At 45.7% G+C, this 61,972-nt stretch overlaps 1 protein-coding gene across 1 annotated transcript; it reads right to left on the reverse strand.

Annotated features, from left to right (window-relative positions):
* Nucleotides 1-3,097: 3,097 nt before the first annotated feature.
* Nucleotides 3,098-37,374, reverse strand: RBPMS2 (RNA binding protein, mRNA processing factor 2). The gene is made up of 8 exons (XM_070953898.1): nucleotides 37,027-37,374; nucleotides 20,132-20,209; nucleotides 18,086-18,124; nucleotides 16,254-16,316; nucleotides 14,560-14,710; nucleotides 13,270-13,418; nucleotides 4,891-4,958; nucleotides 3,098-4,509 (listed from the first exon to the last, which is right to left on the reverse strand). Exons 1-7 carry the CDS (start codon nucleotides 37,078-37,080, stop codon nucleotides 4,896-4,898), a joined length of 597 nt encoding a protein of 198 aa, XP_070809999.1. The 5' UTR covers nucleotides 37,081-37,374; the 3' UTR covers nucleotides 3,098-4,509; nucleotides 4,891-4,895.
* Between the last annotated feature and the right edge of the window lie 24,598 nt (nucleotides 37,375-61,972).

Consider the following 61,972-nt stretch of genomic DNA (forward strand, 5'->3'; position numbering starts at 1 on the left):
TGACCTCCAAGGTCCCTTCCAACCCCATTACTGTTACTGTTATTATTATGAATTCCAGGCTCAATTCCAGTTGTAAGTTGAAGAATTACCTGTATTGAGTTTTTTATTGGACTACAAATGGACAAGAACTAAAAATAATTACGGAAGTCTATAAATATAATTTTTGTTATATTAATTTCCTTTGCTATTTACTGCGAAGTTCCCTGCGGCAGCGTACCCCACCCCTTTGTTCACCATCTAGGATGGGCCTTGAATGCAGCAATAAAGCAGCTTCCTTTGCAGCCATGAAAATGCCGGTTGGCTGAGCAATTGTTTCAACTTGACTAAAAGTTATCATTTATTCATCAAACATTGCTTGCTTGGGATGACTAGAGTCAAACTTGCCTGTTTAATGGAGCAGGTGCCTCCATACAGTCCAAGTCCCAGCAGACACAGAGGGAAGGCAATCTACGGTATATCAGGGCAAAATATTCTGGAAACTAGGAAAGAAACAACAGGGCCACTTAAAAAAAATATATCACACTAAACAGGAGAAAAATAGAAGGGGCTAAATCCAGAGGTGGGTTTCAGCAGATTCTGGCCGGTTCTGGAGAACCGATAGTGGAAATTTCGAGTAGTTCAGAGAACCGGTAAAAACCACCTCTGGCTGGCCCCGCCCCCATCTATTCTCTGCCTCCCGAGTCCCAGCTGATGGGGAGGAAATGGGTATTTTGCAGTAACCTTCTCCTGGAGTGGGGAGGGAATGAAGATTTTACAGTATCCTTCCTCTGGAGTGGGGAGGAAATGGGGATTTTACAGTTTCCTTCCCCTGGAGTGGGGAGGGAATGGAGATTTTACAGTATCCTTCCCCTGGAGTGGGGAGGGAATGGGGATTGTACAGTATCCTTCCCCTGGAGTGGGGAGGAAATGGGGATTTTGCAGTAACCTTCCCCTGGAGTGGGGAGGGAATGGAGATTTTACAGTATCCTTCCCCTGGAGTGGGGAGGGAATGGGGATTTTACAGTTTCCTTCCCTTGGAGTGGGGAGGAAATGGGGATTTTACAGTTTCCTTCCCTTGGAGTGGGGAGGAAATGGGGATTTTGTAGTAACCTTCCCCTGGAGTGGGGAGGGAATGGAGATTTTACAGTATCCTTCCCCTGGAGTGGGGAGGGAATGGGGATTTTGCAGTAACCTTCCCCTGGAGTGGGGAGGGAATGGAGATTGTACAATATCCTTCCCCTGGAGTGGGGAGGAAATGGGGATTTTACAGTATCCTTCCCCTGCCATGCCCACCAAGCCATGCCACGCCCACCAAGCCACACCCACAGAACAGGTAGTAAAAAAAATTGAAACCCATCACTGGCTAAATCATTACCACCCAAGGCAAAAAAAGTAGAAAAAAAGGATAACCCGTCATAGTAAGCCATATCTTACGGAGTCCTACATTTTATTTAAATCTTAGATAATTCTGATGTCGGTTTGTAGAAGGAAAGTCTCGCAACTGCCCTTGATGCCGTGATTTTTTTTTCAACACTTTTTCAGGTATACAGGTAGTCCCTTGACTCACAACAGTTTGTTGAGAGACCAAAGTTACAACAGCACTGAAAAAAGATGACTTATAACCGTTTCTCACAGTTACGGACCTTTGCAGAATCTCCATCATCACGTGATCAAAATTCAGGTGCAACAGACTCCTATTTATGACGGTTGCAATGTCTCGGGGTCACGTGATCCTCTTTTGTGACCTTCTGACAAGCCAAGTCCATGGGGAAGCCAGTTTTCACTTAACAACCGGGTGACTCGCTTATCAGCCGCAGTGATTCTCTTAACAACAGCGGCAAGAAATTTCGTAAAACGGGGCAAAACTCGCTTAACAAACCTCTCACATAACAGAAATGTTGGGCTCAATTGTGGTCGTAAGTCAAGGACCTCTTGTACTAGGCTGATTAGCTCATCCCCACTGAAATGTTTAGCGTTCATAGAACTGCAAAGTGCTAAAGGTAGGACTTACCTTTGGCCCAATGGAGGTAGAGGGTTCTTTATGTCCGATACCTGATTTTTTTTTCTTTAATTTGGTAGGAACAGATGTTCAAGTAACAACCCTGTGGCTTATCTGATATGAAGAGTACCATGGGATGTGGCACCTCGAGTTATGATTTTGTGGACACCACCAACCTGAAATTTGATTATATGCTTTTTGAGGGACAATGGCTCTCTCTCAAAATTTCTTTCCTAATTTTACTAGTAAATGTATTTCATCAGAGAACTACTTTCCATGAGACTTTTGGTAGGTCTTTAAAACCAGTGCAGTGTAGTGGTTAAGGCTAGGAGTAAGGAAACCCACATTGAGAATCACCTTTAGATGGGTAATTCTGGCCCATTCATTGTGTCTCAGCCCTAATCTATTTCTCAGGGAAGTCAAGACTTAGAAAGAGGGGATCTAAACAGTGGTGGGATTCAAATAATTTAACAACCGGTTCTCTGCCCTAATGACCAGCTAGGTAGGCATGGCTCGGTGGTCATGTGACCATGTAGCCGTAGTCAACTCAATGTCACTCACATCGATGGGCGCTTCGCCTTAGCTGTTACAATGTAATAAGGGTTAACCGGAGAGGCAGTTTCTGTAAGCAGGGCAATAAAGATTAGGCTAGAAATAGCACCAGAATGTTTCCTTCCTGCCTTCCTTACAGGATTAGCCCTGTAAAGTGGGAACAAACCAAAATAATATTTCTTCCAACAACCGGTTCTCCGAACTGCTTAGAAAGTTAACAACCGGTTCTCCCGAATAGGTGTGAACTGGCTGAATCCCACCACTGGATCTAAATCAATAAATAAACAACATTCTCTCTATTTCTAACATCGACATTTTTTTTCCAAATGTTCTGAGACTTTGCATTTTACACTTTGGTGGTATTGGGTTCACATACAGATTTATAACCTCCAAGAGGGCAAATTTTAAGGATTGGTTGAAGATGCACGTTCAACTGTAGACCAACGCGGCCCACTTCCCCCCACCTCATTTTTCCAGGTAAGGTCAACCAATGCACTCTGTGAGCAAAGAACGGGGGAAAAAAAACACAACCACTTCCACACATTAAAGAATCTACCAAGACACCACTGAGTACAATTCATATATTATCCAGTTTCACATTCTCAAAGGATATAGCAACTTATTCAACAATCTTGATACAAGCGAGACAGCCATGGTTGAATGTAATACTTAAAGGACTTCCAAATACCAAGCAATAAAATATCAACACAAAAAAAAAAAAAAAATATTGTGCAATTTCTCGTTACTATGCCTGACTGAATCAGTTACAGAAAAAAAGTCTTTCTCATCAAGCTTTTAACTGAACATTAAACTCATCTTACAGATTACAGTTATTATTATTATTTTTTTACTCTTTAATAATTAATTGCACAAAAACCACACAAAATCTTTGCATGATGCATAAATATTTCCTCATTACACATGGTACAAAAATACTCGTACATCTTTGTTCGGTATTCCCATAAGGATTGCTGATTTGGCAAGACTGGATTTTTTTTCCAATCCGAGGGATGTGGAAGGGAAAAAAAGTGAACTATTTTACAGCTGTTCTAAAGATAGAAGTTTGACAGAAAAACAACAACAACAAAATAAACAAAAACCCAACAACCCTGACTTAAATTGGGGGAAGGGCAAAATGGACCGGAAAACCCAGTGCACTGTACTTTGGAGAAGAAATTTTCTTTATTTCAAATTCTAGTCAAGGCTGAACAGGGAAAGATACCCTGGAGGAAGAGGAAGAGGAAGAGGAAGAGAGAGAGAGAGGACAGAAAGTGATTGTTTTTTCCAAAAGCCACGTCTTGACAGAAGCGAGATGAAAAAAAAGAAAAGAAAAGAAAAGGTTTAGTGATCAATAGTTAGTCCAAGATCTACTGCTAGGGTTACACAAATGCTAGACCAAAAAACGAATTCTGCACACTCACACACCCAACAAGTTAAAGTGTTTTTTTTTTTAAGTCATGCCAGAAAACATGCAAAACTGAATTTGTCTTTTTTTTTTTTGCTTCCTTCAGCAAAAACTGAATATTCTGGATAAGAAAAGTCTGGATATTGCACTGTACGCAGCTAGGCCACAACTGCGTGCCAGCATCCCAGCTGGGAACATACGTACGCGCACGCCCACACCAAAAAACGGGTGTATCGACAAAGGCTGAGTGTCTCCTGAAAGGACTCAAAAGGTAGCTGGAGGAGAAACTCGGCAACAGCAAGGTGGCAGGGCTTAGCAAGATTGAGGGGAAGGGAGAGAGAGTTTGGGAGAAGGGCGAGCATGGCCCCTGGGGGAAGAGACAGAGGAGATGGACGTTCAGAGTTTAGGAGGGGGGGAATCCATAGCTTCATTCATAATACGGCCAAAGTGAAGTTGGGCCCTTGGATGGTGTCCAGGGGAAAAGGCCGAGAGAGGAGGTTCCCAAAGACTCCTTCATCCTTCATGCATCAGTCCATGGAGAGACAAGAGGGGGAAATGTGGGCCAAAAGCAGCTCTTGGAAAAAAGCAAGAGAACATATTATGAAGGCTAAACTCCTAGACGTCGTTCATCATAGCCCCACCAGCAGTGGTGGGATTCAAGTAATTTAACAACCGGTTCTCTGCCCTAATGATTTCTTCCAACAACCAGTTTGCCAAACTGCTCAGAAAGTTAACAACCGGTTCTCCCGAAGTGGTGCGAACTGGCTGAATCCCACCACTGCCCACCAGCATGCATGGAGGAAAGTATTTGCCACCCGTTTTCCCAGGCTGTTGTCTAGCCAGAGGGCACACTCACCTTTCACTGGCTGAAAAGAACCAACCCCACTAGAGAAGATCGTGTCTTCTCCACCCACACCCAGGACTACTCCTCTAGGCGTTGCAACCCGATACTCACTAAAACTAACAGAACTGCCGGGACTTCCATCCTTGTTGGGTAGCGTCAGAAGGAGGGTACCAGCGCATCTAGAAGAGAACGATAAGGAGCGTGTGAAGTGGGAGGAGTAAGGTGGTCAACCAAGAGTAGGCAGAAACACTCTGCCTAGGATACATCTGTCCCCAAGGCTCAATGGTGATCAAGGTTCTCCCAAAGAAAAATATCAGCTCGTTGCTTACGTTGCTTTCACAGTACCAATAGTTCTTTCAGACTGCAGAAGCTCTGGTTGTTCCTTAAATCTCGTAAGAAAATTTCTTCACATCTCAAAGGGTAGACTAGCTCTAAGGAGAACATTTTTGAGGCCTTGAAATCACCTTTGAAGCGATTCCAAAGTTGAAAACATGGCAGCTGTATCATACTAGGTCACCCAGTGTCACTCAAGGTTGTCTAGTCCAGGGGTCTCCAACCTTGGCAACTTTAAGACTTGTGGACTTCAACTCCCAGAGTTGAAATCCACAAGTCTTAAAGTTGCCAAGGTTGGAGACCCCTGATCTAGTCTTCTACTCCCAGCTCCTCTTATTACATCCAATTCATACTCCTATCACCCCCATTATTCCACATGTAGGCTATTCAAGTACCAACTCTCTTTTTCTGCACCGCCTCCTCCTAGCTTTAAGCACACCAGGCCTAAATCCCACCCATGCTTCATAAGCCCATCTGCAGGAAAACACGTTTGAGTCCTGCGCGCTGTGAAAGAAAGAGCTGGGTAATAAGAAACGAATGCAGCAGGATCACCAGTGTAGCAAGCAAGAATTTGAGTTTTAAGTGGTCCTTCAGAAGGATCCAGTGAGTGCGATTTGGCTGGCCACTTTCATGTCACTTGGGCCTAAGTAAAAGCCCTGTCAGGTAAACTCAGCTTTCCTAGGTAGACCAGACAGGAAACGCAACCAAATGAGCTAATCTCACTTCATTGTAAGGCTACAATAAAAGAATCTCGCAGGTCTGAAAGTACAAATTTCTGACTGTCTCCTTTACAAACTGAGAAGCTAGGGTGAGCCTCTTCTCAGTCTCTTTTTCCACCCATTATCCAGTTGAGGGCTACGTTGTCTCTTATCAGACTGTTCCTTAGGCAGCATTTCTTCACCTGCCTCTCAAAGCCTTCTCACATTCTATTCCGGACACAAAGAAAAGATGATTTAAAAGAAAAAAAAAATCCTTATTATCATATCCTTGAATCTCCTTTCTCTCCCAATTCTTTGCACAACGTTGCTATTATTTGTTTTCAGAGTTATTTTTCTTTTGGGTGAACACCCTTTCAAACATCTGTATCTGTGCTTCTTCTGCTAGCAAGTTCTCCTTGTGCACAGCTGATCTTTATTTTTCCTCTAGCCTATAATTATCGGTTCATAATCATAGGGCTGATAGCCTTTGCATTTTTCTGAGATTTGGGGAGAAAAAAATTAACACATATAATAGAAAGGCTAAAATGACAACACTTTCTTTGTCGTCTTCTGTTCTCTGCTTAAGCCCAGCCAACGTGGTTTGCTCAATAACACAATATCGGTCTCACAGCTGCAAAATCTTTGCGGGCTGCCTATCTGAATGCTTTGCTTCCTAGAGGAAGATCAAAGCTTCCCCCACAGGCTGCCTGGACTACGTTCAAAGAGCTCCAAGCCCATCAGTTTCCAAGCAACTGGTCCCATCCTTGACTTGTTCCACTGCGTAAAAGTTTCTCCTAAAGTTCAACCAAAAGTCTATCTTGCTGGAACATAAAATCCTTTCAACCTTAGGGCTCCTTATGGAAGATCTTCAGAGTTTTGGAGTTCGTGTCGCTAAGTCTGCCTCCTCTCCTTATTCTACATTTGGGTAGAAAGTGCCAGTTAGAAGCTTTGATTCCCTTCCCCAATTAAAAAGGTGACCAGGATTATCCAGAACCAGGGGGTTAAAAGAGGAACTACATTCCATCCAATCCGCTCCAAGAAAATAAATAACTCAGCACTCATATCCTTCATTAGGACAAAAGCATTATTCCAACATCTCAAGTCTGTTTTGCAGAATTTGGGAATTTTAGATGAATTACAATGTCGACTGGCGGCCCCCAGGGGGGGAGCCTTCTCTGTGGGGGCACCTACTATCTGGAACGAGCTCCCCCCGGAGATACAGAGGATCCCGGATCTGCGTACCTTCCGTCGCACGCTCAAGACTTTCTTATTTCATCAAGCTGGCCTGACCTAAGTTTTTCCCTTTTTTTTAAATGGAAATTTTAAATTTGGTTTTAAATTATTGGGGTTTTAAATTTGTTCAGCCAAGTTATTTAATTCATTTTATTCTATTTTAAATTTTGTATTTATATGTTTTATTCTATGGCTGTTCACCACCCTGAGTCCTTCGGGAGTAGGGCGGTATACAAATTCAATAAAATAAATAAATAAATAAATAAATAAAATTACATTACATTTGCTTCCATTTTTAATTCAGTTCTTACTGACTTAAGAAGGGAAGACTGTTGTTAGTTTAGATTGGGGTTTGAGGAAATGGCCTATCCTCAACTTGTTTTTCATAGCTCTTCATAGTTGTTAAAAGACAACCCTAAATGAACTTTAGTTTGAGCATATAACACATATAGGAACTTTATAATCTCCTATTCTAAATTGCCAGGAGAATCGTAGCCACCCACGCTCTAGTTCTTCTAAAAAAAAAGGGGGGGGAGGGAGATGTCATTAATCAAGTTTGTGATCAACACTTGGTACTTTTCAAACCGTTTCCAGGGATCCTTTTTGGATCCCGAGAAGCACCTTCTGGTTCAGAAGGCCCAGGAACTTTCATGATAATCTGCTGGCATCATTTTTTCACCTATTTGCCAATCTCTTTTTTTCCGATCATCCACAATCTTGCAAAGTTGAAGAGCGGTCCATTTGATAGCCATCCACATATTATGGTTTCACATCGGCTCCTCCCAGCCGTAGCTCAAAAGCACTTCCCGGATTCCTAAATCCATCTCCCCCGCACATCTGGAATCAGTTTTGGCCATTCGGCCTCGGCAGCTGAAGGAGAGAAGGATCTGCCTGGCCAACCGGTATGCTGCTCTTGAGTGCTGTGGTAGCATTCAAAGGAAGCACCTGGGAACACAAATGTCTGTGGAGCAAAGGTGCTTCTTCAAGAGGCAACTGGACTTCCTTTGTTTTTCCTTGAAGACTTTTTGCTTCTCATCCAAGAAGCTTCTTCAGTTCTGACTGAATGATGAAATCCTTCCATTCGGTCAGAACTGAAGAAGCTTCTTGGATGAGAAGCGAAATGTCTTCAAGGAAAAACAAAGGAAGTCCAGTTGCCTCTTAGAAAAAAAAAAAGCACCTTTGGGAGCTGAAATGCCTTCAAACGGCTGCTTGATGCCAGCCCACTTCCTCCAATGAAGCTTCTCCCCCAACAGCTTTTAAATGCACAACAATAATTCAATAATTCAACCCACCGTGCAATGCTTTTTTTAGTCCATTTCTTACCTCTGCACACCAAGTAATCCGGTCTAAAGCAAAAAGCATCTTGTTTTACAAACCTATCTCCATCCCTGCCTTAGAAGAGGCATTCCCCTCCAGGTAAGAGAGGATGCCTCACCTTAAGGCTGACGTTTGCCGTTTCCACTACAGATGTAAAATTCTGCTGCTCAGTCAGGCCACTCTCAGATTTAAATATGGTTACCGCTTAGCCCCTTTCCAATCATTACTTCTTCCACGGTCCCTTAACACACACATTGTGCCCCAGATTGTTTACATTTCCTTTTCCGGTATCATCACGTCAAAGTCAGAATTTTACTCATTTTGGAAGGAGGGAAGAAAGAGAGAGAGGGAGGGGAAGAGTGTGAAAGGAGACTTTCCCCCCCAGATTCCAGCCAAGGGAGGGGTTTCCTCCCCCTGGCAGAGTCCATAGCGTGACTGATATGTGCCAGTTGACTGTGTGGAAAAAAAATAAATTTGTTGTGTGCTGTTGTTGCTGCTGCTACTACTGCTACTACTACAACCTCCCTCCCCAGCAGGTGAGTGTGGTGAGTGAAACAAGGTGGTCGGGAGGCACTCCCACCCACCCCCGACACCACCAGGTGACAGGAAACCTTCACGATGGGTTTCCTTTTCTCCCCCCCCCCGGGTGGGATAAACCTATCGGTGCTCCATGGGGAGCCCAAGAAGTGCCATGCTGTGGTGCCCGTATCATATGCGCCAAGTTGGCCAGAGGTGGGTTAGAGAAATGCCTGGTTTTTTTTCATGTCGCTTGGGCTTTGGGTGGGTGAATAGCGTGGAGGCCCATGCATTGGGTTGCTAAGGAACAGAAGGGGCAAAAACAAAATAAAAGCTTGTGGAAAGTTGAAAAAAAAAAAGAACAAAACAACCCACTGTGCCCCAAATGGCAGAGAGATATTTTCGTCTTACCAGCCTGTTCCAGATGGGCCCATCTTGAGAGGCCTCTGGGAATCAACTACTCCATTCTAGCAGGGGTTAGTCAGGACTTTGAGGTCCCACCTTTCCAAGGCCAGCTCTGAGCTTCAGGGCTAGCCTGCGTAGGCATCCTGGCTGCAGGTCACTGAAGACATCAAAGGAGGGGTCATTTCAACCAATAGTTGGCCATTGTGGGAGCCCCTCGGGAGGGGACAGGAGGCTTGTTTGATGGGTAGTAGAGGCCACTGGGTAGAGGACATTTCTTGGGTGAGGTCAGGGGTGGGGGAACCGGCCCTGAGAGGCAACAGAGGTTATGAATTTTCAGTGTCCATCAGTTCATTAGAACAAGGTTCATGGAATCTCTCCATCCTTGGGAGCTTCTCTTCCTTAGGGACCCGTGGACCTTCCTTGCCCAAACACTTCTCAGATCATTGAAACTGGGGTACTTGTTTTCAATAGAGGAAAAGCATCAGTACCGTAGATGGTCTAACTAACTGAACCTCCTCTGAAGATGCTTGTTCTTCAACCAACCTGTTGTCCTTCAGATGCATCGCCCTTCAATTCTCATCATCCATAGCCCAGTCTCTTCTCATTCTAAACATCTGGAGGCTACCAGGGGCTAGGGAAGATTATAGCCCATTGTGTGCAACCCATCCACTGGGTGATTCATACATTTACACTGAGTCATAGCATGGCTTGTTCTGAGCTGATAGTATTTGTGAACATCATCACCAAGCTTTTTCAGACGAGTTAAAACAAATCATGGCTTAGTGAGTCTAGACACAGGTTGGTTAAGATTTACTATGGAGCAATTTAAAAAAATACACAATAATTGAAAGATCAGGGTGTCAAACGAGTCTAGAGATGATGGCTGGGTCAAATCATAGAAGAGCCTTGGTACTACAGTGGTTTAAAGCACCCTGTTATTAACACAGCTGCCTGCAATTTACTGCTGGTTCGAATCTCTCCAAGGCTCAAGGTTGACTCAGCCTTCCATCCTTTCTAAGGTAGGTGAAATGAGGACCCAGTTTGTGGGGGCAATAAGCTGACTTTGTATAAATATACAAAAGTATGAAGGCTATTGCTTAATGCACTGTAAGCCGCCCTGAGTCTCCGGAGAAGGGCGGCATATAAATCAAATTAAAAAAAAAAAAAAAAAAAAGTTTGATCCCCCTAAAGCATCACTTAGAGTCTTCAAGGATGGCCAAGAATTTGCACGTAAGAATTGTCCATTTCATTTCCTTGAACTTTTGACCCATAAATAACCTCCCCGTTCACTATACCAAGCAGCAATGAAACAGAACACTTTGATTGATTAAACACGTAGGCCAAGGGGTTAAGCAAACCATTATACTCCTATCGAAAAATTGAGAAAACAATTCTTCCCATTATTTCATGAAGACACCAGAATTTCAGCCCGTGCGGTGGGTGGAGCTCTGAGTTACCCGTTGCTTAGTAAGGAGAGTGAAGTAATGTTTAACTGAAAAGGCTTTTATGAGTAACACATTCGTTTTGCTTTAAAGGACAAACCTGCAGACTTCAGCCTGGAGAAAGCTTCTTTCTAAGGGGCGAGAAGAAATAATCGCAGGCCTCTGTCCCCCGTTGTCCAAATTATAAGAACACAGGACCTGCCGATGGTCTTATAATTGGCATGGCACTTTTCCGAGGCTGAATCTTTAAATTTTGCACCCTCGGTCTGCAAAGCTTGTCCTTTGCAACCTATGTTTAGCCAAGAGTTACTATAAACTCTGCATCATTTCTGTAGAAGTGTTCTGCATTCTCTAAACAGCGGGCCAGGGAGATGTAAGCATATAAAAGCGGAAACGGAGTGACTTGTCAGAAATGATGTTTGTCCAAAGTTCCTTTGTTAAGCGAATGGAAGCAAGATCGTTCTCCGAACTCTTTTGAAAAAGTGGAACTTTTTTTTAAAAAAAAAGCTCCTTTCCCATCTTTTATCTGTTTTGTTTTTTTAGATTCTAATCCTAAAACAAGCGTTTGTTTGTAATGGCATCCATGTGCTTGTACATACACCCACACATGTAGCTTAGGGAGTCTTTTTGAGGTGAAGCTTCTAATAATTTTTTTTTTTTTTTTTTTTTGCAATCAGGAAATGAATGTGGATTTACTAAAATTCCCCTTAAGGGATAACTCCGACTCCATGGAATGAGAGAGAGAGAGAGATGGAATGAGAGAGAGAGAGAGAGAGAGAGAGAGAGAGAGGGAGGGAGGGAGGGAGGGAGGGAGGGAGGGAGAGAGAGAGAGAGAGAGAGAGAGAGAGAGAGAGAGAGAGAGAGAGAGAGAGAGAGAGAGAGAGAAAGAAATTATAATTTGTAAAAACAGTTATTTATTCCCTCCTTTGGACCTTAATGTGCATTTTATCTATTTTACCCTTGTTTGTATACATTCTTATGGCTTGGTCACCATGCTAAATGATTAGGCTTATTTTTATTAGACTTATATGCCACCCTATCTCCAACAGACTGATGTTCTTCCCTCCTTAAAACAGCTGCAGAGCACTCTATCCTTAATTCCTCTGACGGAGGAGAAAGGGGTCAGGCCATACAAGAGCAGACTTTCTTGTATTGGCAGCAGAACCAAAATTAACAGTAGTTTAAATGGCTTTTACAGGGAAGAAGTTCAAGCTGACTTCATAGCATGCTTTGCCAGATGGAAACAGGCCTTTCAATCTCCCCATAGGGAGCTCCTCGGATCGGACGCTGTCCAGAAATGGAACATGACCGTCTCCTTCTTATCCATCTCTCCAACTGTGGGTCACCTCCCTGACTTCTCTTCCTTTGAACGCGAGACGGTCAATTCCTTTCGCCGCCCCCCAGAAGAGGTAAAATAGGCGTTGACTTTCCCTTCCATGGCTATTTGGGACGGGATCAAACTACCCATCCTTGTACAATCTGAGAAGTTGAAAAAAGTTAATCTTTGTTTCTCAAGAGGCCGATTCCTCCGTGCTTGCTGGAATAGGGCAGTTCATTTGGAGCTAGTGTTCTTTTAAGTGCTTGGATTCCCTTGGAGCAAGAATGTCCAACCTTGGTAACTTTTAAGACCTGTTGGACTTCAACTGCCAGAATTCCCTAGCCAGGATAGCGTAGCTGGCTGGGTGAATTCTGGGAGTTGAAGTCCACAAGTCTTAAAGTCACCAAAGGTTGGACATCCCTGCCTTGGAGGTCTGCTTAATTAATTTCCTCTAACAAACCTGCTTGAGAAGCTGAGGTAGGGGTGGGATTCTACTGGTTCGGGCCGGTTCGGGTGAACCTGTAGCTCCGACAATCAACTGGGAACGAACCGGTTCGTCCCGGCAATCAGATGGGCCCACCCGCTTGCCCACACTATTTTCCTACCTTTTATCTTCTCAGCTGATTCATGCGGTAGAGCAGATTGCGGCACAAATCAGCTGTGTTACTCCTCTGAAGAAATCAGAAAGTGAAGATTTCTTCAAACTGCGCATGCAGACGTGCGCGTGCAAATCGCACGATCACCGAACCGGTTGTTAAATCGGGAGGATCCCAACACTGAGCAGAGGGGAATGGCAGCCCACTGTTTTTTTCTCAAACTGAAGACAGATTTAAATTTGTTTTTTGAGCCCAAATTATTTAATCTATTTTTAATAGCTTTTAACTTTTGTATGTTATTTGTATTTTTATCTTGGCTGTACACCACCCTGAGTCCTCCGGGAGTAGGGCAGTATACAAATATGATTAAATAAATAAATAAATAAATAAATAAATAAATAAATAAATAAATAAATATTTATTTGGAGGATAGAAGCTTTCTCCCTGAGGACGCAGGCTATTTTTGGTTAAGAGGGGAAGAATCTCTTGGGTCATCAACTTCTCCACCCACTCGCTGAAATTCTCCACCCTCTGCACGAAATAAAAGGCTTGAAAACAGAGATGTCCTGTCCCGTGCGAGAGGGGGCTTCACACCCAAAGGAAGAAACAACAACGTTCAATTGTGGGCTCACCTGAGCGTGAAGAGCAGCGGCAGCAGCGGCAGCAGCTGGATAGGTGAAAGCTGCATGTGGAATGGCAGGGGTTAGCTCCGTGGTGTACAGGGGGTAGGGAGCCCATGCTTCTGGAGAGGCTGGAATCAGGGCAGCTCCAGTCAGATCATCTAGAAGAGGAGAAGTAGCAGAAGGTCAGCAAATTCGCCCATCGGGAAGGAGGAAAGCATGGAGTCTCTTACAGGTTTGCAGAGGGGTGGGGGGAGAAGGAAGATACGTAGAGGAAAGACCACCTCATAGTTGGGAGAGAAAGCTTTTGAGCCCAGTGTCACATTTTTGAAGTCCTATCTTGGTCTTTTGAGAGCTATAGGGGAGTTTAGCTTGTGATGTCACCAGAGGGACGATGAACCCAAAAGCATTAAACTCTTTTTGGACAGAACGATAGCATTTGGCAAAATCCAGAGATGCGGTGGGGTGCTAAGAGTTTAGGGGTGAATTTAGGGGTGTCTCGTGCATGTGAAAAAATAATCCAAAAACATCACAGTGGGATCCAAAGGTGCTTTTCAAAAGGCCACCGGACTTTCTTGGGGTTTTTTTCCCTTTGAAAACATTTCGTTTCTCCTCGCAAGATGCTTCTTCAGTTCTAACCGAATGGTCAGAACGCAGTCAGAAGGGTAGAAGCTTCTTGGAGGAGAAGCGAAATGTTTTCAAGGGGGAAACCCCCCCAAGAAAGTCTAGTTGCCTCTTGAAAAAATACCTTTGGGACAACCATGACCTGGATGACTTGAGACAGTGGTGGAATTCAATTTTTTTTACTACTGGTTCTGTGGACGTGGCTTGATGGGCATGGTGTGGTTTGGTAGGTGTGGCAGGGGAAGGATACTGTAAAATCCCCATTTCCACTCCACTTCTGGGGGAAGATATTGTAAAATCTCCATTCCCTCCCCACTCCAGGGGATGGATATTGTAAAATCCCCATTTCCACCCCACTCCTGGGGGAAGGATACTCTCAAATCCCCATTCCCTCCCCAACCTTGGAGGAAGGATATTGCAAAATCCCCATTCCTACCCCACTCTGGGGCCAGCCAGAGGTGGTATTTGCCGGTTTTCCGAACTACTCAAAATTTCCGCTACCAGTTTGCCAGTACCTGTCAGAACCTGCTGGATTTCACCCCTGACTTGAGACTCTCGTTTGTGGGAGACCCACTAGGAATGTGCACACTGACACCTTCACATGCCTTCCCAGAGACCCCCAACCCCAACGTCTCCCCCCCCTCCTTGCTTATTGACTTTCCCCCCTTTGCTCCTCACAAGGATCTCGTGCAATGAAGTGTGCGCCTAGGGCAGGGTGGAGGTTGGTGGGGTTTGGTGTGGCCATCAGCTTGCTCTTTGCCATCTTGGTGTTGGCCTTGGCAAACTCTAACCGCAGCGTCTGGGGATTCTCTGGGTCGAAGCGGATCCCCTGCAGGAGGTGGAGAGAAGGAGAAGGGTTACGAGAGTAGGAAAAAAAACCTGCATTTGCTCATCCAAAACCAATTGGCTGAAGACTGGGACTCATATAAATGTGCAGATACCCTACCTACGGAAGACCCAAACTTGATTTAAGCTACTTCCTAAGGTTATATTTCCCTGAAACAAATTCCACCTGATATAAGTCTTAAAAATGTGTATATATATATCTATATATATATGTAGGTCTTTGGTTATTCAGGTTTTCTCCCGCGTAAAATTGGAGGTGTCTTGGCACTGTTTCGACGAAGTCTCATTCGTCATCTTCAGGCTAGTGTTTTCGGATTTGTGCTTCTAGGAGCAATGGTTGAAGCACGAAGCTTCTAGGAGCATTGCTCCTAGAAGCACGAAGCCGAAAACACCAGCCTGAAGATGACGAATGAGACTTCGTCGAAACGGTGCCAAGACACCTCCAATTTTACGCGGGAGAAAACCCGAATAACCAAAGACCTACATACACACATACACACACACACACACACACACACACACACACACACACAGGTGAGCGATTAAAGGGATAACAGTATAAGCAATTAAAAAAAAAAAGAAAACCAGCAACAGAATCACTGCTTGCAAAGCCTGGATGAAATTGAGACTTTCTTAGAATTGCTCAGAATTCGGCTTTTTTCCCCTTCCTTTTTTGTCTTAAAAATTGATTAAGGCTCTAGACACCACCCATCCCCAAAAAGCAAAAATCCAGATCCGCCCACTCAGGGGCATCACTTGAATGTGCCTCCTGTGGTCAAAATATTTAACTTATATGGGGCTCACCCTCCACTTTCCACACTGTCTGCCCATTTCAATTTAGGGATGCAAATATGTTTATGGAGAAGCAACCTTGCCTTCCAGGTAATGGGCAATTAAGATTTATTTGTTATTGATTACATTTGTTTGCCACTCATCTTGTTACACCCCTTCCCTTGTATCATCTGTTTAATTAATAATATTCATGTGAAAAGCTGCAGAGCGTTTGACTGGATATACAATCTCCGAGGTGATGTATTATCACTGCTGCACCAAATTCCATCTTATCTTAAGCTCATCTTAATTTTCCTATAATGTGGTGTATTGCTCAACCTTGGAATTCCCCGTGGCTGTCTGAAGCTGAATTATGGGAGCTGGTCACCAAGGATGAGAAACACTTCTGTAACAGATGCTGATTTATTAAAATCATTTACAACACTGTTTTGCCATATTTTTAGTTTAGGAGTAAATGAAAATATTTAGTATAACCTTCCCATTTACCCCTATCTGACATTGGTAGTCAAGGTGTGTGCTTCTGGCCAGTCCTTATCAGTTCTTATTGTCCTGTGTTTATGACACACATCCATTAAGTAGCAGGAAAGAGAGATCTCCCTATCAGTCAGAGTAACTAAGATATGAGCAGAAAACATACGGTAGCTTTGCCCTCTGCGTTGAACTGAGGCCAAAAGCAATTAACAAAGTTCTGACGTTTAGTGAGCACCGAATGCAACAAGAGTGTACATACTCACATTCAACGCATTCTTTGCAGCTTCTGCACCAGAACGGCTGTCGAAAGTAACAAACCCTACTGGCTGGGAAAGACAAATACTTTGAGCCACACGCATGTACATAATCCTGACCAGATTGCAGATACAGAACTCAAAGGGTAGGGAAGAAAGATCTCCTATGAAGCCCCAGCAAGAGTATCTCTGTAGGGTACTTAAGAGAGTCTTCATTCAATTTCTGGAGAAGCCATCAAGCAGGCAGCCTCCTAAAAGTCCTGGAGCCCCAGATGCCGTATTTTTCGGAGGATAAGATGCACCTTTTTCCCCCCAAAAAGAGGATGAAAATCTGGGTGAGTCTTATACACCAAATGTAGCCCTGCCCAGCTTCTCAAATGGAGGTTTCAGAGGCTGAAAAAAGCACCAGAAACAGAGCTTCAGAAAAAAAGCCCCCAAACAGAGCTTCAGAAAAAAAGCCTCAGAAACAGAGCTTCAGAGGCTTTTTTTCTGAAGCTCTGTTTCAGAGGCTTTCAGAGGCAGAAATAAAAGCAAAAAAAGGCAAGGCACAGAGCTCACAACCAACGAAACTGTTGCTAAAATTCACATGATTGGGGGTATTACAGGAGGCCGATCCACCCGCCAATCAGCTTTTTTCTTATTTTCCTCCTCAAAAACTAAGGTGCGTTTTATACTCCGAAAAAATATGGTATATATTTGTTCATTTCCATTGTTGTTTCCATTTCAGCCAAGTGCTGTTCCTTACAGCAACCAATCTCTGGCCCGTCTGGCTAAGGATGAAGCATCATCATTTGTATAGGTAGCCTTCCCCAGGCAGGATGCTCCAGAACAGGTGAGCATTATTGAAACAGAACCACACATCTGGGTGGCACTAATACCCTGTTTCCCCATAAATAAGACATCCCCTGATAATAAGCCCAATCGGGCTTTTGAGCGCATGCGCTAAAATAAGCCTCCCCCCCGAAAATAAGCCCTCCCTGAAAATATTTAAATACAGAGCTGGAAATCAGGTACGACGGCAAGAGGAGCCCCACCTTGCTCCACGCGTCCCAAAATAATAAGACCTCCCCGAAAATAAGGCCAAGCGCTTATTTCAGGGTTCAAAAAATATATAAGACAGGGTCTTATTATTGGGCCCACAACAATCTGGATCCTCGTTTTATCAACCTCAGAAGGATGGAAGGCTGAGTCAACCTTGAACTGGTCAGGATCGAACTCCTGGCAATGGGCAGAGTTCACCTGCAATACTGCACTCTAACCACTGCGTCACTCCTAAATTGGCCAGGCCTGTTCTAGAACAACATGAAGTAACCTTCACCAGACCTGGTGCCAAAACAGAAGCCTAGGTAGATGGGCTATTTTGCTAGCAAGTAGAACATTTCTTCTAGGACCCAAACTCAGCTGGCTCTCTCACTGCCGAGGGGGATGATCTAGGACAGAGGTCTTCAAACTTGGCAACTTTAAGACTTGTGGACTTCAACTCCCAGAATTCTATGGGAGGCTGGAGAATTCTGGGAGTTGAAGTCCACAAGTCTTAAAGTTGCCAAGTTTGGGGACCCCTGATCTAGGACCCTGTTTCTGAAGCTGGGTAATCTCCAGCGGTGTAGACTTCAACTCCCAAATTTCCACAGCCAGCACAGCCATAGATTAGAATTCTGGGAGTTGAAGTCTACATGTCTGGAGGTTGCCAAGGCATTTGGACAAGTGCTCTGGATTGCTTAATTGAAGCATCAGCTATAATCCTGCAAGGTTCCTTTCCCTTAGATTTTAGGAGGTGAACTGGTCCTTGATTTAAGCTGCACTGGGTGGCTGCCAGAACAGGAGTTAAGGAGAGGCATTACCTGTTTGGATGTTAGTTTGATCAGTGATCCTTCATAACCCTAGAGAAAGGAAACAGTAAATTTGTTATATCGATTGCCGTGAAGAGGAAAAAGTTAAACTAAGATGCAGTTACTATTCTGACCATATTTTCCCCATACACACACAATTTGTCAACTACTGTGTTTTGCTAGTTGCAATACAATTGTGGGGTCCTTGGTGCTCTCTTGAGCTTGGTGGTTTTCATTACCCAAGTAGGTAACATCATCAAATGTCTGCAAGGCAAGAACCAAGGGTCACGATTCTACAGTTCAGCCTGAGCTAAGTGTATTTCCTTTGTACTGTAATACAATTTTCAGGCCAAAATCCCTTCGGTAAAAAGACCGCTTAATCAATACACTAAAGCAGGGGTCCCCAACCTTCAGACTTCAGGGACCACCAAATTCATAATTTTAAATCCCACGGACCACTAATGATCTGCCTAATGACCAGCTGGGTGGGTGTGGCTAGGTGGTCATGTGACTGGGTGGGTGTGGTAAATTCGATGTCACTCACATTGAGCAGCGCCTCGCCGGTTTCTACTCACCTCTCCCCTCCCAGCCCCTCCTCGCCTGCCCGCCCAGGCTCCTTAGTGCCCCAACAGGAAGCAGTTGTTGGAGCTAAGCAGCCACCAGGAGAAAGAGTTAGCAAAACAGCTCAGTTCAAATTGGATCTGACCGAGAAGGAGACTCAGCAGAAGCACCTCAGTGAGGACTAGGAGCATAGGCTTTCCAAGCAGAGGGAAGACCTGCGGGAGTGCAAGGCCAGGTACTGGTGCTTGGAGGCTCAACGGGCTGAGATGGTCAGCCAGTTCCAGGCCATGATGCAGTCCCATTGGAACAAGGCCCTCCGGCTCTTCGCCACCAGTGGCACTTCCCTCCAGCCTTCACCCAAAGCCCCGCACCAGGAGGCTGAAGCAGACCCCAAGTCAGAATTTCTGCCCACCTCCGACCCACACAAGAAGACCCCGAAGGGGGAGACTCTCTGCAGCAACACAAGCGTTCATTGCACATATCTGTCCCAGGGGCCCTAGTTTGAGGACCCCTGATTTAGTGCAATATAAAAAATTCAAATAATTTTTCTGCGGGCCACCAAAATTTTCTCGCAGACCACCAGTTGGTGACCACTGCACTAAAGAATGTAGAGTCACAGGAAATGGCCGCTTTCTATTGAATCAGACCAGTGGGTGGATTTGATTCTGCATCCTTGATGCCAGAGATGGAAAGCAAACAACTCCAGATATTGCAAGCTAGAATTCCCAATAGGTCTCACAGTTCCTCTGCTATGTGCTCTCTGGGATTGATGTGAGTTGTAGTTCCAGAAAGTCTAGAGAGCTGTTTTTGGATTCTAGCAGATTATGGAACCATAACCCATAATCTTCCCAACCTACCCTGGTTCTCTTTTCTTACATAAGTTTAATGTATATTTGGGGCTTTAAGTAAGCAAAGGAAATAGGGCTGGTCCAACAGCATGGATGGAGCCCAAGGCAGGAAAATTGAACTTGTGGAATCCTGGAACAATTCTTTTTCCGTCTTCTTGGTGAGGTCTAAGAGACAGCTCAGAACTTTTGACATAACGATGATTCGTTTAGTGACTGAAGTTACAGCAGCACTGAAAAAAATGTCTTGCAGCTATTTTTCACACCACTGTTGCAGCATATCCCCATGGTCACGTGATCAAAATTCAAATGCTTGGCAACCGACTCGTAGTTATGACGGTTGCAGTGTCCCGGGGTCATGTGATCTCCTTTTGTGACCTTCCTACAAGCAAAGTCAACGGGGAAGCTGGATTCACTTAAAGACTATGTTACTAGCTTAACAACTGCGGTGGTTCACTTAACAACTGTGGCAAGAAATGTCGTAAAACGGGGCAAAACTCATTTAACAGCTCTCTTGCCTAGCAGCAGACAACATGGACTCAATTATGGTCATTAAGTCAAGGATTACCTGCGTGTTGAGAAGATGCTCTACTATTGAACAAGAGGGCTTCCCCAGTTAGACCCAGGCATTTGTTTTTTAGGTCTTGCTCACCTTAAATGGTCGAAAAAGGAGGTACAATTCTCGGGGCTTGATGTCCACTGGAAGGCCACTCACAAAAAGTGTCCGTACCTAGGGGAGACAGGGAACCATATATCTCAACAGAGTTCGAGATCATTGGACCTCATAGTTACCGTATGGTATTTACGAGAGTTGAGGTCCTTCAGGTATGAGATCACATGACCTGATGAATCCCAGGAAGAGGATGAATTCAGGGAAGGGTGTTCTCCATCCATGTGGAAACAAATGTTCTCGTCTGAGTCACATGAAATTGAATCCCATCTGACTCAGGGCCAAGCTACACAATGTTAGATAGGTAACAAATATTTAAAAAAAAAAAAAAAAATTACGCACCAAAATGACTCATTTTCATCGAGACAAGAGCAAGCAGAGGAGGCCATTTTCATCTCTCAGCCCACCACCCCCATTAAAAAAAAAATGATCTCCCAACTCCCACAGGTAACTTTAAGAGGTATAAAATCTCCCACTGGTACCAATAAAAGCTTTTCTATTTGCAATGTGGATAGCTATTTAACAAAAAAAAAAAACCACACCTTTTGGAGAAAGAATCAAATTGCAATCTCGACAAAAAGTTTTTCTTCTGTACCTAGATAGGGATTTTAAAAACAAACTTCCTCTCCCGTGTTTAAGATAATCTGATATTGGGGTCTTGCAGAATCAAGGAGTCCACTGAATGGATGCACAGATATTTGGTCTCCTTGCCTACTAAGAGTTTAAAGGTTGCAAGAAGTAGATGGAACTCATTCATTACTCCTTGGGGAATTCTGGGAGTGGAGGTCCCTGCATTTTCAAGTTGCCAAGGTTGAGAAATACTGTGACACAGTGGTGGAATTCAATTTTTTTTACTACTGGTTCTGTGGGCGTGGCTTGGTGGGCATGGCAGGGGAAGGATACTGCAAAATCTCCATTCCCTCCCCACTCTGGGGCCAGCCAGAGGTGGTATTTGCCGCTTCTCCGAACTACTCAAAATTTCCGCTACCGGTTCTCCAGAACCTGTCAGAACCTGCTGAATAGCACCCCTGCTGTGACGATCTTACGGCAGTTATGGACAGAGGGATTCTGAAATTTTAGCTTGGGAAACATAGCACATACTCAACATTTGCTGCAGAATCTAGACAAGGCCCTTGGTTCTGTAAAAAAGTGGTTTTCCAGATGAAATGCCCTCTTCACCAGGTTCTTCGCAATAAGGATGTTTGGCCAGCGATATTCTTAATGGCAACCTTGGCTATTTTGCTTCTGCTAACCTACTCTCAGCTAAGCGCAACCAACAGTATCTTGAAATTAAACATGAGCCCTTTTTTAAAAACCATACGCTGCTAATGTTATTGTTTAAGATCATTAATTCTACCCTAGCAACTATTTCTTGATGAAGATTATATTACACGTCAAGCTTGTTTGGAAATTGCAGAGACTTCTTGTTTAGAATTTTATGCAAGGTTTTGCAAACGTTGACACTTTTCGAAATGCTTCTGAGAATCTGGTAACTCCGCAAGTACCAGTTTAGGTTTTGGCCATGCTTCTTCAATGCAGCATCTTTTTAGTTGCTGCACAATTAAAAATGACTGTTTTCAGGAACATGATTTGATGTCCAACTGTAATTTCTGACAAACCTGGGCATAATTCTCATAGCGATATTCTCTCTTCCATAGGCTGAGGTTTTTGATGTCATCTCCTGGTGTGTGTTCTACTAAGAACTACCGTAGCTTTGTTTCTATCTAGCCCTTGAAATCTAAACAGCAACACTTGGACCACATATTGTTCACATGGCTTTACTCAGAGGAGATGACAATCTCTTGGCCTGCTGGACAATCTGACGAAATCTTTGCTGCTAGGAATGCAATCAGTTGATGCAGCTTTTGCTGCATTGAGAAAAGAGGCACATCTTTTAAGCCTCCAAACAACTTGCCAATTTAGCTATAGACTAGGGAGAGCTTGTTTTCTGGACCAAGCAAGTCCATACACACGTGCACAAATGTGGGATCCAAAAGAACATTGAAGCAGAATACGGGGGAGGCAAAAACAAATAGCAGAAATATCTAATGACGTGCTCTTGACAGGGTGACAATTTTGACTGAAACGTGACGGCAGTATGTTCACCTAAGACACAAGTCACAGTTCTCTAAAAAAGCAGCTTGCTCGATTTACTCCTAGCCTCAATTCACATAATAGGATGTCTCAGTTATGGATAGTTTAGGGTTGCAGCTGCTGAACAAGAGCCCTGGCATCCTCAGAATCGGGAAAAAAGTAAATGGTTTGTTGTGTGGCTGTTTGGGTGGTTTAGGGGTGGGGAATTTGTGGTGGGTGGTGGGGTGTTTGGGGATTGTTATGTGTGTTGGACCTGGTCTTTGGGGGTTAAGTGAATTTCGTTGGATGGGTATACTGTGTATACACGTACAATGACAATAAAGTTATTATTATTTATTTATTAAATTCAGCCCTCCGTTTGGGCCTTGATTGGGGTAGAACATGAGTGTTCCTCAAATATGCCGGCTCTGGATGCAGCTAGGAGCCTGCTGTTGATGTTCTCCCAAGCTTTGTCTCATGTCCGGAGACACAATGCAGCTGGAAGCACTTGACGCGAGCCAGATGGAATGCTGAACTGCACCCGTCAACTTTAAATATCTAGACTTATAAGGCCCTGCGCAGTATCAAAACATACCCAGAGCTTGCAAAACAAAATTGTGGGAAGGAAAACACTTGGGACCTTAAAAAAGAGGTTAGCTTTAACACCATGTTTTAAAACGATTCTCCCTAGAGACCAACAGCTTAATGAAGCCCCATCTTTATGGAGGGTTCATCTAAGCTGGGGGTGGGGGTGGGGGTGGTGGAAATCAAAATAAGTTCTCTTGTAATTTGAGAAAGGTTGAAAGATTTGGAATGTGTTGATTAGATAACTTCTAAACTTTTAGGAAGGGCTGGACAGCCAACTCTCAAAGTTGGAATTTAACTGGTTTTCCTGCACTCTGAAACAGTTTGGCTAGATGTTCCATGAAGCCCTTTTAAGCTTCAGAACTTTCTGATTATATTAGAGATAGCTGCTAACAAACTAAACCATTTCTATATCATTTAACAGAGAGTTAGTGGCTGCTGTATCTTTCCAGAGAGTGTGTGAATCAGCTTTAAAAGGGCCATAGCTTAATAATAAAGCACCTATTTCACATACTAAAGATCTTATTTCAGAACCGATTGATAGTCTGTGGAATGACTTGCCTCCAGAAGTTGTGGGTGCTCCAACAATGAAGGTTTTAAAGAAGAGATTGGACAACCATTTGTCTGAAATGGTATAGGGTCTCCTGCTTGAGTAGAGGTTTGGACTAGACCTCCAAAGTCCCTTCCAACTCTGTTATTCTGTTATTCTATCAATGGTTTTCTAGTGTAATCTAAGCAAGGTTTAAATGTAGTCCATCAACTATGACATGAGAGGTATCACATGTGATGAACCCTAACTGTCTTCTCTGAAGGTTGAAGAACAGAAACAAGGGAGATGCTTAAATTTGAACAAACAAGTTGAATTATAGTTAAGGAATCCAGATTAGTTTTTTGCAGATTTCAATCCAGAAGAAAGTTGGGTTTATCCTGGTAGGTTTTAGTACTTTGTGGCAATGCCTGACTTGGGAGTCTTACTTGGTTGGGGGTGTTACTTAGAACCCTGACAACTCGGACTTGCTTTCTCTTGAAACCGAGCAGTTAGCAGTAGCAATAGCACTTAAGACTTATATACCGCTTTACATTGCTTTACACCCCGCTCTAAGCGGTTTACAGAATCAGCCTGTTGCCCCCAACAATCTGGGTCCTCATTTGACCCACCTCGGAAGGATGGAAGGTTGAGTCAACCTTGAGCCTGGTGAGATTTGAACTGCCAAATTGCAGGCAGCCGGCACTCAGCAGAAATAAGCCTGCAGTACTGCACTCTAACCACTGCGCCACCATGACTCTTAAATTCCCGATCACCGATAACAGTTATTAACAATATTGGTAAGGGTTTATGCAATTCAGTGCTTTTGTGCTGGATTATTTTCTCTCCTGTTTTCAGGGTGAGGAGGCCCAAACCCAGGTACCAAGCAGTTTCCAGGTGGGTATCCATATCAGTTTCCCCTTCCAAGATGCAAGCTGTTAATGCAGCAGGGAGAACAAGCAAGCTCTGCTTTCTGGCTTACAACACCCCAACCTTTGTGAGCAGTCAAGCACAAATTATACACATTTCAGCAAAGCAAGAGAGGTTGAACTGGGAACGTTCGGAAAGCCGTTCTGAATAGAGCAGGGCCCCCCAAACTTGGCAGCTTTAAGACTTGTGGACTTCAACTCCCAGAATTCTCCAGCCAGCATAGCTTTGAAGACCTCTGGAATAGAGCCTCATCTCCAGCAGGGTGTTGAACCTTTCACAAAACGGGTTTATTTTCCATCTTAGAACCCCAAGCCTGGAAGGACTGCGGTTGTGAGAGTAGAACCCTCACTCACCATCCCTGACAGGCACAATAGCTAAAGACAAGAGTAATGGCTTCAAATTTTTCAACCTGCTCAAACTTCCTTCTCCTAACAAGAAACAGGACAATTTTAACATCAGCATCTAGCACATCATATATACGGATTAACAGAGTTGGAAGGGACTTTTCTAGGTCATCTAGTCCAACCTCCACCCCACACACCCAAAATCAGGAGACCCTACACCATTTCTGACAGGTGGCAGTCCAGTCTCTTTTTGAACGCTTCCAGTGATGAAGCTCCCACAAGTTCTGAAGGCAACTTCTGTTCCATGGGTTGATTGTTCTGTCGGAAAATTCCTCCTTATTTCTTCCTTATACTTCAGGCACTTGGGAAATTAACTCTGGATTCATGTCATATTATAAACCATAAAGCAAAGTTGACGCTGACTTGATGGTCATAATCATCTACTTGTTCTATACGGTGCTTTCCTTGAAGACTACCTGGAACCTTCAGCTTAATAAGAAAATATCAGCATCCATGCTAGGTGCTCAGTTACAATAATGCCATGTTACCCCTCTGAATAACCAGATTTATGAGGACAATTCAAGAGGCTGGCTGCTCCCTCTACAGCCATATACGGGTCTGGGTATCTTAGGGCCCACTGATCCTTGAGAATTTCTGCCTGCACGACCTGGATAAGCAGGAGGTATGTCAGAAGTAGCTCCCTTCCTCTGGAACAGCCGGTAACTAAGCTGCAAGTTCAATTTAAAGGAGATCTTAATATAGCATACCTACAGGATTATTGAAATACTCCAAAATCATAGGATGGAACAAGCTACGGGTTAACACCAAGTGTCTTTGCTTCTTTTTATTTCTTTATACAATGATACATTTCAGTCACTGCTATGTTATGCAACCCTGTATCAATTGAAAATTCCCGTATGTCCAAACATATATTCATGTTGTCCTTTATAAAACTGATAAAAACCTGCCAGTGCTAGTGTAAACATTTCCTACTGTTTTTTTTAAGCATGTGGGTTTTATCAGAGACCTTGTCAAGCAGGGCAAACAAATCTCACCATATCATTTTTTTAAGCAAAAAACGATCCAGATGTTTCCACTGATGGGCCGTGATTGATTTGGCTATTAAGAGCAGATCACCAATAAGCTTCTTGCTTCATAACTATGTATTCTTTCAACGGAACGTATGTAAAAAGTGAGCCAAAGTTGGGAAGAATTCACTCTTTTGATTATGGTATCACATTAATTAAAGACCTCCCTCGAAACTTTGAGGCTCCCTCCAAAGACGAAAATAATCCTTTTTATTACTTCTGCAACATCTTGTAGAAGAGTTATGCAATACAGGGGAGAGTCTTACAGTTCTTAAATGGCTGTAAGATCTTCAGCTGTAATTCCTGCATTGAAGTCAAGAACAACTTTCCAGGTCCGTGATGGCGAACCTGTGGCACGCGTGCCAGAAGTGGAAAGCAGAGCCATCTCTCTGGGCACGCAAGTCATCGCCCATTGCTCTTCCGGGGTCTGGCGCACCGGCCAGCTGGTCTTCACGCACGTGGGAGTGCTGGAAACCAAAAGAGCAGCCAAGATGATTTTCTGGTTTCCAACAGGCGCAGGTGCACTGGCTAGCTGGTCTTCGCATATGCATGCGCGGCAGAAGCTGGAAGACCAGGTGGCCAGTGCGCACGCGCGCACTCCCATTTCGGCACTCGGTGCCGAAAAGGTTCACCAACACTGTCCCAGATCCTTACAAGGGTTGCCAAATTGCATCACCCAATTGCTTGTCTAAATCTGGTTCTCCAAAATATTTCATGCTTAGGATCCCATCTGGATCAGTCACCGGGACCAGAGATTTTGTCTTCCAAGCTTTCGGACTCACACTGGAGCCCACACACACAACAGCACGCAGTCTGCTGGAGAGAAGCTCCCTGAGGATGGGCTCCAGCACAAGTCCGAAAGTTCTGAAGACAAAACTTCTGGTCCTGGTGACCGACCCAGATTGGGTCCTACAGCATTATCCTGAGACACATATATTCTCCTTCATTCATATTTCATGCTTAATGCAGGGAAACCTAGACTGATTTCAGACAAATAGGAGTATAATCTCTAGATATCATTTTTGGGTTGTGCAAAATAATAATTAACTCCTAAAAATTGGGCCACAGGAAATTGACAAGTTACATTACACTCTTTGCAAAAAACGACTTTGTGTTTTGTGCCTTTAAGTCAGTGTGGACTCCTGGGAACAGCCTGGACAAGTTTTTGTAGTTTTCTGGTCAATATTTTTGGAAGTGGTTTGACCTTCTTCCTAAAATGTAGAGAAAGGTCCCCCCAGCTGGTTTTGTGCCTATGGTTGGATTAGAACTCACAGTCTGCAATTTCTGGTGTCTTTAAGTATTGCAGCAAACCGACTCTCAAAAATTAGTTTACTGGAGACCAAAAAGGTCACATTATTTCACAGTCCAGTTGTCACTTTATCTCCTCTTTTGATATGCTACTATATCTCTGTAAGAAGTCCCTTATTCTACATACAGCCTTCTTTTTCACAATTTCAGGTGTGGTCTCCTATCCTGATTACATGTAACTTTGTCCCTAGAAAGGGTACGTAAAAATGGCCAGTATAGGTATCTGATACTTCTTCTTCTACATCAGGATCCTAATTAAAATAAATTTATTATTTAATGTCTTCTTTGCTAGAGGGGTCAGGTAAGGCTAGGAAATTTGTAAGCGCTAAAGGATGTATCTAGGGAAACATAGATCTTCGTGGGCACCATGTTGGCAAACATAGCAGTAAAGATGCGAATTACACAATGGAGTCAGTTAGAAAAGAGCCAAAGAACAGAATGGCGTCTCCTCCTCTCTAGCAGCTGCATTCAGAAGGTTCCCTGCCTACTAGCATCAGGATGCCCTTAATGTACCAAGTTAGTTAAAAGGACCACTTCAGAAATGCTGGAATTGAACCAGACAACTTGCCAACTGAAGGCAGTGGGGAGAGCACGATGTCCGTTTTAGCTCCTGCCTTCTCCATACATGGTCATCCTCAGTAGACCAGCCGAGAGGGAACCGAAGCAAAGATTAAATATCTGCTTGGTTTTTTTGCTTCCCTCCAAATCGCATTCTAGCTAGGCAAGATACAGTTCTTTGGGATATCTGGCTGCCACTCCAACTGTCAGATGCCATTTTTAGCACAGATTAAACTTACACCTTTGCTTAGAATGATATCTCAGCCTATAACAAATGTGACTTTTATTGCTGTTTTGTCACCTAGATCAGGGGTCTCCAATCTTGGCAACTTTAAGACTTGTGGACTTTAATACCCAGAATTCCTCAGCCAGCTTTGCTGGCTGAGGAATTCTGGAAGTTGAAGTCCACAAGTCTTAAAGTTGCCAAGATTGGAGACCCCTGATCTAGAGCATTATTTCCCTTCACCAGGCTAAACCCCTACAAAGAAGGCCCCAAAACTTTGCAGTTTGCAGCCACCTAATTTGGGGAAGAGCATTATCAATGAACTTTTTACTATATAAGCAAGCTTACATTAGAAGCTAGACAATAATTTATAATTTCTAGCTCCCTTTAATTTATGCATCAGCAATAAAATATTAACAGGTAGGTCTATAAAACTACAGCCTAGCAAAATGCTAACTTCTGTGATCCGGTGGCCATATTCTTTGGGTATTTGAGAAATAGAGAGTGAACATATCTGGAGCCAAGAGCACCCATTAAATCAGATCACTAAAGCCATTCTCTCCAACCTGGGCATCATTCAAATATGTATGCTTGAGTTCTCAAAAATGTCCATGTTGGGACCTAAAGTTCAAGCATCTGAACAAACCAAACCAGGGCCCCGACTCTTATCCTAGTACCTGTAGGATAAGCCACAGTTAGCTTCAAAGTTTAGATAAAAGGTAAAGGCTCTAGGGGGCGGTGCTCATCTCCGTTCCAAAGCTGAAGAGCCAGCGCTGTCCGAAGACGTCTCCGTGGTCATGTGGCCGGCATGACTAAACACCAAAGGTGAATGGAAGGCTGTTACCTTCCCACCAAAGGTGGTCCCTATTTTTCTACTTGCATTTTTTATGTGCTTTCGAACTGCTAGGTTGGCAGAAGCTGGGACAAGTAACAGGAGCTCACCCCGTTATGCGGCACTAGGGATTCGAACCGCTGAATTGCCGACCTTCTGATCGACAAGCTCAGTGTCTTAGCCATTGAGCCACCGCGTCCCTGATAAAAGTTTAGATAAGATTAGCCAGTTGTGTATCTGCTGAGACTTTCAATTTAAGACAGCTCTATTCCTTCTATTTTTCCCTCCAGTCTTCTCAGCCATTCTTAACCCAGATGGTCCTATTATAAAGTTGAAGATAAACCCTTGGAGGGTTGTTCCTCCTCTTGTTGCAAAGTTTGACCTTCCAAGTTGACAGTTCCAAGTAGGTCCAAGGGCACCTCTGTTATACTTCCTTCAACCAACCTGAAGGAGCAACAGTTAATCTGGTTAATGTTTCACCCTCAAGTTTTGCCCATCTGTTAACTGTCACTAAGACAATGCAACAGTAGGAGTGAACCCTGTCTTTGCAAAGATTTCCATCCTTGTTTTTCATGACAAGAGAGCCGTTAACCAGTGCAGTTACTATCGAAATAAGATGCCAGTGGAACAATACAAGGTTTTTAAACAAGCTGGCTTGATAAACACAAATGCCTCTACTCTTTTTCAAGGAGGATGGAAATATCTGCATTTAAATCAAAGCTAAAACTCAACTCTTCCTATGCTGGCTGTGAAAAGGCCTCCTTTGACCCAAGGAATCTCATACACTAGAAAAGTGGGATATGTAACTGTGCCAAGCCATAATAGAGTTTGCTGGGTTTTCATTTAGCACAGGGGTCTCCAACCTTGGCCACTTTAAGCCTGGAGGACTTCAACTCCCAGAATTCCCCAGCCAGCAAAGCTGGGAGTTGAAGTCCTCCAGGTTTTAAAATGGCCAAGGTTGGAGACCCCTGATTTAGCATACTACAGGTTTATGAGGATGCCAAAAGTAGGGCCTGAGGCCCACCAACTTTCTCTTTGCAAACCCAGAGATCTCTGAATAGCCAGGAACAAGTACTCAGACCCCATTTTGGACATGGGGGAGGTTGAGGAGCAATTTGGATGCCATGCCTTGCAGATGGGATCCCTGCTTGATCCCTTTAAAATGCCTGAAGTTCTTCTTCAAATGAATCTGCTTCAAGCTGAAGGAAACTGCAAGCCCATTGGTTTATAGTGCGGCATGATTCAATTAACTAGCTAATTAGCACGGTGTGTCTTAGCAGCAGCCATTTGATGCCAATTCGATAAATCATGGTTTAGGGTGAAGGTAGGCTTAGAATCGGGGAAATGTATATACAGCACATCTTTGAAAATAAAGATCTTTCTTAATTAAATGTTTCCTTTCTGAACTCTAGGTTTTAGCAGCCTGACCAAACGTATTATCTGAATTAAGGTGCATGCTTTTTTTTAATTACAATATCAAGGCTTCCTTACTTTCAGAAGTAAATCTGGGCTTCAAAAAGTTGTCCTCATCTCTTCAAAAGGCAGCCAAAAACTTATCTCCAAAAAAAGCTAAGAGCGAAAAAAAGTTACCAATATTTTTAGGAAGACCCAAGTATACCTGTTGCCACCCCCTCAAAAGGGGCATGAATCCACTTACAAGGACTACTATTAATACATGAAGCAAATCCTTCAGGCCAACAATTAATCTCAACTGTTGTGGTAACAAGAATCATTTTCATGATTGCTTGGGGGGGAATGTCTGAAACAAACTTTTGCTGAGTTGTTGTTGTTGTTAGTTGCAAAGTTGTGTCCGACTCATCGCAACCCCATGGACAATGTTCCTCCAGGCCTTCCTGTCCTCTACCATCCATTTAAGCTCCCACCGACTGCTTCAGTGACTCCATCCAGCTGCCTTGTTCTCTGTCGTCCCCTTCTTCTTTTGCCCTCCATCTTTCCCAGCATTGGGCTCTTCTCCAGTAAGTCCTTCCTTCTCAATAGGTGGCCAAAATATTTGAGTTTCATCTTCAGGATCTGGCCTTCTAAAGAGCAGCCAGGATTGAACTCCTCTAGGACTGACCAGTTTGATCGCCTTGCAGTCCAAGGGACTCACAGGAGTCTTCTCCAGCACCATTTGCTGAGTTAATCTATCATAAAGTGCTTAAAAAGCTGATTTGCTAGAGCTCCAGATGCAAAATAACCAAGAGCCACTGCCATCGCTACTTAAGTCACCCAAAAGAATTTTGGATCTGAATTGCAAACTTGCTCAACAGCTATAAAGGAAAGGAATATATTAACTGCTGTTGATATGCACTAAGAGTGCAGATGTTAAACATGTATGGCCGACCTAAAAATTAGCCAATCTGTGGCTTTCCAGATGTTGGGACAACAACCCTCTCCTTAACATGACTAACACTGTCTGGGACTCACATCTCGCATAATCCAATTAGACCTAGAAAGTCTCGGGTTTCCCAATGTTGGATTTTTGAATGGAATGTTGAATGAATGGCATTTGCTGCAGTTCATGAGATTGGTCTAATGAGATGTTTCCCAACCTCAGCAACTTTAAGAAGTGTGGACTTCAACTCCCAGAATCTTCCAGCCAGTGTGCAGTTGAAGTCCACGTATCTTAAAATTGCTGAGGTTGGGAAACATTGCTCTAATGTCCCAAAGGTGCTTTTTTTCAGGAGGCAACTGGACTTTCTGATTTTTCTTTGAAGACGTTTCGCTTCTCATCCAAGAAGCTTCTTCAGCTCTGACTGGATGGTGGAGGAATGGAAGGATTTATACTCCTTGCAGACCGCTGGTCATTTGCATTCTTTTAGAGAGGCCACTTGGAGGTTTATCTGTGTCCTCAGGGTCAACTGAATAGTGTCTGCATCCAAAACTGAAGTACAAATGGTTCCTGTAGTCTGCAATTTTTCTGGAAATCCATTCATACTCCCACATCAGTCAAAGGAAGAGAAGCGAAAAGTCTTCAAAGAAAAAAAAAAAGTCTACTTTGCCTCTTGAAAAAGCATCTTTGGGACAAGCATGACCTGGATGACTGAGGATCTCCACAGACATTGGTTTAATGCAATTTGTTTGTGCAAAAGCAAGCAACGAAAAAGGCATCCATCAGTAGCACCGAAGCTTTAAGATAAGCAATGGAGAGATTTATTGCACTGATCTTAAACATTGCAAAACAACCTTCCTACTGGGAAAATTTGCCTGTGGTGAAATAAACCAAGTTTACATATACTCAGAGACAAGATGTGTACAAGTAGTTTGATCATGGTTCGTTGAACAAAACCCAACTGGTTGGGTGCATACAACCCACCAAGCCAACATTAAGTATATATTATTAGAATCTTGAACTTAGCTATAATATTTACTCTCCAGCAGGAGACAAGGGTATCATCCAAGCCAAGCAAATTGTGCTTTTTGCGGCTGTTCATGATTTAAATATTGAACAAGGGGTGCCACTTGTTAACTCAAAGGCTGTATCAGGCTTAAAGCAACCTATCTAGGGCTGAATTCCAAATGGGGATATAGTGCCCTATTTTAAGTTTCAAAGTTTTCAAAGGATGTACCTTAAAGTATCCATTTGACTCACCCAAACATGCAAAATGTTTTGATCCTATCTACTCTGGTAGGTCTGAAGGCTACAACAGAGGTTATGGTGGTCCCAGGAAGTCCTCAATTTTTATCCCCAGCACAGAATTGGGATACCCAATTAAACCTATTCTTAGATAAACCAGCATCTTCACAACGCAGCCTGGCCTACACCTCACCTGTTCCAAACCAGCCATGTAGAAGCTTATGCCACGAATCTCATTCTACAGCATGGGTCTCCAACCTTGGCACCTTTAAGACTTGTGGACTTCAATTCCCAGAATTCAGTGGTGCTGGCTGGGGAATTCTGGGAGCTGAAGTCCATAAGTGTTAGAAGTTGCCAAGGCTGGAGAGCCCTGTTCTACACAGCCAGCTATAAATAGATACAACACAAATCGAATATTCATTTGAGAAGATACTTTCTTACAGTGAGGATACCTCCTTCCCACCCTCCCCGGATTGTTCTGCTGTCAATTTCTGTAACTTCCTGGGATAATGGAAAAAAACATTTAATCGGCCAAGTTACTTGGAAAGTTATAAATAACACACGGGGGCAACTACAGGACACCAAGAATGCGCTCTTTGGTCAATAAACTTTTTACGGCCAAGTTTGGTACTCTGCACCCCCTCGGAAAAAGTGCTGGTTAGATATTGGGAGAGGGGAGGGGCGGTGCCAAACCAGATAAGCCCCAACTCTACTTGATTTGAAGTAAATCACACAGGCCCAGCAATTCAAGACCCTGGAAGGCTACAGAGCGTGTCTTTATTATTCCCCCTTGTAACTAAGGCCTCTGCTTTTTGTCTCTGGAAGATGTAAACACATTTGCTGCAGCCATATATAGAGAGAACCGAGCTGGTCTATTTAGACAAGAAACTTCCTACCTTGGCTGCATTCACAGATTTTGCTAAACTACAAAGCAGTTGGGTGTCATACATAGTGCTAAAGCATTGTACGTGGTTATTTGGGGGCACAGTGTCCCTTTTAGAAACCTGCTATTGTGGCTTGTCACTCAACGTTTGGCTTAGCGTGTTGTGTGAATTCAAACAGTGGCTAAACAAACTACGGCTTATAAGGTTGTTCCACACCTACACTTGAGAATTGCCAACCCACAAACTAACAGGCTATTTTAATTGGGTGCTGCAACTCCAATAAACCATGATTACACTGGTAGCAAATGGGTTCACACAGTGTAAATCACTACATTGAAAGGACCCACTTAACCAATCGTTAGTATAGCCATTCTAGATAGGTTGGACTCCCGCTCCCATAACCCTCAGCCATAACAATATAATACTACCATGGCAATTCAAATGGAACACTTGGAGAGGACCACTTGGAGAAATCTTAACAGAATTCTGAACTCCTCCTTCCTGAAATCATGTAACTCAAGAGGAACATGAAGGCCAACGTAGACAATGATGAAGATTGGTGGGGGTTGTGGCCCAACCTTGTGTCTGATCTTATCTGATGCTTGAAATAGTACAAAGATCAGCACTCAGGCCTTGGTTTTCAACAGAAGGTCTCTTAGAACTCAAAATACACATAGCATCCCAACCATATTCATTCTCATATGTCATCGAAATTTGGAGAAAGCATGTGTGATGTTGTATTTAGTGTGTTGCATCTGGATCAAGGAGTCCCAGATTCAGGTCTATCCTCAACTCAGAATTGCTATGGAGACAGGAAGAAGTACTATGTAGGCCAGGGGTCCCCAACCTTGGCAACTTTATGACTTGTGGACTTCAACTCCCAGAATTTCTCAGCCAGCATGGAGATACTAAACTAAAGCATGGAGTTGCAGCATGGCTGGCTAAGGAATTCTGGGAGTTGAAGTCCACAAGTCATAAAATTGCCAAGGCTGGAGACCCCTGATGTAGGCCAACCTGAACTCCCAGAAGCTAGCAAGGATCTCCCAGATCAAAGCTGGCTGGGGAATTTTGGGAGTTGAAGTCCTCCAGGCTTAAATTGGCCAAGGTTGGAGACCCCAGTCCCAGAGGACCTTCAACCTTGTTAGCCTTCTTGTAAAGCTCTGGAGATCTGGCTGTCCCTCCCAGTCTTTTGGGCTAGCTAGAAGGTTAGGCGAGTCTTGCCGATGACAAAGCTTTTTATTCTGAGGGTTATTTTAAGCAGAGTGTCATGACTTATGTACTTCTAAGGTGGTTTTAATCTTACAGGGTTCAATCCTAGCAATCTCCAGGTAGGATTAAAAAAAAAATCTAGCTTGAAATTTTGAAGAACGGTTGCCATCCCTAGATGCAAATGTGACATCACTTATGTTCCTTTTTCATTTGTCCTCTTTCGATATTTCTTTAAGGGAAACGTCTTATCTACTCACAGCAATTATCAGAAGGATTAGAACTGCCCACAGAAAGATTATCTTGCAGCCAAAGGGAACCCCCCCTCTGCTTTGATTACTGCAAATGGAAACATATTGTTCTTAAACATTTTAGTGTGTAACCAATTTGTGAATGTGCCTCCTATGGGAGAATTTATTTAAGGAGGTTTTTTTCCCACCCCTCCCAAAGAAAGCTTGTTTTATCTTTATTCTCTCTTCCAAAAAAAAGCATGCAAGGCAGCCTGGGAAGCAGGTTCCTTTAATTGTCAGGTTTATCAAAATGCTGTAATTTTTCCAATTGCAAATTGTGGAAATGGAATCCCATGGAAGTTATGGGTCCCCAGAATCTCCCAGAAATTAAAGCATACCTATACGAGCTGAATGTACTTTCAGGTAGTCTACGCTCAATAAGATGAAGGTCGTGAGTTCTTTTCTCTGACTGCCAGGACAAAGAAATACGCCAGTCCTGCCCTTACATGCAAATGAATGATCTAAATTAGAGGCAGCACTGACATTTACATGGACCACAAACCAAGGTTCAGGTAGCAGTCTACCAGCATTTAAAAAAAAAAAAGCTCAAGCACACACTAAACTTTATTTAGAACATCTGTACATCCAAACGGAAGATTCACGAAGTGATTGCAGGATATTTAATGCGGGTTTAAATAAGCACCTTGCAGACCGATTGATTTTGGCCTGTTGACTGACTGACAGACAGAGGAATCGTTTCTTCCTCCTGGCATAAACACACAAACCCCACAAACGGAAGGCATCAGAAATAGCCTGAACGAAAGATGCACAGTAGAACATCAGCCTTGGAACTCTCTCTTCATAAACAGTAGCGCAAATATCACCTTCTAACATATCCCGTTGTCACTGCAGTTAAAAGCAAGTTTCAGGTGTGATGTTACCTAACCCGACGCATCCCACCTATACGGCTACATCAGAAAATGGTATTTTAAGAGCATTTTTCATACATCAGGACAAAGACTGTGAGATCCCCGCCAAGCATTCTCAGAGGTTAATTCCATTACGGCAATACGCCTGGTAGGAATTCACCATTCGTTAAGGAATTGGATCAGAATTGGTCGCCATACTGAACAAATGAAGCCACCGTTTTTCAGAGGGTCGGGAAGGAACCGAAGGTTGTGCTTTTCCTAAACAGACGTCAGCTCAGTCTTAAGACCAGGAGCCGTTTTCCCTTTAAGAACTAATTAGTAATCATAAGCTAGGTTTTGACCAGGTTTAGCAACATCACAGCATCTATGGAGCAAAAGCAAAACGACTGCAGCCTTCTTTGTAGGTGGTGGTCGATACAATTGAAGTGGTATATTTCATACAGGAGAGATGCTGGAGGGAGGGAAAAAAATCACCAATCCACCATCACTCCCAAGCTGGTCTAGCAGTCACAAGGGTTAGTCAACTTCTCTAGTTAAGATGCTTCTTCCATCTCTGACCAGATTCTGATAGTTTTCAGGGCTGCGTTTCGATTGTGGCTTTATAAGAAAAACATACCCAGCTTTCCAAAAAGTAGGAAACGGGAAACTCTTATCGTTTCCCCAACAACTCTACCCCACCTCCAACAACCCCAGAAAAGGAGCTCTTAAGTCCCCAAAACATCCGTCCACCGAAATTTAGCTTTTGCGGGGCAATGCTGGTTTAGAGACAGCAGAAGGCGAGGGACGGGGGGGGGGGGGGGAACGCAAGCTGCTGTGAAGAGGGGGGGGCACGTCTGGAAAAAGCAACCTCCCCTTTGGGGAGCCCAAAGCCATCCTCAGCCCGCATGCAGAGGCTGCAGTGGAGGGGGGAAGGGGAAGAAACATCTGGCCGGCAAAGCCCAGCCTCCATATTGGCCAATTCTACCTACCTTCCCAAGTCCCCCCCCCTTTCACCAGGTGGTGGGAGGAAAAGAACCCAAAAGGGGCATGGTGGGGGGGTGGGCAGGAGGGCTGAGATGGGGGGGGATTCCAGAGGAAAGCAACCCAAAAGAAGCACCTGGCATGGGGGGGGGGGAAAGCAGGGCTGGGGGACCTGGAGGAAAAGAGCTCAAAAGGGGCATGGGGGAGGGGGGGCAGGAGGGCTGAGATAAGGGGGGGGAATCCAGAGGAAAGCAACCCCCAAAGAAGCACCTGGAGGGGGGGGAAGGAGGACTGGGGGACCTGGAGGAAAAGAGCCCAAAAGGGGCACCTGGGGGGGGAGGTGCAGGGAAGGCTGGGAGGGGGGCCAAATCACCCGAGAGCAGGGGGAGCCCCAAAACCTCTCGTCCACCAGAGGAGCCTCGCCATCCCTCTCCGACTACACGGAGGACCCCCAGACGGCAGTGGGGAGTGGGGAGGGGGGGCTTCCTGGAGCCCTGGCCAGGCAGAAGAAGCGCCCAGCTCCCGAGGGGCCCCCCGAGTGGGTCCCTGCAGCCCCGCAGCCAAGCCTCGCCGCCCGCTCCCCCTTCCCCTTCCCCGCCCGTCCGTCCGTCCGTGGGCGCTTACCTCCTCCTCGAGGCTGCTGCTGCTGTGCTCGCTCTCCTTGGCCAGGTTGCTCATGGTGGGTGCGGAGGGCGGCCGGCCGGGGCGCGGGGCGGGGGGGGGGAGGTGAGGCTCGCGGGCGCCGCTCCGAGGTGGCTGCTTCGCCTGGCCGACGGCGGCTTCTTCTTCTTCTTCCTCCCCTCCGGGCTGGCGGGCTTCGTGAGGGGAGCGGAGGGGCCGCGGGGCTCCTGCCGGACGGGGCTGGGGCTGCGGCTGCTCTTGCCGGGGCTGCGGGCGCCGCGGGGCGAGGCGAGGCGAGGCGAGGTGAGGCAGGTGGCGGGGCGGGGGTGGCCGGGCTTGCGGGGGGCCCCGAGGTGCGCGAGTGCGGTGCAGGTTGGGGCGGGGCACGAGCGCGCCTTATTGGACGCCGCCCCGGGCTCGCGGCCAGCTGGACGCCGCTGCCGGCCAATGAGAGGCCGAGGGGCCAACGAGCTGCAGCTGCTGCCGCCGGGGCCCGCCAGCAAACACACTCACACACACACACACACACACACAGACAGAGCCCCGCAGCAGTGCGCGAGCCCGGCTGGGGTGGGGAGGTGTGGCCGAGGCGGCGACCGGGGGGGGCGGGGCCCCTCTCGCCGTCTCCAGGGCAACCCGCCGGCCAATCCCCGCCTCCGCCTTGCCAAAAATTTTCGACTGTCCGTCGCGCGCCCTGCCTCCCTCCCTCCTCCTGCCTCCCTCCCTCCCACCGCGGAACTTTTTAAACTTTGATGAACTTCCTTAAAGGGCTCGCGCGCTTTTCCCGCCGCCCACCGGCAGCCGCCTCTCGCTCGCTCAGCCCACGGCCACGCGCTCCCGGGAGACGGCGGGAGGGAGAGGGGACTAAAAGGGAGCCGGGCGGGGAAAGAGGGGTTGTCCCCCCCCCAATTATCTTTTTCTTCTTCTTCTTCTCCTCCTTCTTCTTCTTCTTCTTTATATTATTATTATTATTATTATTATTATTATTATTATTATTATTATTATTATTATTATTATTATTATTATTATTATTATATACACAAAAATGTCAGTATACACAGCAAACGAGATAACCATGCTGGATTTCGTATCACAAATTATTATTATTATTATTATTATTATTATTATTATTATTATTATTATTATTATTATTTATTACTATTACTACTACTATTATTATTAGCATTAGCATTAGCATTAGCATTAGCATTAGTATTAGTATTTAATCTTTAGTGAGATTCACAGCCTTTGAGGCTGGTTAATAGCTCAGCAGCTCGAGTCCTAACCAAGGACCTAGGAACTGTTCAGGTATCGTCGGAGGATGTAAGCTGTTCCGAGTAAGGTGGTTTTTTTGTATGATGATGATGATGATGATGATGATGATGATGATGATGATGTCGTTTGGCAAGGTAGCAAAGGGACAGAAAAATCCTGGCGTGGATGCTTTTGGGATGGGGGGGGCGTGGATGGCGAGGGATCTTTTTTCCTCGCAGGTGGAAAGGAAAAAGGGCTCTTTTGGAAACGCGGGAGCTGCGTTCTCACGACCCGCCGAAACCAGCGACCCCCGTTTTTTTAGCAGGGTTGGCTAAATGCGTGCGAAGGCGACTCCCTGGGTGATTTGTTTGTCAATGAGCGGGGCAAACCCGGAGAACTGGGGAAACGTAATGCGGAGGGTGGGGGTTGGGGGGGTGAGAAGGCATCATGGGAACGCGGCCATCGGAGAGATGGAAGGTACCCCCGTTACTGCATCCCTATCGTGGTTTGTTTGGGGGCTTTGGATTTACACGTTATAGGTGGATTTAAAAAAAATGAAACGAGCGCTCAAAAAAAAACCCCGAGTTTGCGATCGGGAGACGATATGAAATAGATTTCGTTGTCAATTCGCTTTTTTCTTTTCTTTTTTAGCCGAAATTCCTCCCTGCCTTGAAATGCCTCTCTTTGAAAGGTGCCCAATTCGCCCCATTGTTTCCATTACGGGAAGCGACGAAATCACGTTCCCTCCGCGGCTTTCTCGGACCCGGGACTCGGGTTTGCTCCTCCTTCCGTCCCACTTCGGGGTTTTCCTCTGAACTGGGCTCGATTCCCGTTGCTTTCCGTGAAAGCTCCGCATCTTTTCCCCTGGGAACAATACAATCCTCCGCCGTAGACTTCTTTCTGAATATTTTTTTCCCCTCCGATTTCCTACTGAAATCCTACGGGCCTGGGCTTTCCTCGTGGTGTCCCATCCAGGCTGTAACCAGCTCTGGCTTTGCTTCCCCCCCTTTTTCCACCCCCTCCAGATAAGCCAGGGTCACTTTGATGAAAGCAATTCCTAGAATCTGCTCGTAGGATTTGCAACCTTCGTTGATTTTATTCCGTTTCCTTTATCTATACGGATTACCACCGTCGGAACGGAAAAGCAACACGCGTCTTCTAGCCAAGGCGGTTGGTTTTTGTGGGCTGGGTTCACACAGCCAAGGATTGTTTGGTTTGCACCGTAAATTATGGCGAGACTAACCCAATTGGAGTTGGGTAAATTGCAAATTTGGGGTTTAAGAATTCGCGGGGCGAATTCTGCCAGTTGTGGTTGAAACTGTAGTTTAGCGTGACTATTTCCTTGCGGGTCTAATCCTAGTTGGCCAAATAAAGTACTCAGTTCAATTCATTTCAGTTCTGAAGTCAAGCGCGTAACGAACCCCGGCTGTCCGAGGGAGCTGGAGAATGGGGCGCCAAGAAAGCAACGATGGGGGCAACGGAGGAGGAATTCTGGGTACCAGAAAAAGGATCAAAGGCTGGCCTTCCTTTGGAGTTTCAACGAAGGGATCCGTTCCCAAGTGTTTTTGTTTCCCAAGAAGCAACTGGACTTTCTGGTTTTTCTTTGAAGACGTTTCGCTTCCCATCCAAGAAGCTTCTTTAGCTCTGACTGGATGGTGGGGAATGGAAGGATAACCAGTAACTCTTTCACCGTCTAGATTATTTGCTAAGAATCTAGTTGTAAAGTATCTTTGTAGGTAGATTCCTGCCAAACAACCTCTGGTTGTAAGATCCTTCCATTTCCCACCATCCAGTCAGAGCTGAAGAAGCTTCTTGGATGAGAAGCGAAACGTCTTCAAAGAAAAATCAGAAAGTCCAGTGGCCTCCTGAAAAAAAAGCACCTTTCGGACAACCATAAATGGCTGAGAATCTCCATAGACATTTCCCCAAATGGGATATGCCAAATCCGTTTAGGCCACAACGAGCCGAGAGGGCGGCTCTCGTTGGACTCTAGCATTTAAAAGTGCTAGGGGGAGCGAGTCTGCACGTCGGAACGCTTCTCCACGCGAAAGCCGACACGCCTCGGTTCTGAGAGAGATCGCGGGGTTCATCCGTTGCAGGAAAACCCCAAAGGGCTCTCCTGCCCCTAAAAGCTCGGTCAATTTGGGGGGGGCATTGTGCCCACCCCATCTGTAACCCTGTTCCCCCCCCCGCAGGCGGGGGGGAGTGGGGGGGCCTCTGCCTTTTCGCAATCCCGGGCAAACGCCTCTTCTTTATAATTAATTCCGATGATGGGGGGGGCGTCCTTGTGGGAAGAAAAGCTCTCCGCACATGCTCAGGAGCACGGTCGTCCTGGCAGATTGAGGGGAGAAACCTGATCTGAAGACAAGCGATGCCTTTGCCAAGCAAGACCTCGCCTGCGCCAGGATTGTAGGGAAGAACCCCGATTTTCTTGGAAAGGGGAGGCTGTTATTTTGTATCTGGGTTTGTGGTTTGGGTCCCGCTGCAAAGAATTTGGGGGCCACGAGGTGGTCCCGATACACACTTTCGCTGAGAGCCAGGCCAGGTCTTTGTTGGGCGTGTTTGCGTATGTCTACAGGAGACCTCGGATGTCCTTATTTATAATTTTTTTTTAAAGAAAAAAAAATCCGAGTCCAAATGTATCCGCTCGATTCTTTAGCCCGCATTTTCCGTCGATCAGAAACCGTTTTATCTTGGAGAGGCAACCAGGCGAAAGCGGAGCGGAGGATTCGAGAGGTGTTAAAAGCTCCCTTCGCTCTTCGGGAGAGGAGAAAACGGCCAGAGAAAATCGCTCTTTCGGGCGGCAGGGGAGCGAATCTCTCTGCATCTCCACCCTCGGAAGGAGGGAAGGAAGGAAGGAAGGAAGGAAGGAAGGAAGGAAGGAAGGAAGGAAGGAAGGAAGGAAGGAAGGAAAGAAAGAAAGAAAGAAAGAAAGAAAGAAAGAAAGAAAGAAAGAAAGAAAGAAAGAAAGAAAGAGGGAGGGAGGGAGGGAGGGAGGGAGGCAGGCAGGCAGGCAGGCAGGCAGGAGAGAGAGATGGATGGATGGATGGATGGAAAGAAGGAATAGAGATGAGAAGGAGGAGGGAGGGAGATGGGAAAGAGAAGGAAGGAAGGAAGGAAGGAAGGAAGGAAGGAAAGAAGGAAGGATAGTAGGAAGAGAAGGAAAAAAGGAAGGCAGGAAGAGAGGGATGGATGAATGGATGGATGGAAAGAAGGAATAGAGATAAGGAGGAGGGAGGGAGATGGGAAAGAGAAGGAAGGAAGGAAGGAAGGATAGTAGGAAGAGAAGGAAAAAAGGGAGGGAGGAAGGCAGGAAGGAGAGGGATGGATGGATGGAAAGAAGGAATAGAAGAGGGAGGGAGATGGGAAAGAGAAGGAAGGAAGGAGAGGGAGGCAGAAAGAAGGGAGGGAGGGAGGGACGAAGGAAACTCAGCCCGTCTGTCTGCCTTTTGAAGGTCCCCCTTCTCTGACCCGTGTAAGGAGCCTCGTCTGAAGGCGACTGACAGGGAAGAGGCGGCTCTTCTCCAAGCCAAATTGGCTGTAGTTTTAGGGCTGCTGCCGCGGCTTCTCCCATTGGTTCGCATTAGCCCTTGCGTTCCGACGTACAGCAAGCACAAGGAAGACACTTACATACACGCCTTCTCTTCCTCTTCCTCCTCCTCCTCCCTCGGTTTTTAAATTTCATTTTCTCCGGATAACTAGAGATCATTTTGTGGAGAAAACAAAATGCCTGATCATACCTTCCTCCAACCTGCCGCCCTTCAGGTGTGGGGTTACAACTCTCAGGGTGCTGGGAATTCTGGAAACCGTAATCCAGATCCAGAATTTACTGTAATCCAGCAAAAAAATGTTCCTTGTATGTGTGTGTGTGTGTGTGTGTGTGTGTGGGATCTGATTTCATCGATCCATTTGCAGAAAGCAAGGGATTCATTGGGCGTAGCTGTTAAGGCGCTGGTCTAGAAACCAGGAGACTGGGAGTTCTAGTTCTGCCTTAAGCAGGAAAGTCAGCTGGGTGTCTTGAGTATCTCCTTCGCAACCAACTCACCTCACAAAGCAAAAAAAAAAAAAAAAAGGAAGAAATTTTGTGTGTGTTTGCTGCCTGGAGTTACCCATAAAAAAATAAAGGCAGGATTTTAAAAAAAATCAGATCAATTAAAATAAAGAAAACTCTGTACCTAAAAAGGGATCAGTGAGTAGGAGGCACCAGATTGGGGTAGACTGCCCTCCTGATTAAGCACATTTATTTAATTCATTCGATTTAATTTTGAAAAAAAAAATCAGGTCCTTCCCCTGGAGTTCAAGTAGCAGCTGTCACTTTGGCTAAAATCAAACGGGATCAGCTAATGATTGCTTAAGCCAAGATTGTTCTTAATAATAACAACCAGTAACTCTTTCACAGTCTAGATTATTTGCTAAGAATCCAGTTGTAAAGTATCTTTACAGGTAGATCGCTGGCAAACAACCTTTGGTTATAAGAATTCTTTTGGCAAGAAGCGTTATATATCATCTACATAATCTTACATTTTATATCAATGCAAAATGCATTTTATGTTTTAAGGCATCCCGTTGAGCTTCAGCCTCTTCTCATTCCTCCGTGCTTCTGATTAGCTAGAGAGCAATTTGTAGCTCCTCACCTTAAAAGACAGACTGGGAGATTTCGGCTTTATTCTCTCTAGCGAGAGAGGAAAAGGCATCTTAAAAGTCCTGCTCTGGGGTGAGAAGGAGAAGGAAGTTCTCACCAAAAGTTTTTGAGTGGGAGTGGTGACGGTGACATTCCCTTTGCATTTTTCCCATTGGGAAATTTTGCTTTTTTTTTTCTCACAGGAAATCTTACAACTACGAGTCTCTGGGAATGAGGAGGAGGGGATGGGGAAGACTTATTCCTTCTCTTTTTTACTACACGTTTTCACCTTTCTTCTCTTTTCTCAGCCGGAAAAGGCCAATATAGATATTGGAAACTGAACTTGGAGTAGATAATGCCCTTAAGCAAACATCATACAAACAGCTAACCCTTATCTCAAATATTGTTCTTTCTTGTAAGAAGGGAGGTTCTTGGGGTGTAAGAGTGTAAGAGAGAGTGAAGAGAAAATTCAAGCAGAGTTGTAAGATTCTATTTTCATGTTGTTGTTGTGTCCGGCCCATCGCGACCTCATGGACAATATTCCTCCAGGCCTCCCTGTCCTCTACCATCCTCTGGAGTCCATTGAAGCTCATGCCTATTGCTTCGGTGACACCATCCAGCCTCCTCATTCTCTGTCGTCCACTTCTTCTTTTGCCCTCAATCTTTCCCAGCATTCGGCTCTTCTCCAGGGAGTCCGTCCTTCTCATTCGGCGGGCAAAGTGTTTCAGTTTCATCTTCAGGATCTGGCCTTCTAAGGAGCAGGCAGGGTTGATCTCCTCTAGGCAGGGATGAAATTCAACAGGTTCTGACATGTTCTGGAGAACCGGTAGTGGAAATTTTGAGTAGTTTGGAGAACCAGCAAATACCACCTCTGGCTGGCCCCAGAGTGGGGTGGGAATGGAGATTTTGCAATTTATTTATTTATTTATTTATTTATTTATTTATTTATTTATTTATTTATTTTATTTATTTTATTTATTTATTTATTTATTTATTTATTTATTTATTTATTTATTTATTAGTTCAATTTATATGCCACCCTTCTCTGGAGACTCAGGGCAGTTTACAATGCACTTATAGCAATAGCCTTCATTCTTTTGTATATACCTGCTTATTAGGGCTTTTGGCCCCCCATAAGTGGTGTTTCTACAAAGTCAGCTTATTGCCCCCACAATCCGGGTCCTCAATTTACCTACCTCGGAAGGATGGAAGGCTGAGTCAACCTTGAGCCTGGTGAGATTTGAACTCGCACTAATTGCAGGCAGCTGGCAGCTAAGAGCTACATAACAGCACTTAGTCCGCTGCACCACCAAGGCTCTTTCTCCCAGAAGTGGGGAAGGAATGTGGATTTTGCAGTATCCTTCCCCTGCCATCCTCACCAAGCCACGCCCACCAAACCACACCATGCCCACCAAGCCACGCCCACAGAACTGATAGTAAAAAAAATTGAATTTCACCACTGCCTCTAGGACTGACCGGTTTGATCGGCTGTTTTCCTAGAACTACCTCAATAATGAAAAATTGTAGTCTTCCCAACCTCAATTGGCTAAGGATGGCTTTACACAATATGCAGAATTCAGAGCCAAACCAAAAATACAGTTCAAATTAGCCAAGCTTAGCTTGTCGTGGCTTGGGGTTTTAACGAAGAAAGACCGTTCAGGGAGTCCTCAACTTTACGACCACAATTGGGATCAGATTTTTTCCATCGCTCAGCAAAGCAGCTGCTTACGTGAATCATGCATGAATCACGCAAATCCGATTCCCCACCCCCCCATTGACTTTGCTTATCGGAAGCCTTCGGAAGGCAAATCACATCACCCTTGGGATGCTACAACTGTCATAAATGCATGCCAGTTGCCAAGGGCCCAAAAGTTTGATCACGTAAACCACGAGGATGCTGGAAAGGCTTTAAGTGTGAGGACCTGTTGTAAATCCCTCTTTTTCCCAGCGCTGTTGGAATTTCAAATGCTCCCTAAACAAAAAGTCCAGGAGTATTTATATCTCCTCTCCCTGCTAAACCATAAGGAATTGGGTCCATTGAAAAAGAGAAATGTTGCTTCCGGAGGGTGTCACCTTGTAGGGGAGATGGGCAGCATAGAACTTAATTAATTAATTAATTAGCCTCTCCTACAAGGTGATCTGTGGAAGGAACATTTCTCTCTCTCTTTTTTAAATATACTGCTTAAAAAAAATAAAGGGAACACCAGCAGAAGACATCCGAGATCTGAATGAATGAAATAGCCTTATTAAATACTTGGTTCTTTACATACAGTAGTTTATACACTGCTCAAACACCTAAAGGGAACACAAAACTACTGTATGTAACGAACAAAGTATTTAATAAGGCTATTTCATTCATTCAGATCTTGGATGTCTTCTGCTTGTGTTCCCTTTATTTTTTTGAGCAGTGTAGTTTTTATTAAGCATTTTCACCTTTAAAAACAGAAAAGAAAAAAAAAACCCAGAAAAAAAGGACAAAAAACACAGTAAAAAACAAGACAAACATAACAATATGTACTATTTTTACAGCCTTCTGCATTCGGCATGTATATTCTGCTTTTATATTCAACACTTCTACTTTATCTTTCTATACTTTATAACAACTTTTGTAACTATTATAACCACACTTTTGGCATATATTTACATTATACTTATTTACATAGCCAGTGATTTACCATTAACAATAATTAATAGCTTTTGGCTTTTATTTAATCGATATTAGATTAAAATCTCCTATTTCTTATTTTGGTTTCTGTTTTCTCTTTTTTTAAATGGACCAGATTCCTTGTGCCTGAGCAGGGGAGGAGATATAAGTAGTAAATAAAAGATAAATAAATTTAATTAAAGTCATCCTCGATCCAGGTTGGTGACCTCATGAAATCATTGTGGGCTCTATGTGGTTTTCTTGGCAAGTGTAAGAAGGGGCTTTTGCCACCTTCTTTCTGGATATTTATTTATTTATTTATTGGTTCAATTTATATGCCGCCCTTCTCCGGAGACTCAGGGCGGCTTACAATGCGTTAAGCAATAGCCTTCATATTTTTGTATATATCTGCTTAGTAGGGCTTTTTGGCCTCCCCTCTTTTTTATACAAAGTCAGCTTATTGCCCCCACAATCCGGGTCCTCATTTTACCTACACTCGAAAGGATGGAAGGCTGAGTCAACCTTGAGCCTGGTGAGATTTGAACTTGCAGTAATTGCAGGCAGTTGGTGCTACTTAACAGCACTTTAGTCTGCTGCACCACCAAGGCTCTATATTTCCCCCCCACCTCAATTTATTTTGGTCAACAATCTGGGATTGTCTCTCAGGCCAGCCAGAATGCTTTTCCTTACAAGGCTTAGCACCATTATTATTTTTTAAATAGTTTATTTGTACCTTTTCATTTAAGATACATAAGTGCTTTGTAAATAGTGTATTGTCTGGGTTGGTTGCTTACATAATAATGTTTTGCCAGCTCCTAATTTCTACCTCTATTATCTAACGATTTATAAAACAAATCCCATATTTGAAAGTACTCTGTATCTATTTATTTTATTTATTTAGTTTGTCGATCATGTACTAGATAACATGCATAAGTATAAACAGGGACATGAACAACGAATGAGTACAGATAAATGGGGACAGTGGAACAGGGATGGTAGGAGTGCTGATGCGCTTATGCATGCCCCCTTTACGGACCTCTTAGGAATGGGGTGAGGTCCACGGTAGACAGTTTAAGGTTGAAGCTGTGGGGGGTTTGAGGATGTAACCACAGAGTCAGGTAGAGCATTCCAGGTGTTGACCACTCTGTTGCTGAAGTCGTATTTTCTGCAATCGAGTTTGGAGCAGTTTACTTTGACTTTGTATCTTCCTTTTCTTTTATCTTTAATGTCAGTCTATCCATTTCTGCGCAATCTTTTTTTTTTTAAATTACATCTTCTTTTCTCACCATTATTTTTGATTCTGGCAGGTATTGGATATTCAGGGAGGTTCAGAGGAGGTGTTATTTCCCACCCTAGCCTCTCTCTCTCTCCCCTCCAGCTTTACGGAGACATGTATGAAAGGAAGCCCAGGATTTCTCCATGTAAACCACTTGGGCTACCGTTTGGTAGATATTCGGACCTAAGCAGCTCACCCAAGTAAAATCCAAAACAGACGGATTGAAGAACTTCCCAATCAGCTGCTGGGAATCTTTGCTAGGTTGCTTCTGCAAGGCAGCTTGCAATAATTAAGCCTGCATGTACAATGAACAAATAAGAAGATAAGATGCTTTGAAAACAATGCGCGCAAGAGGAAAAACATGCTCAGTGCTGCATTCATGGTATCATTTACAAAAGCAGCGTGAACCTGCGAGCGGAGGCTTTTCTAAGGTGGGGGAGGGAGACAGCTTCCAGCAGCCAGATTTGAGCTCAGAGTTAGAGAAGCCCCAGTGACTGTCTCAACGTTGTTGGCTCTCCAGTCAAGGATGCTGAACAGTACTGAGTTTCAAATCCCGGCGCTACCAGTTCGCTATTGGTAGCATGTGGGCGCGCATGCGCAGAGCGTTTTTGAGTGGGTGGGCGGAGTCTCCCACTGCCACCACTACCGCTTTGCCTGAACTGGGGCGAACCGGGAGCAACCCATGGCTTGGTGGGCGAGGTGTGGCTTAGTGGGCGTGGCAGGGGAAGGGTATTGCAAAATCCTCATTCCTTCCCCACTCCTGGGGGAAGGATATTGCAAAATCTCCATTCCCACCCCACTCTGGAACCAGCCAGAGGAGGTATTTGCCGGTTCTCCGAATTGCTCAAAATTTCCACTACCGGTTCAACAGAACCTGTCAGAACCTGCTAGATTTCACCCCTGATGTAGAGACTCCTGCTTGGGTGGGTGAGGGGTTGGACTAGATGACCTACAAGGTCCCTTCCAACTCTGTTAAGATTGCAAGAGTCCAGTCTTCCCTCTCCATCCCCCTCAAACTGGGATGCTTTCTCAAGCCCTTTAAAGCTTCTCTCAGAAGAGAAAAAAACATCCAAAAAGGGGCTTTTCACCTCGGAAACGCGCCGTCTCTATAAATGGCACAGGGCTGTGCTTGGTCACGGCGCTGTTCTGTTGCATTCCTTCCTGCCCAGAAACTCCTGCTTATTTGCGGCAGCCATCTGATAAAAGCAAAGCCACTTCATCACAAAGCACTTTGTTGTGACAGCGTGAAGCTGACGGTCTCCAGATCCAGCCTCTCACAGACTTCTCCTTCTTCAAGCAACGTTTCTGGCCAACGGTTTTGTCTCCGTCTCTTTGCTCTGTGGCCTCGTTGAAGGTGAAATCTCCACCGAGGAGGAATCATTCATTCGGGCCTTGAGGGAGCCACCCAGGCTGTTTTCTTGGCTACGCTACGGGAAGTCATGAAAAACGTAAATCCCTTCTTTAGAGATGTGTTTTTTTTAAAGTTTCCCATTGGATCTTAGGGATTCCCAGTAATTTCCTATCCTTTCTACAGGCAGTCCTTGACTTAATATAATGTAATAACAGAGGTGGAAGGGGCCTTGGAGGTCTTCTAGTCCAACCCCCTGCTTAGGCAGGAAACCCTACACCACTTCAGACAAATGGTTATCCAACATCTTCTTAAAAATTTGCTGTGTTGGAGCATTCACAACTTCTGAAGGCAAGTTGTTCCACTGGTTAATTGTTATAACTGTCAGGAAATTTCTCCTTAGTTCTAAGTTTTTTCTCTCCTTGATGAGTTTCCACCCATTGCTTCTTGTCCTGCCTTCAGGTGCTTTGGAGAATAGCTTGACTCCCTCTTCTTTGGGGCAGCCCCTGAGATATTGAAACACTGCTATCATGTCTCCCCTAGTCCTTCTTTTCATTAAACTAGACATACCCACTTCCTGCAACCGTTCTTCATATCTTTTAGCCTCCAGTCCTCTAATCCTCTTGGTTGCTCTTCTCTGCACTCTTTCTAGAGTCTCCACATCTTTTTTACATCGTGGCGACCAAAACTGAATGCAGGATTCCAAGTGTGGCCTTCCCAAGGCCTTGTAAAGTGGTATTAACACTTCACGTGATCTTGATTCTATCCACTTACAACACTTCGTTTAGTGACCTTGGTGTGGCTTGGTGGGCATGGCAGGGGAAGGATACTGCAAAATCCCCATTCCCTCCCCACACCTGGGGGAAGGATATTGCAAATTCTCCATTCCCAACCCACTGTGGGGCCAGCCAGAGGTGGTATTTGCCGGTTCTCCAAACTACTCAAAATTTCCGCTACCAGTTCTCCAGAACCTGTCAGAACCTGCTGGATTTCACCCCTGAAGCGACACGTGCCAGCGGTCTTACCTAGAGAAGGTGGCCTAGCTTTGTCAGACCCAGATGCTGCTGTTTTGTAACATCGTCACCAAACTATTCAAGGACATATATAAATGAATGAATGAATAAAATAAAATAAAATAAAATAAAATAAAATAAAATAAAATAAAATAAAATAAAATAATAAAATAATAAAATAAAATAAAAAATAAAATAAAAAAATAAAATAAAATAAAATAAAATAATAAAATAAATAAAATAAATAAAATAATAAAATAATAAAATAAAATAAAATAAAATAAAATAATAATAAAATAAAATAAAATAAAATAATAAAATAAAATAAAATAAAATAAAATAAAATAAAATAAAATAAAATAAAATAAAATAAAATAAAATAAAATAATAAAATAAAATAAAATAAAATAGCTAGCTAGCTACTTAGCTAGCATCCCAATGACATACTTCTGGCCAACTCAAGGCTTTCTGTTCTGTTTTGGGACCACGACAAAGTGGCTCCAGAAGTCAGCGCTGGAGGAAAGTAAATTGTGTACTAGGCGCATCGGCCATGTTCTGCGCAAAGCCCAGCAAACTGCAGCTGGTGAAATCATCCATCGCTTAGCACGACGTGTGCACTGAAGCATCTCGGGGAAAAACACAACTTGCCTGAGCTGCTTCTTCCGCAGAAAAGACTCCGTCAGTGCGAGATGCTCGGCTCCGAGATTTAACGCTGCGTTTTTTTCCCCCAAACTCGGCACAATACAGGGAGTCCTTGACTTACGACCACAACGGAGTCCAATCTTTCTGCCGTTAAGCGAGACATTTGTTTGGTGAGTTATGTCCCGTTTTGCGACCTTTCTTGCCCCGGCGGTTAAGTGAATCGTTGCAGTTGGTCGTTTAGTAAGACGGTGGTTGCTCAAGGGCATCAGCCTTCCCCGTTGATTTTGGTTTGCCAAAGGGGGGATCACGTGACCTTGGGACACAGCAACGGTCGTAAGTGTGAACCGGTTGCCAAGCGTCTGGATTTTGATCACGTGACCCGTGGAATTGCTGCAAAGGTTGTAAGTGTGAAAAATGGCCAGAAGTCACTTTTTTCCAGTGCGGTTGTAACTTTGAATGGTCGCTAAATGAACCGTTGTAAGTTGAGGACGACCTGTAACAGAATAACGGAAAGGACCTTGGAGGTCACAGGCAGAATTCAACAGGTGGTGCTTTTCCCAGCATTGAGATATAGAACTGCCTTAGGGAAACAGGTCTCTCTCTCTTTTCTTTTCTTTCTTTCTTTCTTTCTTTTCCATCCTTCCTTCTTTCTCTCTCCTCCCTTCCTCCCTCTCTCTCCCTTCCTCCCTCCCACTCCCTCCCTCCCTCCTCCTCTCTGCCCTCCCTCCTCCTCCCTCTTCCTCTCTCCGCCCTCCCTCCCTCCTCCTCCCTCTCTCCGCCCTCCCTCCCTCTTCCTCTCTCTACGCCCTCCCTCTCTCCACCCTCCCACTCCCTCCCTCCCTCTTCCTCTCCTTCCTCCCTCTCCTCCCTCTCTGCCCTCCCACTCCCTCCCTCCCTCCTCCTCTGCCCTCCCTCCCTCTTCCTCTCCACCCTCCCTCCCTCCTTCTTCTCCCTCCCTCTTCCTCTCTCCGCCCTCCCACTCCCTCCCTCCCTCCCTCCCACTCCCTCCCTCCCTCTTCCTCTCCACCCTCCCTCCCTCCTCCTCCCTCTCTCTTCTCCCTCCCTCTCTCTCCGCCCTCCCTCTCCTCCCTCTCTCTCTCCTCCCCCTCCCCCCCCCATCTCTCTATGTGCCATCATCTCCTTTTTCACACAAACTTCTGGAAGACCCTGGCAGGCTACCACCTGATTTATAGACTTCTGCCTTGCCTGTTTGTTCCCAGCAAGTTATTTTAAAAAGCAGGGGCAGAGATGAGCTGGGTGTTTGGAGCAAGATTTGCCTTACATAGTCAAGGCAAGAGGGAACAGCAGCCTGAGAGGAAGGAGGGAGTCTGCCAAGGGGGCTCGGCAGACCACACCGGCTCCCTACTAGCTTGGGGAAGAGCCGAGAGTTAATCCAGTTTAACCCTTTAGGATTAGGCTGGGAGGATTGCAGGGCATTCGGCTTTGAGAGGTAACCAGGCCATTTCGCTTATTTTATTGATCAAATTTAGGGACTTACGGTGCATTTGACTTCAGACGCTGTCCTGGACCTCGGGAGTTCGATTCACACAACCTGCAAAGTTAACTATATTTTATTGAATGAGACCCCAATGCCTGGAGTCACCCACAAGGCCCAGAATTAACAAGCTGACCATGTGAGATCCCTCCATTCTGCAAAGGTTTGCAATGGATCTCCTCTCTCCCAAATTGGAGCCGAGATCCCTCTCCCGTGACTATCGGCAGCATGGATGGCCAATGGGATAGATCTTGGCTTTCCTGTAATTGAACTACCACCGAGGAAAGGCCGAATCTAAAATTCAAGCAGGATTCTAGTCCTCATGGATAAAGGTCTGATTTTTAATAGGAACAGAGGAAGTTACTAATCCATAGATTCATAGGGCTGGAAGGGAGGTCTTGGAGGTCTTTTAATCCAGGGGTCCCCAATCTTGGCATCTTTAAGACTTGTGGACTTCAACTCCCCGAGTTCCTCAGCCAGCATTGCTGGCTGAGGAACTCTGGGAGTTGAAGTCCACAAGTCTTAAAGATGCCAAGATTGGGGACCCCTGTTCTAATCCAACCCCCTGCTCCAGGTAGGAATCTCATATCATCCCAGTCAAGTGGTTGTCCGGTCCGTTTTTGAAAATCTCTCTAGTGATGGGGCACCCCCAACCACAGGAGGCAAGCTATTCCATTAATTAATGGGTTAATTCATTAATCCTTAGTTAGGTCTGCATCAGGTTGCTTTAGCTCAGTGTTTTTCAACCTCAGCAACTTTTTAAGACGTGTGGACTTCGACTCCCAAAATTCCCCAGCCAGCAAGCTAAAACATGTGGACTTCAACTCCCAGAATTCCCCAGGCAGCTCACTGGTTGGAGAATTCTGGGAATTGAAGTCCACGTGTCTTAAAGTTGCTGTAAAGTTGAGAAACACCGTTTAATTCAATCTTGTTTCCACAGGACTGGCAGAAATTCTCCTGGGGTTTTTTTTTTCCTTCCTTCCTTCCTTCCTTCCTTCCCTCCCAGTGGTTAGAATGCAGTATTGCAGGCTAATTCTGCCTAGTCAGGAGTTCAAATCTCACCAGGCTCAATGTTGACTCAGTCTTCCATCCTTCTGAGGTGGGTAAAATGAGGAGCCAGATTGTTGGGGGCAAGATGCTGACTCTGTAAACCGCTTAGAGAGGGCTGTAAGTCTATTCCTTCCTTCCTTCCTTCCTTCCTTCCTTCCTTCCCTCCCTCCCTCCCTCCCTCCCTCCCGGGATGCTAAAGCATGCCGCTGGACTCTTCTCGCCATACAAAACAGTTGCTCTGTCCCATTGCATCGGTCCTTCTCTCCCCCCATCCCACCCCCCACCAACAGAAAAGTGTTCGGGCACCTGAAAAAGATCTCCGGTGGACGTTCAGCCAGACATTTATTTCATGAGTTACAGCCTTTTAACTGACTGGCTGCTTTTCTCGCCAGGGTTGGCCGTTTGAAAAAAAAATATTCCCGAGATTCTACTTGCGTGCAAAACCAGCGAAGGAAAACAGGTAAGGAGGGTGTCATTGTCAAAACTGGTCAGGGGCTGCAGAGGGTGATTTTTCAGAGAGCATCTGTACCTTTAAGGGTGCCCAGAGGGCAATTTTCTTTTTATAGGACCTCGATTTTCCATTGCAGGGATTCCGGTGAAACACACACGTAGAGATTTTCCTCCCATGTTCCTTCCTAAAAAATAAACAAGGGGCCCACTGCCATTTTTCCCTGAAAAGAAGCCAAAAATTCAAGCCTCCAAAATCAAGCAGACTTTCCCAAGCCAGCCAGAGGATGGATTCACACGTTGCCCTGAACTGCGGTTGTTAGCCAGGTTTAGTGGCTCAGCAACAATTGTACGAAATCGGCAACGAATAGCCGTAGCTGTAGCTTCCGTGCAGGGAGGGCACCCACCCACCCACCGACCCAACTAGATGATGTAATTCATGGACCTGACTGAGCCAAGTGGCCAGGGTTTCATAGTGTGATGTTCAAGTAGGGTTACTGAACCAACCAGGGTTTATTTTAGGTGGCACGTATCGTTGAAAGTGGTTTTTGCTTTTTGCTTGCAAGTGTGACTCAGGGTGATGGATCAGAGGAACCAATAGTTTTTGGTTGTTTATTGAATGGAGGAGGAGGAGGGAGGAGGAGGAGGAGGGAGGAGGAGGAGGAAGAGGAGGAGGAGGAAGAGGTGAAGGTGGAGGAGGAGGGGATGGAGGAGAAGAAAGAGGAAGGAGGAGGAGGGATGAGATGGAGGAAGAGGAGGAGGAAGAGGAGGGAAGAGGAGGAGGAGGGATGAGGAAGAGGAATGATGAGATGGAGGAGGAGAAGGAAGAGGAGGAGGGAGGAGGAGGAGGAAGAGGGGATGGAGAAGAAAGAGGAGGGAGGAGGAGGGAGGGATGAGATGAAGGAGGGAGGAGGAGGAAGAGAAGGAGGAGGAGAAATAGACTGGTCTCCACATGTCCTGATCTATTTAACGGAGAGGACCTCAGCTGAGTTTTCAAATCAAGATGTAGTGAAGGAAGCCTTGGAAGGCTCCTGTAGCTGTGGCCCCCCAGACCTGGGGCTTCGTCCGGGGGGGGGGAACCCACTCAAGCTGTGCCTCCAGCTTGGCTTGGCCTCCTTGCCTAACGAGGGAGCCAGGAAGGGGCCGAGCTTCCCAGCCTTCCCCTTTGGGGGCCCAAAAGCCGAGCTTGCGTTCCCCGGAGGAAGGTGGGTGGGAGAGATAAAGACGCTGGCAGGGCCCTGGCTTCCATAAAAGGCTCGGCCTGTCACATCATCCAGGCCTGGGATGTCTCAGCTACCTCCCCTGATGTGGGTGGGGGGGAGAGAGGGAACTCTCCCTCCTCTCATCAGTGCTGGTGGCTCTGGATCTCTCGTCCCTCCCCACTTCCTCCCCACAGGCTTATCCAGGGGGAAGGGGCGGCTGTGGGGAGGGAACAAGCCCAGCCAAGGCTGCTGCTGCTGCCGCCATCTCCGCCTAATCGGTTGTGTGATTTTCGAGAGCCAAACTGGAACCGAAGGCGCCTGCTGTGAAATGTCTGGTCCGTGACATGGGACCCAGCTTCTCTCAGCTCCCTGCCTCCATCCTGCCCACCTGCCTGGGCACTTTGCCAGAGAGGTGCCTCCATCTCCCAGAGTGCTCAGCGATTATCAGGTAGGCAGGGAATTCTGGGACCTGAAGGCTGAGCTAGGGAGGCCCATCCATCCTCCGGAGCAGGGATGTCCAAGCGTGGCCACTTTAAAGACTTGTGGACTTCAACTCCCAGAATTCCTTAGCCGGGGATCTGGTTGAGGAGGAATTCTCGAAGTCCGCAAGTCTTTAAAGTTGCCAAGGAACCCTTGTTCAGAGATGTAACAGTAACAGAGTTGGAAGGGACCTTGGAGGTCATCTAGTCCAACCCCCTGGGCACGCAGGAGACCTGTACTAGAGATTCAAACCACTGAACTGTCGACCTTTCTGATTGGCGTTTTGGAGGATGTCTATCCTCCAAAATGATCTTGGTTGCATTTATACCTCCAACTATGGTTGGTCCCCTCAGCCACAACCCTCCAACCATGGTTGATCCCCTCAGCTGCAACCCTCCAACCATGTTTGGTCCCTCAGCCGCAAACATCAAATCATGATTAGTCCCCTCAGCAGCTACCATCCAACCGTGGTTGGTCCCCTCAGCCGCAACCCTCAAACCATGATTGGTCCCTCAGCCACAACCCTCCAACCATGGTTGGTCCCTCAGCGCAATCTCAAACCGTGATTGGTCCCCTCAGCCACAACCCTCAAACCGTGATTGGTCCCCTCAGCAGCAACCCTCCAACCGTGGTTGGTCCCCTCAGCCGCAACCCTCAAACCATGATTGGTCCCTCAGCCACAACCCACCAACCGTGGTTGGTCCCCTCAGCCACAACCCTCAAACCGTGATTGGGCCCCTCAGCTGCAAGTCTCCAACCATGGTTGGTCCCCTCAGCCACAATCCTCCAACCATGGTTGGTCCCTCAGCCACAACCCTCAAACCGTGATTGGTCCCCTCAGCTGCAAGCCTCCAACCATGGTTGGTCCCCTCAGCTGCAACCCGCCAACCATGGTTGGTCCCCTCAGCCACAACCCTCCAACCATGGTTGGTCCCCTCAGCTGCAACCCGCCAACCATGGTTGGTCCCCTCAGCCACAACCCTCCAACCATGGTTGGTCCCCTCAGCCGCAACCCGCCAACCGCGATTGGTCCCCTCAGCTGCAACCCGCCAACCGCGATTGGTCCCCTCAGCCGCAACCTGCCAACCGCGATTGGTCCCCTCAGCCGCAACCCTCCAACCATGGTTGGTCCCCTCAGCCACAACCCTCCAACCGTGGTTGGTCCCTCAGCTGCAACCCTCAAACCATGATTGGTTCCCTCAGCTGCAAGCCTCCAACCATGGTTGGTCCCTCAGGTGCAACCCTCAAACCGTGATTGGTCCCCTCAACCAAAACCCTCCAACCAAGGTTGGTCCCCTCAGCCACAACCCTCCAACCATTGTTGGTCCCCTCAGCCGCAAATCATCTGGGTTCCTCCCCAGGCCTAAACCCCCAATCCCCAGTCCTAGCCATAGCTGGCTTCACACCGCACACTAATCGCTGCATTCGGGATGCGGTGTGAATCCCAGCCTAGAATGGGTTCCAGGAAACAGGCCAAAGACATCTGGTGGCCGCAGCATCCATCCTCAAGGAAGAGAAAGCGGAGCAGGTGCCTGCAGGATTGTGCCGGAGACCCTCCGTCTTCTGCAGTTTGGGAGGGTCACCTCTCCCCCACCCCATCCCCAAGGCAGCAGCTGAGTGGAGTCTCCACCTGCACGCCTGGCTGCAGCCGTCACATTCGATCAGTATCCGGCAGCCACAAAGCACTTAGACGGGGCTCCCTCGCCTCACTGAGCACACGCTACATTCCTAGAGCCCGGAATTTTCTCCAGCTGGTACAGTTAAAGAAACAGACCTAATCAACAGATTTTTCTTTTTCCAGGCAGATGTCTCTGTTCCGGCCTGCCGGCTCCAAAACTCTCCCCCCCCTCCCGTAAAGCCCGGGATGTGGTCAAGATTGTACATTGGTGTGATGGAAGCTTCTCCCTCTTCCTCCTCCTCCTCCTCCTCTGGATGTTGTAAAGGTAAAGGTTCCCCTCGCACATATGTGCTAGTCGTTCCCGACTCTAGGGGGCGGTGCTCATCTCCGTTTCAAAGCCAAAGAGCCAGCGCTGTCCGAAGACGTCTCCGTGGTCATGTGGCCGGCATGACTCAACGCCAAAGGCGCACGGAACGCTGTTCCCTTCCCACCAAAGGTGGTCCCTATTTTTCTACTTGCATTTTTTGCGTGCTTTCGAACTGCTAGGTTGGCAGAAGCTGAGACAAGTCACGGGAGCTCACCCCGTTATGCGGCACTAGGGATTCGAACCGCTGAACTGCCGACCTTTCCATCGACAAGCTCAGCGTCTTAGCTACCAAGCCACCCCGACCCTTTCGGTGTTGGATGTTGAGGGAGATACAAATTTCTGGTTCTTGTTCTTCTGGCAGCCTCCATCATTGTTAATGGATGCTATTGTAGTGTGTCTTTGATGATCTGTCTCCATCTTCTGGCTCTGCCTTGTGTTCTTTGACCTTCTCTTCTTTTTTCCCCCAATTCAATTCAGAATAGAGCTGGAAGGGACCTTGGAGGTCTTCTAGTCCAACCCCCTGCTTAAGTAAGAGACCCTGGCCTATACCATTTCAGATAAGTGGCTCTCCAGTCTCTTCTTAGAAGCCTCTGGAGATGAAGCACCCAAGGGGTTCTGAGAGCAAGTGGATCCACAGGTTAATTGTTCTGTCAGGAAGTTTCTCCTTAATTCCAGGTTGCTTCTCTCCTTGATTAGTTTCCAGCCATTGTTTCTTGTCCTGCCCTCAGGTGCTTTGGAAAATCATAATACTTAGAGCAGTGGGTTTCTCAGCCTTTGGAACTTTTAAGACAGGTGGACTTCAATGCTAGCTGGGGAATTCTGGGAGCTGAAGTCCATCCATCTTAAAAGTCCCCGAGGTCGCAAAACACTGATTTAGAGAGACATCCCGCTCTGCCCACTGCATCTGTTTGGAGCCCAAGGCCTCTATTCCTCATTCTTCCCTTGCTAAGGCACGCCAAAGCAAGCCATGCAGAGTGGTGGCGTCTGCAAGCCACCAGGGGACCAGGGGACAGCCATAAAATATTGAGCAACGTCTCCATTCCCTGCGCAAGTTGAGATGATGGAAGCTGACGCAGTGTGCAAAGGAGGCGGTGGGGGGGGAGGGAGAGAGAGGGAGAGGAGGATGCAAAGCTTTGCTGGTCTTCCGAAGAGAAATCCTCTAAAGCAGTTCTTGGCCTTGGGAGGCGTGGACGTGGCTTGGAGGAGCCGTGATCCAGCCACAGAGGACGAAGAGTGGCATCTGGAACCAAGAAGCGTTCTACAAATGCAAGCCATCTGGACAGGCCACTGGGATGTGGCCAACACGGGTGATGCGTCCTCTACTGCAGGGGTCTCCAACTTTGGCAATTTTAAGACCTGTGGACTTCAGCTTCCAGAATTCCTCAGCCAGCAAAGCAAATTCTGGGAATTGAAGTCCACAGGACTTGCTGAGGTTGGAGACCCCTGCTCTACTGGACCTGAGAACAGCATAGTGGGCAAGTGACCACACAGTGAGGTTCTTCAGAACATCTCCAGAACTTGGTCCCAGCTTTGATGCTCACTTATTCAGGGCCTGTCCCAGTTGTCCTCTCCTCAAGACATAATGTGGGAAGAGGATTAAACCAGATGGATGGAGAAATTGTCTCAGCGGTTACTGCCCAGGATACTGCCCAGAGCAGCTGGAAAAGCAGAACAGACAAAGCAACAAGTAAGAAAACACGATAAAAAGGAGACAAAAATCAAAATAAGAATGATTGATGAAATAAACCAAGAGGAGAGCATTTTAAGGGACGTTAATCAGGAACTGAAGACTTTTTTGGGAGAGGAACAGGGGTAAGAGTAGATAATTTGAAACTGAGACAATGGAATAGGGCCGAGAAGGGAGAAATATTTAATAGGATTGGCCAAATAGTGGAAGCAGGTAGAGAAGATCCAAGAGAGGAATACGGAAGACAAGCTAAGAAATGGAAAATCAAAGCTTAAAGCGGGTGAGAGATGATGGGTAAAAAAGGGAATATTTTTTTCAAAATAATAGTGAGACAAGTTAAAATAGGGTTGGAAGTTAGAGAAAGGGGGATTAATACAATATATATTTTCAAGGTGAATTAATAATAAGAAGGGAACCTAGACTTTTAACGTTGGTAATTTTGAATAGGTCTGAATAATATGGTGAAGGCTATAAAAATAACATACAGAAATATGGAATAAGCATTTTCATTTCAGCCTTTCAATTCCAGCTGCAAATTCTATTGAAGTTTCTCGCTCTCTCTCCTTTTAAAGGCTACACTGCCATCTACTGGTTGAGGAGGCTAAAGGCCATGCAGCCAGATTCCATTCTAAAATTAGACATTTCACTAAAAATTAGGCATCTCAGCATCGCAATTCTGACTTCCTTAATAGAAGGCCACAACCTTTTCTCAGATCAGTACTCTCGTTTTATCTGGCGGTGGAGTAAAATCAAATATCAGATCTGGTCAGGAGCATTATTGGCTGAATAAATGCAAGGTTTTTGCCAATCCTCTTGCTTTTGTTGAATAAACTTGCTATCAGATCAGAACCTACAATAAAGTGGGATCTTTTGGTGGGATCTGTGTATTATTGTACGTTAGGAGATTTCTGGGAAAAGCTTAAAATGTTAAAAAGACGTTCATGTACCGTTGAATCATACAGGTGTTCCTCCTGTAGCAACTGCCTTGTTCAGCAACTATTTGTAACTACAAGGTTGATGAAAAATTAATGTTGCAACCCATCCGAGATCTTATTCTGCCCCAGCTACGGACCCCAAAGAAAGCAGCACACACAAAGTCCGTTCAAACCTTAGTTTACTAAATAAACCACTTTTTTACAACAACGGCTGTTAATTAACTGCATTAACAGCTGCCAAAAATTCAAAGAATAATACTGAAAGCTTACTGTGGTTGGCAGAATGCCCAGAAGCAATTTGCAGGAAGCTGATAAGCAAGGCAAGACACAAAGGTATGTGAACGGAGTTGTTCCCTGCAAATTGCTTCAGTCGGCATTCCTCCTTAAATAGGCCAATTAGCCCCAAGCCTTACTCTCGAGGAGACCTCCTCCTGAGGAGCCACTCCTGCCTTTTGGCAGCTCTGCGCGCCCATGCATTGAGAAGAGGCTCCTCCTCTTCTTCCTCTTCACTTATGGGAGCTTCTGAAGGCCCTGGCTGAATCCCTGCCTCTGACACCACATCTTCTCCAGCCTCCTCATTGTCCAACTTGAGTGCCAACTGCACAGGCTGCTGGCGCAGCACCACACCAGCCTCCTCACTGTCAGAATCAGCTACTAGCTGCAAGGCCGCTGACGGGCCACAACAGATCCTTCTCAAAAATCCAGGCCCGAGCACAAGGTACGGCGATATTAAGCCATGTTTCCAGCATTCAACCGTCATGTGATCTATTTACTTTTGATTTAGTGCAGCAATGCACCATTCCTATTACTCAAGGACTGTACGAGATTCCCAAAGTAGGCTCTGACTGTTTGCCAGATCCATTTCCTTTCCCCACCCCATTCAGAGACTCTGGGGCTGCAAAAGGGATGGATGTCGGGAGGCCCCGTCCAGTGCAGTGCGTGGGCTGAATTTTCCACACTCTTGCCTTAGCGGTTATGTTTGCACAGCGGACTCAATCTCTGGCTGAGACTATTGGTTAGCTTTCCCCCAAAGTTACTACAGTATCGTATGGATTCATTTGGACATGAGTTTTAATTTGGCAGAAAGCAGGCGTGTCCTCAGGGTCTGGCCAATGACAATGGGATTGAAGTGATTGCCTTTGCTTGTTTTTTTTTAAATATGCATTGCACAAAGGAATTACCCAAATGCCTATTAATTGAGATTAGTTAGTATCAGGTTATCAATAGGGCTAGAAAGTAGTTGAATTCAAATTCCCCCGAGTTTGATGAGGCATTCAATCATGCATAGACTGTACTTGCAAGACCTAGGCTATGAGAACCATAATTTATTCAACTCACCTATGCTCCAGAGCAGTGGTGGGTTTTAATTTTTTTTACTACGGGTTCTGTGGATGTGGCTTGGTGGGCGTGGCAGGGGAAGGATACTGTAAAATCTCCATTCCCTCCTCAATCCAGGGGAAGGATACTGCAAAATTCCCATTTCCTCCCAATCAGCTGGGACTCGGGAGGCAGAGAATAGATGGGGGCGGGCCCAGTCAGAATTTTTACTACCGGTTCTCCGAACTACTCAGAATTTCTGCTACCGGTTCTCCAGAACTGGTCAGAACCTGCTGAAACCCACCTCTGCTCCAGAGTTTTTATGGAACCATCAACAACAGACATAGTATGGTTCATACAGCATTGTACTCTAAACTATTATTTTATTCTTCTGTTCAAATCCTGTCCAATTCTTGCAGGTTGCCTGGAAAAGTCCTCACAGTTTTCTGGGCAAGTAGAAGTGGTTTACCATTGCCTCCTTCCTAGGGCTGAATGTGACTGGCTGGCCGAAGGATAACCAGTTGGCTTTGTGCCTTAAGGCGGGACTAGAACTCAGACTCCCAGTTTCTAGTCTGGTGTTTTAACCACTACAGTAGAGTCGGCCAGTTTATGGTTTGGCGTCAGTCAAACCCAACTGAACAATCCTTAGCAGCTTTTAAGATGTGTAGACCTCAATTCCCAGAATTCCTCGGCAAACATGTTTGGCTGGGGGATTCTGGGAGTTGAAGTCCACAGGGCTTAAAGTTGCTATGGTTGAAAAACACTGGTGTACATTCAGAGGTGGACTGCTGGGTGTTCGCACGGGTTTGGGAGAACATCTAGCTAAGATTCTGTGCAATTCGGAGAACCCCCAAATCCCACTCCTGATTGGCCCTGCCCTGCCCCACCCCTCCCAGGAGTCCCCATGCGGTCCATTTTGGATGCAGGTAAGTGCAGGGCGCACACGGAGGCTCTGGAAGGGCGAAAAACGGGCCTACTGGAAGTTCGGTAAGGCCAGAAATGGGCCTGTTTCCAGCCTCCAGAGGGCCTCTGGAGCCTGGGGAGGCCATTTTCGCTCTCCCGGAGGCTTGAGAAAAGCCTCCGGAGCCTGGGGAGGGCAAAAACATTCCCCCATGGTGCAGGAGGCTGACTAGGCCACGCCCACCCAGCAACCAGGGGAGAAAAAGACCGAGATACACCCCCCCCCAAAAAAATGGGTGGAACACAAGGTAATCCAAAAACAGCAGTCTAATTTAGAACATCTGGATATCAGGGAATCAATGTGTTTTTTAAATAAAGACAGGCCTATCCCCCCTGAAGACCTCAACTCCCGAATCTGAATGAAACCCACCTAAGGGCTTCACTGGGGCTGCCCCATCTGAACCCAAGGCATCCTTTGGAGCAACAGCTGGAGAGGGGGGGTGGGGGGAAGGCAGCCTGGGATTTCTGCGTGACGCCTTGGGTGTACTGCACGCACATTATTTGTGCCTGTTTGGGCTGCCGGCATTTGGCTGGGGACTGGCACATTGTCCCTGACTTCCGTGCCGAACGCAGCCCAGGGAGGGGAAGCAGCT

This window comes from Pituophis catenifer, unplaced genomic scaffold, assembly GCF_029215685.1.
Source record: "Pituophis catenifer annectens isolate HBS135680 unplaced genomic scaffold, rPitCat1.0.hap2 SCAF_14, whole genome shotgun sequence".
NCBI classification, from domain to species: domain Eukaryota; kingdom Metazoa; phylum Chordata; class Lepidosauria; order Squamata; family Colubridae; genus Pituophis; species Pituophis catenifer.

What these genes read in the sequence shown, in the direction of transcription:
- RBPMS2 (XM_070953898.1), bottom strand. Translation starts at nt 37,080, where the DNA reads ATGAGCAACCTGGCCAAGGAGAGCGAGCACAGCAGCAGCAGCCTCGAG. An exon ending in GCAGCAGCCTCGAGGAGGAG is followed by an intron (nt 20,210 to 37,026) that starts GTAAGCGCCCAC and finishes TGTCTCCCCTAG; the next exon opens with GTACGGACACTTTTTGTGAG. An exon ending in CTTCATTGCACGAGATCCTT is followed by an intron (nt 13,419 to 14,559) that starts GTGAGGAGCAAA and finishes CTCCTCTTCTAG; the next exon opens with ATGATCTGACTGGAGCTGCC.